The sequence below is a fragment of the Papaver somniferum genome, unplaced genomic scaffold, assembly GCF_003573695.1.
Source record: "Papaver somniferum cultivar HN1 unplaced genomic scaffold, ASM357369v1 unplaced-scaffold_19, whole genome shotgun sequence".
In the NCBI taxonomy this organism is placed as follows: domain Eukaryota; kingdom Viridiplantae; phylum Streptophyta; class Magnoliopsida; order Ranunculales; family Papaveraceae; genus Papaver; species Papaver somniferum.
The window spans coordinates 15,876,019-15,948,107 of NW_020628818.1; the positions used below are offsets into that span (position 1 = coordinate 15,876,019).

Sequence of the window (72,089 nt, forward strand, 5' to 3'; positions counted from 1 at the left end):
GTATTCCAGGTACGCGACCAGCCGTCCGGACCTAACTTAAGTAGAACCGTCTGCATATTAGGTATGCAAACAAGTTTCCCGGACCTTATCAGTTAAAACCATTCACATACTAGGTACACAAGCAAGTGTTCCGGACCCGAATCATTACAAAACAGTTAGTATACTAGGTATGCATACCGTGTTGTATCCAGACATGGTTAATTGATCTAAACTCCCATTTCAATCATTGAAACATCCTTAGAAGACGACAATAACTATCTCACACAAACTATTAGCTTCAAGTAATTTTCAGGTGATTGAATGATCAATACAAAACTTTCCAAGTCGACATCAAATGATTGTCTCACACAAATCATGTAAGATATTTGAAGGAAATTTTCACATGATCATCTTTTGACTTAATATTTAGTTTCCAACAAATAAAATTTTTCCAACTAAACTCGTCAAGAATAATGATGAACATAGTTAAAGCAAAAATCTTCCAACACATATTTTGAGAAATAGATAAGCGAGATAAACTCAGCTCGAAATATCAAATATGTATAATGTAAAAATCTATATAGTTATCTGACTTAGTCTCATGAGGATATATAATAGAATAGACTTCTGAGTGATAGATAAGTTTTAGTCTCCACATACCTTTTGTTGATGAAGTTCCACCAAGCTTCCCTAAGTAGATCTTTGTCTTCAGTCGATGAAATCCGTGAAATCTAAAGCTCAGCTACACATTTTATCCGAGACATAACTACAAGTAGATTAGAAATCAAGACTATAGTTTTGATCAACTAAACTTGACAAACAAGCTTGAGATAACAACGCATGCAAGTTCGACGGAGCAATGATCTAACAACAAAGAAACTAGTTATTGATGATCTCACCAAGAAGGCAAAGAGACAAGGAAAAAAAGACCGAGTTTGACTCTATTTCACCGATTATCCGTCCGCTTATTCCTCTTTTCGACGAAAGTATTATAAACCAAACAGAAAACAAAAAAGTTTAACTAATCGTAAAGTTTTCAAGTTAGTTTTTCCGGCTCACCTAAATCGCATATGATCGAACCCGACTTGGACAGTTGCCACATTCGTCTCGTTGCATTAGACCATTAGTGAAACCTTAAAATGAATCAGCACAATGCACACATCAATGTGTACTTGACTAGTCAAAAGTCAACATAATTTGACAAAAAATTATGGAAAGTTCCTTATTATTCTATCTGACTAATCTCATCATCTATAAGAAACATCGAGTCAGCAAAAGATTCATATTCTTACATCTCAGGAAAGTCCAACGGATATTAACCATTTATTCTCACTCATTGGGATTATTGAAACCAGGTCCAGTTATTTTTTGTCTTGATAACTCAAGTATCCTGATCTTGATCGATTGTTGAGATGCTCACTTGATCAAGATAGATAGAAATTATCAAAGTTCTTTTCATCTCAGACTTTGTTGATCCCACAAGTTTTATACTTGTGAGGTGAGTAATAATCCAGGCTTCATTTCGGGTTGCATAAGTCAAGATTTTGATGTTAGCTAGAATTTGTCTATTGCTATCGATTTTCATCACCTTGATCTAACTTTTGATAGCAAAGGAAATCAAATATAGGCTCAATTTGTGAGAGGCAAATTGGTTTAAAGTCTTCAATTGAGTTGAAGCAACTCTTAGTTAGTGTGACTTCAACTAATTAAGGGAATCGATTGCGTGGAGTCTTGCTTGGATTCAAGAGGCGTAAGGAACGCGAATGTAACTGAATTGCTGGGAGGGTTTAATTCGGTATCAACTACATTTCAGTACGAAACTAATTGGTAGTAGGCTAGTGTCTGTAGCGGCTTAAAACATTTTAGTGTTCAAGCTGGACTAGGTCCCAGGGTTTTTCTGCCTTCGCGGTTTCCTCGTTAACAAAACTTCTGGTGTCTGTGTTATTTATTTGTCCGCATTATATTGTTTATCTTTATAATTGAATATCGCAGGTTGTGCGTTAATCAATCATAGTAGGTACATCCGACCTTGTTTGTTGGATACAACTTGATTGATTCTTGGACATTGGTGTTTGGTACCGTTCAAGTAATCTCGTTGTAATTAGGTTCACGGACTTGGTTCTGTAAACGTTCTAATTGCAAGAGTTAAAGAGATATATGCCCGCTATATAATTCCTTGATTGAGTTTAATTAAGTTGAACTCTCAGAATTGTATTGAGTTTGTCCATACATATTTCCTAAGAAAAAGTTGGTGGTGTATTTTGGTACCTTCCACGTTTTCAAAACATATTTCCTCACCTTGATCTTTGATCTAAACGAAAATCAAATAGGCTTATCTGTTAGAGGCAGATTGGTATCAAAAGTTTTCACTTCGGCTGAAGCAACTCTTAGGTTGTAAAGGACGTCAGCTAAGGGAATCAATTGTGTAGAGCTTTGCGAGGTTCAAGAGATGTAGGGAACGCGATTGTAACTTAATTGCTTGAAGGGTGGATTCGGTCTCAAGTACATTCTAGTTCGAAGTCTGATGGTAGGCTAGTGTCTGTAGCAACTTAATACAAATTGGTGTTCAAATCTGGACGCGTGGTTTTCCAGCAATTGCGGTTTCCTCGTTAACAGAACTTCTGGTGTCTTGTGTTTTTTCCCTTTCCGCATTATATTGTTTATATTTATAATTGGATTTACGCAAGTTGTACGTAGTCAATTAGTAGGTACATCCATCTAATTGTGATCGATTACGAGACTCGTTTCTTATAGCATTTGTATCTTGAAAGATAGATAACAAGTTTAATTACTTGGCAAATTCCGATTAGATTATTTGGATAAGACTAGATTGATCTTGGATATTGATTTTTGAGATCGTCCAAGTACTCTTCTTAACAATCAGGTCTACGAGCTCTTGTCTATATAGATACAGATTAAGAAGAGGTTAGATATATAAACTCCATATACATATCGCCAAGGATCATTCAGTTGGTTGTCGAATGAAAAAGTAGGTGGTATACTCTAAATACTTGCAATTGTATTAGGTTTTGTCCATATAGGTTGCCGAACGAAAAACTTGGTGGTGTACTTGTTCTCCATGCGTTTTCAAAAGTAAGTCCACAAAACTCTTGATAAGTTTCTCAGCAAATTTTAGGAGAGAGGTGTCGACTCCATATGAAGGATTGCTGAAAAAGTGATTCTCATATAAAAAATGATTCAACAAAACGTAACAAAGGAAACATAATTCAATAAGATCCCTTAAACCATCATATGGTACCCAATGTAGTCAATATCGGCCGTATCGGCCGATATATCGGGGATATTTCGGATATCGGCCCAGAACGATATGATAAGAAGGATATCGGGGATACGATATTCGCCCGATAATATCGGCCGTATCGGTCGAATATCGGCCGTTTCGGTCAAATATCGGCCGTATCGGTCGATACGAAATTTTCCTACATTTCCTGATATGAGACGGTATTGGTCGTTTTCTATAAAGTTTAAGGGTAATTTTGGCGAAGAAAGTCTTCCAGGTGGTAGTAGAGGTGCATGTAGCTCTCGAAGCAAGTCTACTAAAGTTACTCTTTTGTTTTTTTGATAAAATTGATGTTATCTATTATATCTTATCCGAAAATGTGTGGAGAAATGTTTAATATAAAATTATAGTCTCTAAATCTAGAACCGATATTTCAACGATAATATCCCCGATATAAAATCGTACCAGTGTATCGGTCCCGGCCGAGATGAACCGATATCCGATATTAACTACATTGATGGTACCTTAAAATTCTGGATACAAACCCACCATAAATGTTTTTTAAATCATTTTTTTCGGGTTCACCTAAACCGCATAAGACCGAACCCAACCAATCAACACGCATCAATGTGTACTTGAGTAGTCAAATGTCAACCTATAATTTTCAATTTATTTGACTAACGATTATGGAAGGTTCCTTCCGATTATTCTATCTGACTAATCTCATATCTTTAAGAAACTCCGAGTCACCAAAAGATTCCCATTTACATCTCAGGACAATCCAACGGATATTAACCATCTATTCCTTATCTTCACTTTCCGCTTTATTCTCCTGAATTTCCGTAACGTAATTTCACTGTGCCCCAAAGTATAACCATCTTGATACTCAAGAATCACTAACCGTACAATTCGACCCCCTGCATCAAATCATCCGAATCTTGGTGGTGATCCCACCAGATAACACGGACCCATCAAAAAAATCTGATGTTACACACTTGATATTGGTAAAGGGTAGTTAAGACATTTCGACCAATATGCTATCTATTCCTTTTTTTTTCCCTTTGGTATTAACAAACAAATGGAGTATAAAATTCTCTGCTCTCTACTCATATTCTTGGAAGCTCTCTTTCTCTTACATTTTCATTTCTATATATTCTGGGGTAAGAAATTTCCAAGAAATTGTGATTTTTTTATTTGAATTTTCTTCTGTTCCCTGATCGTTTTTATTTGGTTCAGATTTTGATTTTGATTTTTTAACATTTTTTTTTCATGATTCAATTTGGAGTAGAAATGGAGATCGATAGAGCAATCAAAGGAAGTGAAGATACGAGATTGAAAACTAAGTATGATAACGCAATCTATGTTATCCAAAGAGCTCTTGCTTTGTACAAGTAAGTTAATCTGATTCGTTATATTCATGAAATTTTGTGATTCATCTTTAAATTCTTAATGTTTGATTAGTTTGATAACGAGTTTGAGTGTTTTTTTAGGGTTTCTATTAAGATTTTACACTAGTGTGTGTGCTTCTGGTTTTTAAGTACAGCTAAATTTGTAGTTTGTTTGAGATTATGAGTGTACTGGACCAGATGTATGGATTTGGATGTTTATTGTTGAAATTTAGTTGACTGAGAAATTGCATGGATGTGCATGTTTTTAGTTTGGGAAATATTAGTAATCTGCTAGTGTTGATGTTTGAAAGCATTTGATTTCTTGAATATATTCTTTCTTGTTGGGTTATGGATTTTATGATTTGTTTCCAAAAACTTGGGAATTGAGATGTGAGTAATTTGGTGGAAAGAATGTCAATTGCTTAAAAGAGAACTGTCGTGAAAGAAGTTTGAGTGTGATGTGATGTTGTTTTGCTTATTGACTTAAATGCATTTAAGAGAATATGCCCAACACCAACCGTTAGGAACAGTTCTTTTCACAGGTGTAGATGTTATGCTTTTTGGTTTTAGGATTGGATATTTATATGTTCCAAATGAAGAATGATGGATCCACTTTATTGGTAACTCCGTTCACCTAGTTTTTTAGAAATGATTCTTATGGCTTTGGTTGGTAGATATTGGCACTAACTGTCGGAGGCATTGACAACTGTTCACTTGATTTTTAGGGCCTTAGGGACATGTTATTATATTGTCTGAGATAAGGAAATGATTTGCTCTAGTAGCCTTTATTAGGATGGTAAAGTTACAGGGGGTTAGTCAATCGAGATTTGTGGAGATTTCGAAAGAATTTTAGAGACTTCTAAAATCTCCTGTTAGGCGATCGAGAGTTCTTCAAAATCTCAAACAATCTCTGTTATTGGATTGTGACTCTCTAAAAGTCTTCAGAACTCTCTGTTATTGGATTTGGAATTTGAAATCAATGACTTATAGTTTTGAGAGACTTGTAGAGACTTTTATTATAAAACATACCATAAATGGCTAAAAAGAAGTCTCTCCTAAGTAAGTGATATTTTGAGAGATTTTGTTCTTTTTCCTTTCTTTAAGGATTAAAATATCAAAATATTGAAAACAATAACCAAATAAGCTACAATTAAATTCCAGAACCTAATAAGTTTCCAAGAGATTCAAATCCCTCATGTTCGTCTCGTTTCGATTTTATTGGCAAAATGGTTACAATTTATGTTAGCCATGCATGGAATAATACATTTTCATTGAAATATTCATATATTCATTTTGTAAAATAAATAAATATATTTTTTGTCTCCTGTGTGTAAGCTGAAATTCGTATATGTTTTATTGTCTAAATGAATCATCATAATTCCCTGAAAATCATTCAGAGAGTCTCTCAAAATCTCTAAACTCACGGAGAGTCACCCAAAATCTCTTGCATAAAAAGTATATGAATGTCTCTACTAATCCCAATTGACTAATCCCCTGTTAGTTTTTTAGTTTAGGTATATATGGCGTCTTTGTTGCATACAGTTCACTTGAATTATGAATCTGAGTCATTAATGACTTGAGAACAAGGTCATAATTGCAGTCACTGGTTTCTATCTCGACAGGTTTGAAGAGGTCGCCTTCAGCTTTAACGGAGGAAAAGATTCAACGGTAGTTTATCCTAAAGTTAAAAATTTATAATTAATTACATCAAATACCTGGACTTGGATTTGAAATGAATATGTGTTTGCAGGTTTTACTGCATCTTCTAAGGGCCGGTTATTATCTGCATAAAAAGAAACCTGATAGTTCTACTGGGACTCCAAAAAACTGTGATGAAAAATTTCCGTTAAGAACTATCTACTTTGAGAGCCCTTCTGCTTTTCCTGAGATCAACTCTTTCACTTATGAAGCAGCCGAAACGTAAGATATTTCTCATTGGTATTTTTTTTCAGAAAAATGTATTATCCTTTAGGCATGGTGTGTTTACTTTCTCCCTGTTTTCTTTTCTTTGCGCAGTTATGGCTTGCAAATCGAAGTTATTCGGCTAGATTTCAAGTCTGGCTTGGAGTCTTTAATAAAGGAAAAACCAACTGCAGCTATATTTCTTGGTACCCGAATTGGTGACCCAAATGCGGTATGTATTGGGTACACTGTGATGCTGTGACACATAGTATTACTCCAGCCTATACGATGTCTGCTATAATTCTTCGAGCATTATCATAAAGACTGGCTCTGATTGTGTGCAGGTTGGCCAAGAACAGTTTTCCCCTAGTTCTCCTGGATGGCCACCCTTCATGAGAGTGAATCCCATCCTGGATTGGTCTTATAGGTTCCTTCTTGACCAAACTTGTTCAGGATTCCACTTAGGATTAATCCACATTCTTTATATGTTAGTTGTTGGTTATTTCGAGTTGGTTTATATGTTGCGGAGATGGTGATGCTTATAACTTGATTTGTCTTTGATACAGGGATGTTTGGGCTTTTCTCTTAACTTGTCAAGTGCCATACTGCAGTCTTTATGACCAGGGGTAATATTTATGTTAACAAATTTTAATTTCATGTGATCCCTACATACAGAGCATGTTTGGAGTTTCTCACTAGATTCAATCTTAGAATCTTAATTTTTATATCAAATGTTTCTCCTTTAAATACTGTATCTGATCCCTATGTGTATATACAAAGGAAGGGTTTGTCTTTTCTTCTGCTTGGAGTTTCAAATTAGATTCAATATTAGATACTCTAGATTTTGACGTTAGTAGTTTCTCTTTTTACAGTTATACTTCAATAGGGAGCATATATGATACAGTTCCAAATGCATTATTGTGCATTGATGATTCCTCCTCCAGTAAAGAGAATTTCAAACCCGCGTACAAGCTTATAGATGGAAGGCTAGAAAGAGCTGGTAGAGCTAAAAAATGTTATCCATCGGCTTCTGGGGATGGTCCAGTCATTAGCAATGGTCTGACTGGTGTGGATTCTCATCAGGCGGGTACTCTGACAGCCTCAATCATCTCTGTTGGTGATGAGATTCTGTAAGTCCTTGGTTTCTGTACATCTAGTATTAGTTTATTGTGATTGCTCTCCTTACCGTTCTTTTGTTTTCTATTTTTTGTGCTATGCTGAAATATTCATCTTTCAATTAAGGAGTTTAACTCAATCATCTCGAAACCTAGCATACCTCCAGCTATAAACAATGACTTTGGTCTTATTAATGTAGTTCTTTGGAATATAGGCTAGTTCACGTTAGTAATATGGATTTCCTATTGATGGCCTGAAGTGTTTCTGATGTATTCTTTTCCTCCACTTCCATAGCTCAGGTTCGGCACTGTTGAGGACCAAGTGGGACCATCGTTATGCAAAAAGTTACATTCTATAGGCTGGGCTGTATCGCGTACTGCCGTGGTTCGCAATGATGTAAGATGCTTATAACATGGATGGCTGTTGGTGAAATTGTTGGTGTAGGAAAACTGTTCACACTTCAACACTTTGATCACTTGCTTACTGTTTTTTTCGCGCATATCCAGGAGCTGGATAAGTCAACCATTATTTTGCACGACTAGGAGATTAAGAGTTGACCCGATTGAATTTGACTACTTATCAAAATATTAAGCCAGAAAATTTAATGTGAACCATTTGATCTGTCACATTCCTCCATAGATACGTATAACTTTTTTACTTCTGTAAAATGTATTAGACTTGTGATTTGATCACTGATTCGCTATATAGGTTGAAGAGGAATCCCTTGAATCTGAATTAACGTTGCTAAGTCGGTCCTTAAAATAGTAGTTGGCAGAAATCATCTCCCGTGCCTTTGCATAAAGCTTCAAAGCTTCCAGAGTATTTATTATTATAGGATTAACTTTCACATCTGTTTTTGATAAAAGGGACCATCTGCAATTATCAATATGTTGTTTGTTTGATTCTGATAAGCTTCAGAGACCAGTTCTCCTCATGTACAATTACTAGATAATGACCAATAGAGTTGTTAATCTTGAAGCACCCTTTATTTATTTCTTCTTATTGTCTTCTTAACCTTTCACATAGCATCTTGTAGCGTGTGCATTTATCCCAATTCAATGCCAATGGCCAAGTGTGCGACATTGCTCTGTTTGAACTAGAGGCCTAACTGGTGGTTTTGTTGATATACTTTAAATTGCAGATAGATTCTGTAGCTGAAGAAGTTGAACGTCAGAAGTCTTCTGCTGATATGGTAGACTTTGCAAATTGCTGGATGATTTTTATTTATTTTTTTAAAATTTATTTGCTTCAAGATTTCTTTACATAGTACTTCGGCATTGAAGAATAAACCTAAACCTTGCCCATGATCAAATTTGAAATGATTCTTGCAGGTGTTTCTATTTGGAGGTGTGGGCTCTTTGCATTCAGATGTCTCTATGGCAGGCATTGCAAAAGCCTTTGGAGTTCGTACGGTAAGCCACATTGCTGCAGTGGATTCATCTATTGTCAGAGCCCTCTCTTATAATTGCTATAAGCATGGGAAAGTTTTGGTTTGACTGTGATACTTACCTGTTGTATTTGTGTTTATTATCTATTTAAACCTTCATGATTATATAGTGGTAACTGCAACGTTTGAAAGGGATACCATACCACTATACATATATCTGCACTAATAGCGCAAGATTCTGAAGACCCTGTATTTTTGTTGTTTACTACGCATCTCGCAGGTTAGAAAAATAAAAATTTAACAACAATAGTGACATATAAACTCGCATAAGCATGAAGCTTTACATTCACTTCCTTTTTTTCTTTTCTTTTTTCTTACCCTTTTTTTTTGCTGTAAGTATGAAATTTAAAAATAAATAAAATACAAACACAGTGACTTCATAGGTGAAACTCCAATGGGTATGCCAATAAAACCAAACCAGACATTTTACAGTATACTTGATAGGAATTGCATATAGGTGTGGCTTGATTATCCATTCAGCCTTAATAAGTTTGATATTCTTGGCTAGATGGGAGAGGGAAAGTTTCTTAGCAAACTGGTCCATATCTTTCTACAGTATCATCCTTGATTCTTGATACTTCAAGTCATCTTGTACTAAATGGTGCTTGTACGATAGTGTTGGATGTTAGAAGTATTCATTATTTTTGCTTTGATTATAGGCTCCTGATGAAGAATTTGAAGAGTATCTCAGGCATCTTACTGGGGACCAGTGTACTGGTGATCGTAATGAGGTAATGTGATTTTCAAAATAATTACATAGTTTATTCTGTAGTTTCATTAGCTCCAAAGGATGTTTCTCCATTAGCTTATCTTTAACTTTAGCTGCATTGGTTGCCTTAACATGCAACAACATATTCAGATTCTCCGTCTTTTGATGATAGAGTCAGTAATCATAAGATACTGTAATTTTTGTGACATTTCGATTCCGTACAATTAACATCAATAGGAAGGCTGGGTATTCATGGCTTTTCATTTCTTCGCGCGTTCATGTTCAAATTACTATATGGAGCGACTTCCAAGTTCTGGAAAGGTGCTTTTGATGCTAAAATTGGTTTTGATCTGTGTTGCTTTGTTTTCAGATGGCTCAGTTGCCTGAAGGCATCACTGAATTGTTGCACCATGAAATGCTACCGGTCCCTTTGGTATGTGTCCGCTGGTCATACATATTTGTATTTTGTGTTATTACTTACATTTCTACAGCTGTTAACTTGATTTATCTCCGATGTTCTGTGCCAAAGAAATGGATGCTGAGCTGTAAACTGTTAAAGAATATGATTGATTTCCATGTTCTAGGTTTTGATTATCTTCATTTGGCGCAGTATTATAACTTCTAAGTAAGTTATTTATGTTTACTGCAGATTAAATGCCAAAATGTGATCATTCTTTCTGCTACAAATGTTGATGAGCTGGACAAGCAATGGGACTGTCTGATTGGATCAGAAAGCTCTAGCAGCCAGCTAAAGTTAATGCCCCCTTTTTTGTCAAAGCATCTTAGCACTGCTCTTGCTGATGTATGTGGTAACATTGGTATATTGTGTTTTCACATATCTGTCATCTATGAAACATGTGCCATCTGTATTCTTTTTGCACGCTACATTGATATATCGCATTGACGTGTGCACTTCCCAAACTGCATAACAAGCACTCACCATTTTCTGTTAAAATACCTAGCTCATGATCCCTTCAACTCATCTTACTTTGTTGTCACGAGCAGTGAGGAAGTTTAACTGCATTTGATGTATGCTGACATCCACTATTGTTTTATGTTACGCAGGTAAAAATTGCTCAATTTGTTTCACAATTATGTCTTGAATTCCCGGATATTCGCATCGGTAAGACTAAGTGACCTGTCTATCCACTCTAATAAGGATGCTTATCATGAAAATGTGGAAGCTTGCTGATTTCTTAAACTTTTACTGTGCTTCACTGCAAAAATGCAGGATGTTACCGCAAATCCAGAATGGGACCCCAAATTGTCAGCTTCGTAGGGAAGGTATGTGGAACACAATTTAGCTAAGCACTCTCAATTTTTATTCCTATTTTTCCTCTTTTGCATCTTAAGTTTACCATCTTTAGTTGTAAAGCCATATTCTTATGTGCAACAGGACCATGCGAGAATGGAACTAGCTGTAAAAGCATTGCGCCAGAAATTTCATCCGGAAGCTTTCTCTGACATCAGCTGTGGGTGACTCTGCTCATATCCACTGCACTGACAGCAACTCTGGAGTATGGAAGGAGCAAAAGTCTGCTTGTTCTCTGAAGTTCCAGTATTCTTGAACTGAAAGGATTTTCGCTCCTTAGTCCAGATTCGAATGATGAATAGTAAAGAGTCTCCTTCAGCGCCTGAAGTGGAATATGAAGGAAGCAAAGGAGAGGAGGAACACAATTGGTCGACAACCTTATTGATAGAAGTAACAGAATTGTAAAATAATTCAAATATGTTCATGACCAATGATTCCACTTGACAAGCTCAGTTAAATTTTTTACACAGTTTTTCTAATCTGCTCTTATCTCCCTGAATCCCAACGAAACCGAATCCGACCTGGAGAAACCTTGCAGAATGTTGCTTTCAGCTAAGTTGTCTGTCACGGGTAAGAAACCCAGTGTTCTTCAAGTATTTGAGTTACTAAGTAAGGTACTACTACTGATAAGGTCATGAATTTGAGATCGAGGGACAGGAATGGTACCATTTTCGACAAAAAAAAGAAAAGAAAAGGATCATCATACCATTATATAATAATAATCAAATAATTAAGATAATCATGAAGTTTATCATAGATTGTTTTTTTATTACTAGTTTTCGTGGACTCTTTATCACTAACATCTTAGTATCACTTTATTCATAAGATAACAAATAAATAAAAAATAGCGTGAAATCCTGAACTATATAAATCACACTCCAGTACACCCACATGTTTCAGAGTATAAAATGAAGCTTCGTTACCCTTTTATCATGTCCCATGTACATAATCACATCCGACAAACTCTGCCAAATAGGCCAGGCCACTTCTAAGGTTCAGTCACTCACTCATCATCAATCAGCAGCAGTCCCCATTGATGTCTTGTGTACCGCAATCTCATACCCATCTTCACCTTCATCTCCATCAAGATCTTGTTCTTGCTCTTGTCCTTTCTCTGGTGTTTGTTGTTGTGGTTCAGATGACGAGTTATTATGCAGAATAACCCTTCTGTTGTTTTTCTGTTTATAAAGTTCTTCAAGTTGATCAAAATACGGGCATGTCTTTGAATCTTCCGGTCTTTTCTTGTTACTCTCTTTCACCTTCTTGTAGTATTTGTTAATGTTCTCCCATTTCTCTTTACATCTCTTGGCATTTCTATTATATCCTAGTTTTTTCATCCCAGTTGAAACCTCCTCCCATAACGGTCCTTTAGGACCATTATCTTGATACTTTGCTTCAAGGTCCGTTCTCATTTTAATCAGAGCTTCAATCTCCACCTTTGGCCATCTCGAAGAACTAATTCTCGGAGGAAAACTATTCTCATCCTTATTCCCATTATTGTTATTATCTGATGATGGCCTTATTATTGGTGGCGGGTTGTCATCAATTTTCTCCTGCTCCTGTAAATTAGGCACTGGAATTATCTGATTATTATTACTACTAGGTGTAGGCTGTTGAGATGTTGACGACGATGACATTTTCTGCAAGAATGCAATGACAGCCGCATCTTTGGCTGCAGCAATAGATCTTTCTTGGATTAAAATCTCGTGTTCTCGATTAATTCTCGCTAATTCTTGCATCTTCCATTGCTCTTCCTTCACCATACGTTGATGTTCATATTTCTCTATAGCTTCCAAGAATTCCTTTTGCAACGTTTCCTGCTTTTGTATAACTCCGTTCATTAGATTCTCAAAGAAAATCGTCAATTTCCTTTTCTTATTTTGCGTTGGAGTACCTTCCGAGTCTTCACCGCCCAACGAGAACATAGAAGAGGAGGTTGACGGTGAAGTCGTCATAAATTCAGTAGTCGTACTAATATTTGGTAGCTTAGATGGAATTGGAATAGCGGTAGTAATAGTGGTGGGTTGGGATGAATTAGTAATAGTAATTGGATCCGTGGGTGCCATCAATGTTGCAGCAGGAGGTAAAGATGAAGCTTGCTTTATATCCGCCGGGAGTGATGATGATGATGATGAGGGGAATTGATTCTCTAAAGCTTCTAATTGATCAAAGAATCTATAGGTTTTGCCATCTTGTTTTGTAGATCTTCCATCTTTAGTTCTTTTATGATATTTGTAGACATTCTCAAACTTCTCTTTGCATTTCTTTGCATTTCTATGGTAGCCAAGATCTGCCAATTTTCTAAAAATTTGGAAGAACTAGAAAAAATCAGTTCTTTCTCACAGTAGCATAATGGAGAGCTTAAATAGTTTAAAGGTTGACAAAAACAAATAAATAAAAATCAAGAAAAGATTCAAAAGGAAAAAGACAACAGAAGAGAGAATAATCAGACAGCTTTAATGGGACTACTTGTTCTCTCTTTCAAGTTACCATGAAAGAAAACAAAGAAAAGAGTACTGGTGCTGATTGAGAAGATGATAAAAATCATAACTTCACAGATCCCAAAGTTCATGATAAGACTATGATTATTGTCTATGTTGTTAACACCAATGCAACTGAATAACATAATAAAAATGGAACAAATGAAACATAGTATATAGATAGATAGATCCAGGATTAATTCAAGAATTCAAAGAATTATTACCTGGAAACTTCTTCCCAGAGTGGGCCTTTAAGAGTTGAATCTCTGAAGATAACATCCATATCAGACCTTATCTTTAACAAAGCCATAGTTTCTTGCCGAGGCCACCGACTTCCACCGCTTGAATTCCGGTCACCTTCTTCACTTAAACCACCTGCAGTGATTCTTAATCTCTCATTTTCTGGGAAATCAACATTCATCGAACCACTTTCATTGTTGACACTACTAGTTGCAGCAGCAGCACCGCCGGAATTGCCAATCAAACTAGACATCTCGTGAAGAGAAATTATTATAATTTACAGCTACAAAAATAAATATCTTCTTGTAAGTGAATTTGTACTACTACTAACTCGATCTCTCAAAACTTTTTTATTTTGTTTTGTTTGTTGCTTCAGTTATATGGAATCTGTAACAATTTATCTTGTTGGTTACTCATCTTTTTCTACTTGTGGTTTGTTTCTCTCTCTTGCTGTAATAAGAAAAAGAAGAACGTGGGTTGAGATGCTCTCATGGTATTCATAAAAATGGCAGGAGAAGAAGATTAGAAGGAAGTAAAAAAAAAAAAAAGTTAAAAGAATTTCGTCATCAGCAGTAACAGCTGCAGATAGCGACGATGGTGATAACAAGTTGGTTTTGTCTGTCCAGCTAAATATAGTTAAAAGCCGACTCATGTAGGTCATCCCTTGCTTTTTGTGCCCTTTCGGTTTTTAGGGTCAGTTTTCATTTTATTACCCCTAACGCTCCTAGTAGCCTAGTTGGCCATGGGGTTGATTTTTTGTTTTTTCACACCTTGTAAATCATGATCCGGATATCCCTTCTGGTTAAATTAATTACTTTACTGGTCTTCTTGTTTGGAGAAGGCGAGTTTTGAACTTAGGTCATCACTGGTATCATCGTCCAGTAACACCGGTTATTGTTAAGAAATTGCAATTTGACAAGAGCAATGATATGTGAAGAAGATTAAAAATCATGTGATATTATGGTACTATTGACAAGACAAATCAAAATATCCTTGAGGCGAGTAAATCTAGATGGCCCAAAGTTTTTATTCTTTTCTTTATGAACCTTTTCTGTTTTCAGCATCTTGCGGAACCTACACCGAAAATTTTACATACTACTAGTAGTTTTACTGCAAGCTCATCATCATACTCACAAGCACGGGCAAATTTTTAAATGCTTCTTTCCGACTTCCCTTATTAAAAATCGGCCAAGTACAAGTTGTGCTTTACATCTTGGTTAGTCTAATCGAGCGCAGCCTTGAACGGCGCCAGATATCCTAATGGCCGAGTAGCACGACTTGTTTAAATCTTGATACACTTGTTTATGGTGTCTTCACACTCTACCCACTGAAAATTAACTAGTGGATAACCCAAGACATGATGGCACCGCATTGTTGAGGTGGTGGCGGAGGTGCTGCTGGTGAAGAGATTCTGACCACCTTGTATCTCTCTTTTGCTACCTTCCATCCTGAAACAACCAAAACTTTACTGGTAACAGATTATGTATGTCTATGATAATAGAGATGAGGAAACAGATTCCGTGTGTTGCTTGCGACTTGTGAGAGCAAGATAATCAGACTTTCGTAGAGATATATATAGATAGGTACTACACATTGAACTACAATACTACTCCAATACGCAACAAAGTAGAAGCACCCACAAAGAAATTAGCAATGCTTATGCTAAGCAGACTTTTCTGTTAATTAATAAACCATCTATCTAATCATGTCTAAATCATTGACTTAACAAATTTGTTTTCGGACCATGGCAAATTGGTGAATTATATAGGAAAGACGGTGCAGCTAGGTGAAGCATGAAAAGTGTACCGATATCAGGAGAGCATTTCAAAGAAAAGTTCGCCGTAGTATTGTTGCCCTAGCCTAGGCCCCTAGGTTGTAATAGTGAACTGCCACAATTTAAATTTTTCCAGAAATTTAAAAAACATCTGAAGTTTATTTTTTCTCGAGGTAATGAAATTTCTGCTTGGCATTTTCACAAACAGTTAAAGTGTGTTACTGAGAGATTTTGTAATGAAGAGAACTGTACCTGATTAAGGTGGTGGTGAGAGCAGCACAATTAGTGAATGGTGGTGATGGTGTTGCTGGTTATTACGGTGGTGGTGGTGAAGGTTTGGAGGAGGAAATAGCACCGCCATGAGGAAACGAGTCTCAGTTAAAAAAACAAAATAGTTATTACAAATTTATTTCGGTTATTAGGTAGGCCAGTGAATAACACAAACACGGAGGTGCATTCACTTATTTGGCTTCCTACAAGTCTAAATTACCCTTGCTTGTTATATTTAACTACCCCTAGAGTAAGCTTTTTTAAAGAGAAGGGGTACACTAGTCTTTTAAGGTGCACAAACACGTACCAAAGATGATTAACTTCAAAATGGCAATCCTTTCATAGGCCCGCATGTCATAAATTAACATCTGTTTTTTTTTTGTGAACTAAAATTCGCCATTTACAATTTTATCCACAAATACTCTGAATTATAACGTGTTTAGATATCAGAAGTTGTTTTTTTTGACTTCCAGGAATCCAATTCTACCACATAATTTTAAATGATTTCTAAAAATAAAAAAAGTTAACTTTTTCCAAATCAATACTTCTGCAAGAATAAAAACATTTTTGCTTCAAGTATCCACGCATATTTTTAGAGATGAAAAACTCTTATAAATTCCAACGTAACTTCCGGTGAATGGTCAATTTTTATCCGGATACATTTAGGTACGATAACATCACAAAATTATTAATCCCATGTTACATAGGTTTAACTTTGAACGAACCATGTGCTTCTTATACCGAACGCGAATTGTATCCGCTGATTAGAAGCAATCCAGAGCGTCTAGCGAGATGGAAGGTGGAGCTAAGCTTCATCTCTAACTCACTTGGACAGCAATGTTGATTTGTCGGTTCCTAGAATTGAACACTTTGATTGCAATGTTGATGTGTAAATCTTATTATCAAAACATATAACAGTAAAGTGACTAACAGGGTTGAGGGGGCCATGTGGACGAATAATGTTCATCAATGTAGTCAAGCTAGTGGGACCCGTTGTGGTTATTTCATGAACTTCACACATTAAATTTTAGTATTTATATGCAAGAATGTCAAAACGAATAATGTACTACTGTATTTCAAGATGGAGGATTTGATCTACCTTTTTTTATTGTTTTCTTTGCATGTGAAGTGGTTTGCTTCTTTGCCACATCCTAGGCGGGTATAGTAGATGATGCCATTAAAAATTCACCGAAAAACAAGAATCAAGATATAGAAACTCCTCCCAACGAAGAAGAGCACCCAACATTTGCTATATGTTAGTATACTTAACAGGCTTAAGTTAATTGGGATCAGCAGAGATATTAGGAGATTCTTTATGTAAAAGATTTTGGATGACTTTCCGTGTGTGTAGAGATTTTGGGAGACTCTCTGAATGATTTTTTAGGAATCATGGTGATTTACAGAGACAACAAAACATATCGAATTTCACCTTATACACATAAAACAAGTAGGACATTTATTTTTACACAATGAAAAAGAAAGAAAAAAGTCTCCCAAAATATAACTATTTTAAGGGAACGCGCAATTGAGGAATATTATAAATCCGTGGGAGATATGGATCACTACTCCCATCCTACTTCATCTGCTAAGGAGTGATTTTCTGGTGCAACAATACCAAAATACCCATTCACTTAATAAAATTACAATTATGCCATTACATCAAAATAAAAACTTAAATCCTAAAATTCTATATCCCCATTCTCATTCTCTTCAGGCATTAGTCTTTTAGGAGATAAAAAAAATTCAACGATTCCGCGACGATTCAAAAATTTCTTCGTCGATTAATCAAATCTATAAACATGCCTCCCCGAAAGAAGAAACCCAATCCCCAACCCCGAATCGAATGCGAATAAACTTCAAGAACAATGATTGAAACAGATTGCTTACGAAGAAGACGACAATTCCGACGATCAACCGCTGAATCAAATGGCTTCCGTGAGAAGGTATGTGTTACTTAGTCGTTTATAACTGTTTTCATTGATTTAAAAAACGGGTTTCGGTTAGAATTGCAAATCCTAACTTCAAATTTTCAGTTACAGTGAGAATGCCGACATTGAGTATTCGTTGAATGCAATGCAAGAATAGATTTACGGTGCTGGTTATTATATGAATATTGTGCCGGTTTGGTTTTGAAAAATCCCCAGAATCTGCATGTTCAAAAACGGCATAGAGTTTAGGTTGAATAAAATGGCGGTTTTATTTACCAGGTCGTTAGATCCTATGCCGGCATTAGCCATTTTGTGTTTAGAAACCATGTTGAAAATACATCTTCTCCGTCATAGATGTGTTTTCATTTTGAATGCCGGCATATTTATCAGGTCGTTATGTAGCTGTTCAATGCCGGCTTCACTTTTTCAATGCCGGTACTTAAGTTATCTGTGCTATATAGGTTATATCTTTTGTTATAATCTTACATAATGCTACATGAATGTTATTGTTGAAACTCTTTTGGAATGTTGTTTTGATCATATAATCTTGTTTTTCCTGGATTCTATTAAGACATACGCGTAAACTATTTAGAAATGTAAGACATATTCATAAATTGTTTAGAAATGTAACCACTATCGCGGGTATCACAGATGCACTTAACACTTGCATCAAGCCTTTGAACTCCTAGGCGACCCTATTAGACGAGTTATAGTCTCGTGAGGTTTACATAGAGATCTACCCACAAAACCCGCATAAAAACTTCTAAAACCACCAATCTTCCTCCGAGGAATCCGAGTCCGATACACCCACCATGAAGTCAGGGGCATACTCCGTAATTTTGGATAACATGAAGTGATAGCTTGCATCAAATGCGAATGCTCCCCCCTTTTTATCCAAGTAACGCGCTTTCACGGCTTCATGCTACAAAAACACAAACACAATCACAATCTTACTTTGTTACTGGTGTTTATTTGGAAGATCAAACAACATGGATTACGTAAACTAAACTACAAAAAATACTTACAAATTGTTCAATGGACAAGCTAACGTGGCTAGCATTCAAAATCCGTGTTAGTGGAATATTAAATTTCGGCTTTCTAGGTGAATGCAAAACTATGTCGGTTTTTTACTTTACAATTTATACTCATATTTTAACGTATAAAGTTGTTCCGGCATAATAATATAAAAACAAAGCAATGCCGGAACAGTGGTGCCATTCTCGATATCTACACAACAATGCCGGATTATCGTCTACAAAGTTATCATTCTCTATGATTGTTCAACGTATATCAATATTGTTAGAAAAATTGAAATCCATGCCGGTAGAATATTTTTTGGAATATTCCGTGGTTGGTGAAAAGTATATTTGCTTCCCCGGCATAATAATATATAAAAAAAAAAGCAATGCCGGAACAGTGGTGCCGGTATGCTCGATATCTACACAACAATGCCGGATTTGCGTCTGCAAAGTTATCATTCTTTGTGGTTGTTTCAGCGTATATCGGCATTGTTAGAAAAATTGATATCCATGCCGGCAGAATATTTTTTGGAATATTCCGTGGTTGGTGAAAAGTATATTTGCTTCCGGCATTGATTTTTATAATTAAAAAATGCCGTAACTAATTTCAAAATGGGGGATATAATTTTTTGGCATGGTTGTACCATGAATACCATGTCGCTAAAGACAATTTCGGCATTGTAATCATACTAATTCCATGCCAGAAGTGAGTTTTTTTCAAATGCGGAAATGGCGTATTCGAAGAAAAAATATCAAATTTCTATATATTAGTAAGTATACCTAAGTATCTGGAGTACTCTGTACTGTTCTTAGTACGATTGAGGGTGAATTCAATGGAAAGGAAATGGAAATCGACGGAGATTGAACGGATAATGGTAACTTCTGCCGCAATAGCCTACAATTTCATTAATTCATACTTGCCCTAAAACAGGGTTTCATTACATCTTAAATACTCAAAAGATTGGAAGATAAAACTCTAATAACAACTAATCTAAACCTAACGCGTGTTTCAATCTCAACAGGAAACAAATGCCAAATGATCAGCCGACACGTCACGATTAATAAGGCAATTGATAAGGGCAGACGAACGTTTATTCGGGGCAGCTAAGAGTAAACTAGAGAAATAGAAGGTATATGACAACTCCCTCCCCATCAGCAGATCCCTGTCCTCAAGGATGGAATTTAGTGAAATGGTGAGCTATGTGTTTTGCATCCTCCCATGTAGCATTTGCGGATGAAGAGTTGGTCCACTGAATAAGTAGTTGAGGCACAAATACTCCATGACGCGGGATAGTTCTTGAGGCCTGGGCAGCTGCAGGAATGACAAGAAATTGTCCATCTGTATCTAAAACAGGTAGTGCAAGAGAAGGGATGTGAGTTGTACCAATGTGTTGCTTCAGCTGGGATACATGGAAGACATGGTGAATCCTTGATTTTGCTGGCAAGTGTAGCTTGTAAGCAGGTAGACCAATTTTTTGTACTATCTCAAATTGCCCATAGTATTTGGAAGCAAGTTTCAAGTTTCTTTTGAGAGCCACAGATGCTTGCCTATATGGTTGCAGTTTCAAGTAAACCTTGTCCCCTACAGAGAAAACTCTGTCAGTTCTCTTCTGGTCACCAAAAAAATTCATTCTCTCTTGATATTTGTGTAGAGAATCTTTGAGTAAGGCAAGCACATCATCCCTTTTCTTTAAAAAAGATTCAACTTCAGTAACATAGGCGGTGGCAGTGGATGAAAAAGCTAAGTGTGGTGGGAGATAGCCATACAAGGCTTGAAATGGGCACATCTTCAAGCTGGTGTGATAATTGGTGTTATACCACCATTCTTCAAGTGGAAGCCATAAATGCCATTTCTTGGTCTGGTGACCACACACACATCTCAAGTAACTTTCAAGGCAAGAGTTTACTCTCTCAGTTTGACCATCAGTTTGTAGATGGTAAGCTGTACTGAGGTGCAGCTGAGTGACAAGAGCTTTAAAAAGGTCTTGCCAAAAGTTGCTGGTGAAGATCTTTTCTCTGTCAGAAACAATAGAAGATGACAGACCATGAAGCTTGAAAACCTGTGAGATGAATTCCCTAGAAACAGAAGAAGCAGTGTATGGATGGTTTAGACCAATGAAGTGGTTGTACATTGTAAATCTGTCAACTACCACCAGAATAACTGATATTCTCTCACTCATTGGTAATCCCTCAATTAAATCCATTGAGATGTGCTGTCAGGCATGATCTGGAATGGGCAGTTGCTGCAGTAATCCAGTTGGAAATGTGTGTTCCCATGTATTCCTTTGACACACATCACAAGTGGAAACATATAACAGGATATCCTTCTTCATGGCAGGCCAAAAAAATAGGATTTAGCTCTAATGTAAGTAGCCTGCATACCAGAAGGGCCCCTGACAGTTGAACATTGTAGAGAGTTAAGAATTTTAGATTTTGTTTTGCAAGAGATGCCAACATAAAGCCTGTTTTTGTATACCTCAAGACTCCATTAATGTAAGAATAGTGAGGAGCTGTATGAGGAATAATAGTGAGCTGAGCAATTAGATGTTGTGCCTTAGGATCGTCAGCATAGCTAGCAATTATTTCTTGTGCCTAAGCAGGTTGAGATAGAGAAATGGAATTGAAGGAAGTAGGAAAATGAGCTCTTCTAGAGAGAGTATCAACTACTTTTTTCTCTGAACCCTTTTTGTACTTGAATTCATAATCAAAACCCAAAAGTTTCATAAGCCATTTCTGCTGCAAAGTTGTAGAAATCCTTTGCTCCAGGAAGTAATTTATGCTTTAATGATCAGTGTTTATGCTGACCTTGTAAGTAATGTTTTCATTTAGTGACTGCTTGAACAATTTCCAAAAGCTCCTTCTCATAAGTGGATAAGGCAGCAACTCTGGGTCCAAGGGGCTTGCTGTAAAAGGCTATAACTCTGGCTTCTTGCATAAGGACAGCTCCAATGCCTAAGTCACAAGCATCAGTTTCAAGGATGAACTGCTTGCTAAAATCAGGCAGAGCTAAAACAGGAGTAGTTGTCATTGCTTTCTGAAGCTGAAGGAAAGTTGTTGTTGCTGTAGGGGACCAACTGAAAGCATCCTTATTCAAAAGTTCATTAAGTGGTCTGCTAATTATGCCATAATTCTGTACAAATTTCCTATAATACCCTGTAAGTCCTAAGAATCCTCTCAAGGATTTTAGGTTGGTAGGAGTGGTCCAATATACCATTGCAGATATCTTCTCATGATCAGCCATAACTCCATTGCATGTAATGATATGTCCTAAATACTCAATCTTAGACAGGCCAAAGGAGCATTTGGAAAAAAATTTTGTCAGCTGATGTAGTATGAGGAGCTTCAATGTTGTTTGTAAGTGTAATAAGTGATCTTCTAAAGTAGGACTATAAACCAGAATGTCATCAAAGAAGACAAGAATGAACTTCCTAAGATGTTCTTGAAAAATGTTATTCATTAGAGCTTGAAAAGTAGCTAGCGCATTAGTGAGACCAAATGGCATTACCTTGAAATCAAAATTCCCATGATGAGTTCTGAATGTTGTTTTGTGGATGTCAGAAGGAGAGACTCTGATTTGGTGGTAACCAGACTTCAAGTCAATCTTGGTAAAAAACTTAAAGCCATGCAATTCATCCAACAACTCATCAATATAACTGATGTAGATGGGGAAAAACGATTTGCTGGTTTTTACGGAATTGAGGAAACGACCATGCGGAGGAGACTCCTTAAAACGAGAAAAATGTTTAACCTCGCACAGATGCACTGCAAGAAGGGAGTGCTTTAAGTTCGAGAGATCACTCTGTAGGACTCCGGCCTAAACCAAGACAATGGTCGTTCCAGAGTCAATTCTGTCACAAGGGAGGATGGGTCGATCTGTAGGAGGGAATCTGAGAAATGTGTGAGATCAATGGTGATCAAGGATTGTTGGTGTGTTGTGTATTTTGCGTGAAAATAGTTTCTGAATGATTGAGTTTACTCAGTTGAGAGTAATTGCTAAGACGATGAGTTAGTGTAGACGAAAGACTGTCTATCGAGAATTGTCTGTTGTTTCAATCATGATTCAGGGAGTTATTTATAGTGCTAGAATTGTAAACACCTTGATCCTATGAAGTGTGACAGTTGCTGGAGTCAAAGAGTGGGGAAGTGGAAATCGTGTTTAAACCAGTTGCTCATCGTGCTGATACTTAGTTGTTTTTCTACCCACTACTTTGCTAACTCCTTGAACTGATTGCATGACTTGATCATATTCTCATCGTGGGTGAACACACGTGTCGTAGGTCGCCAGACCAAAACCCTAGTTAATATCCCCCCATGTGACACGATTGATGTCTCGTGATTGTGGAGTATGCAAGGCAGACGTGTACTTAGTTAGTCAGTTGTTGACTTCATGGGACGATGAGTCCTTGTATTGCTAAGTCGAAAGTGTTTTGAAAATGTTCTGAGACTCATGAGTTGAACGTGTCTGTTGAGATAGAGGTATAATTCTCGAGTAAATGTTGATAGTTAAGGTGAGAAAATATTGCTCATTCGATGGACTGTTGAATATTGATAGTTGAACCAATATTCCTTAGTCTGAGCAAATGTTGCTCGTTTGATGAATTATTGGTAGCAGGACCAAATAAAATATTAATTTAAAATACTGGCAATTGAACCGAGTATAATAGTTAAGATTTTGATCATGGGATCAACATAAAATTATTAGCGTTTGAATCTGGATTCATGAACCTTGGATTCGAACCCCTAATTTCGATCAATTGTTGATCAATTGATGATTCATTGAAAATCAACCACGAAGTGAAGGAGGGACCGGCTACATGGGATGATGAATTGACCATGTAACACACATATGCTCAAGTGATAAAAATACCAAAGTATCTTGAAGTCCAGTTGGTGAAAAAATGATTAAATGTTGGTTTAATCATTTATTCAAATAATGTTCGTCTGAACCTTAGGTGATAAAACCTAATAAATTATGAAGAGATGAAGGACCGACCAAGGGGTCATGAAACTGTCCCTGGTTGGTCATGGGATTGATTGGCGATCATTTGATCAAATTCCAAGTTGTTTGGAAGAGTTCTGGACCTAATACGTGCAATTGCGCAAATTAGGTCAAATTGTGAAAATGCGTGGGACCGGTTCCTTGCAAGACAAAGAGCCAACCTTGGTCGGTCAAGGTAACATGCTCACGTCGCCAAAGTGTCAGTGTCTCAGTCCTGAGAATTTTGATATTTTCTGATGTGCGTTTGAGCAACATTTTGAGAAAATATGAAGAAATCAAGGATTTTGCTGAAACTGAGGAAACTTCATAAGATGAAGGAAATAATAATAATAAAATGAAGGAATCATGAAGTGTGGGACCGGCTATGGCCAAGGCATGTCCGTCCGGCCAATGAGCACGGTCCCATGGCACTTTTCCTAATTTATTATTATTTCATGATTTTAGGGAAATATGATGAAATCAAGGAGTTTGAAGAAATCAATGAGTTTCCTTGAAGTGAAGGAGTTTCCATGAGATGAGGGAAACAAATAATTTTAATAATAATAAAATAAGGGCGTATGGGACCGGCTAGGGCCCGGTCTCGCGAGTTTTCCCTAATTTTATGTCTTTTCCTTGATGTGAAGGAAATATCATGAAATCAAGGAATTTCATGAGATTAAGGAATTTCCATGAGATGATGGAAATAATTAATAAAATAAGGAATTACAAGGTGTGGGACCGGTCACGACTAAGGCATGGTCGGCCGGCTATTGACCACGGTCCCGTGATACCTTTCCTAATTTTATGTAATTTTTGTACAATTTACTTGATGTGAAGGAAATACCATGAATTGAAGGGATTTTCTCAAACGAAAGGATTTTCATGGGATCAAGGAAAATAATAAAAATATGATAAAATAAAGGAAGGGGCGTGGGACCGGCTGGCCAGTGAGGTTGGTCCCCTTAGACCCCTCCTTAAATATTTTATTATTATTATTTTCTCCATGGTTTCATCATTCCTTCGTGTTTTGGAATGCTCGTCCGTGCATTCAGGTGCTCGTTAGTGCATTTATTGCTGAATACACTTGCACCATTTTCTCGGGGCTTACTCGATGGTGGCTCAGATGCCCGTACGTTGAATATTTATTACTAACCCATGGAATTATGCTGGGAAGAGCCATGAATTGAAGTAATGAAATATTATGAAAAACGTAGAATATTTTCTAGAGATTCAGTTAATGAATCTAATGACTAGAAATAATTAATTGATGGCTATATACTAGCACGTCTTCTAGAAGATATTCGAGAATTGAGCGAGATGAGCTAGTTGAAGCATCATATTTATTATGTATAGTCAGGAAAAACGTTGTTGCATGCTGAAGACGTTATCGCTCTATACTAGCAGGCAAGCTGTCTAGGAGCTGTCCAATCATTAAGATTATATACACATGTCTTTTATATAGTCAGGGAAAACATTATTACATCCTGAAGACGTTATCGCTTTATACTAGCAGACAAGCTGTCTAGGATCCGTCCAATCGTTCGATTCTATATAAAAGTGATTATTGAAATTGCTCAGTATTCATGAAATATGTCGTTGCCTCAGTTGAGAGACTACATATTCATGTATGATCTGAGAGAAGTATACTCAGTTAGAGACTCTTGTGGCATGAGCTTTCATGCTTCGATAAGAGACATGAGCCTCAATACTCATCTGTTTGTTGGATCAGGAATATGTAAGATTATGGTTTTACGATTTTAGCCTTTGTCGAAAATCCACCATCTACATTAAGTCCCCTGCTTAGTGAGGGACAATCATGTTCCTTAGTCAGCACTGGATGGTGATTTTCTAGTTACGGACGAAATAAGTAATTGAACTTAGTCGTAAGATAGAATGTTACCGGATTTTCGATTGCACGAACGAACCATGGCTTGAACGTAGATCCCAGTAGCATGATAGAGCATCGAGCGCAAATTGGTGTAGCACTGCTGATTTGGTGACCGAACTTTGGTTGATTTAGGATTCATGGGTCCGGGTTCAAGAAAAGAAATCCTTGTTTTAGGAACAGACGCTCGTTCGTTTGTTAGTTTAAGGAACAAAAAAAAATAGACCTCAGTCTGATGATATAAAGTTTTGTCTATGAGCTTTCACAAAAACCAATTTTTTTTTTTAAATATATGAGATTTCACAAAGTGGAATAAACTCTCGTTTCAAAGGTGGATGCTCGTACGAGAGAAAAGTTTTTTTTTTTAATAGACGTGTGCCTGTTAGTAATAAAATTTTGTTTATGAGATTTCATGAAATTTTTTTATCTTCGATCTTTTAGAAATCATTGAAAATATACTCTCGCTTCAAAGACAGATGCTCGTGCGAGGGAGCAAAAATATATAGATATATTTTTCAAATTTACGTGAGTTTCACGTTAAATATTTATATATTTTGTAAAATCATGTTTTGATTTTGAACAACTATTGAAAGTAGACCATTATACATGGTGAAATAATGTCTGTACGTGAGTTTTAACAATTGTAGAATGAACGTCTGTCTAGTTTTTGAAAAATCAGTGGATGTTAAAATTCACGTGGGTTGTTCACGGTTTTATGAAAATCAAGTCATGATTTTGAATAATGAATTTCGCTCGTCTTTGCAGGTTTGAGGGAACGAGCAAGTTTTCGAAATTCTGACGTTATAATCACTACAGCTAGTGAAATTGTAAATAGGTAAGAGTTGGATTGTTACCATTTTTGTTACCCGTTTGTTATTGGTATATCCATGACTCCATGTCTTTCGCCTCAGATAGGGGTGGCTTCTGGTTACAACCACTCTTCTGGTTCTTCTGGGGAATGATCCAACAATATCAAGTCAAAGATGAAGACTTCTGCAGATGCTCATGCCGAGGTGAATCAACCACTCAGAGATGTTGGAAAACTGATGCATGGTATGTCTCTTGATCGTCTGAGAGTAATTCGTGTTAAGATATATGCTCATATCTCAGCAGCAGCAGAAGCACCGCCGACTTCAGCAAGTGAGACTAACGGCTGAAGATGAAGTTCGGCCTTGCGTTGATGGTGCAAATCCTGATTCAGATGTGGATGAATGAAGAATTTCGTCATCAGAAAATTCAGAAATTAGGTCTTCATTGAAAATGCTGTAAAATATTTATTCGATGTCCGTTTTTGATGATCTACCGATGTTTCTTCATCCTTAAAAAATTTCCAAGGTTTATCAAAGAAGATTTTTGGCTTTTGAGCATGTTTAAGCCCCGAAATTGACGAAACAATAAACTTCCAGGAAGTTTTCAGGAAATCTTCACGCTGTCATGTAGTCCAATGGTTCAGCCACATCTCTTTGCTCGTTTATCGAATTGTTGTAAAATTTGGATATGTTGTAGAGGACATCCATACGAAGAGAATGGTATATGACTCATCCCTAGAATCTTCACCAGTTTCTCCCAGTTCGCTGCTTTGTGCGGGACAGTGTAAAATCATCTCAGACGAGCTTGTTGTAAAACACTCTTGTTGTGTCTTTAGATCATTCGCTTATGTCTTGAACGGTTGGTGAAGGATTTTAATGACATTTATGCATTTGACATCAGGACCCGTGATTGATACATGAGCATGGTTCTTGCAGTGCCATCTTGTTTCTGTCAGTCGTAGAAACATCACATCTGAAACCTTGGTCACGGGACCTTAACTGAGGTTGCTCTTAAGAGGGGATGATGTAATGACCATGGTTGTATGTCTTGGTTGTAACATTCGTTTCATGATGATGTTTAGCATAGGTGAACTTGGTGCTATTCACGAGTCTTGGACTATGAACTGATCGTCATGATCAGCGGACCGTCAGTCCTCAGTATTTTGTTAAATCTCTCCCTTTATTTTTCTCTTCTTCTGGCAAGACCTAGATAGAGGACCCAGGTACAAAAACCTTTATGTAAACTCCTAGGTGTTGGAAGTAGGAGGTACTTTGATGAAGTACTTAACGAAAATACCTGGTGGACATCGATCGACTGTAGAGGTTATGAATCCCGTCCACGAATTTATGCTTGCATGTTGTATGCTCTGGGGGCTGTAGGAACCTCATACGTCGTCGAAATTCGGTGCTTGAGCCCAAATTTTGAAGGTAAGATACCGAGTTATCATAAAGAATCACCCAATTTGGAGTTGTATAGGTCAGCAAACGAAGCATGCACATTTGTAACTTGTAATCCCGTGCAAGTTTTCAGATTCCATGAACTTGAGTGTGGAGGCCATATCTTTTAGCTCGTATGTCCGGTTGATGCGCCCTTTTGGTATATTATAGAAGAGACATAGACGAGCATCTTTAGTTGAGGAAGTATTGTCCCATTCCTCACCCATTGGTACGTTTTTGTAAACCCATGGGCTGAAGTATGTTGTATCTCATTTATAAAGGTGATGAGAACATCTTGTAGAAGACTTGGGATTGTGCCCGCCTGTTGTGCAAGCTTCGGAAAGACTTTCATGTGAACATATTTCATGTCTACACACCTTTATATGAATCATTAGTGCTTGGAGAAGTCTGATCCATCGAGTAACACTTCAGAGAACGTATAGTTGATGAAGCTGGTCATGAGGATGTTTCCCCTGAGACCGTCGTTGATGCTGGATCACGATAGAATTTTCTCCAGAAATGCTTGTTGATGCTGATAATATGGTTGGAGTTCCTCCAGAGATCGAAAAGGCTAGATCCATGATTATCGACATAGTCTTTACTCCTTCATCTAGTGAGCCTTTATATTCACGAACTAATTGTTGAGTTGAGCGTCCCTAAGATGAGGGTGCAGGGTTTAACCCAAATTCTCCCGAACCTTTACTTTGAAGTACCTTGTTAGGGAATCGATGTTGTTGCGGCAGATAGCAGCAACAGTCTTCATTCTTTCCAATAGGATCAAGTCCCCAGTGTATGTTGAAGGAGTTTGTACCATCCATGGATGAATGATGTTGCATCTGCTTCAGAAGTCTTATCATGGGATAACGAAGACTTAACGATTGTAGTTCAGTTACACTTTGATCGTGCTAGTGTTGAATCAATATGTCATCGTCGAGATATTTGTGAAGCCAGATGCGCTATTATCGAAGATGTACTCTTTGATTGTGAGTACAATTTGAAGGCTTCTTATATGCTTGAGCGTTGAAGCGTACATTCCTTAAACATCGAATGTCTTAGGGGTTTGATCATCTCGGACCTGGAGTATTTTCTATTGATTCAGCATCCCTTTCATTACGATAGTGGGATTCAACACTTGTGCAGACATCAGAGCTTTATGATTTTGTGGAACATATGGACTTGCAGGAGAAACACCCAAAGTGTTCTTTGCCATGTTTGGAAATCATCTCAGTAATGAATGTTTCAGTGCTTGATTCGGAGAAACGTCAGATTCAACCACTTGGTAAAATACTAATGCGGTGAAGCTACCATTCATAACGTCTTGCAGAGTTGCTAGCAGAATTGAGTCCCCATGCTAGGATAGCATGTGAGGAAATAAATGACATAGACATGGAATGAGACTTTCCTGAGTGCAGAACTTCTTGATGAATGTCTATGCATCTTTTGCAGGTTCCTGCTTCAACCTCGTCAAAGTTTGAAATTCCTCCAAGTACTCTAATGATGGAATGTCCGTCAAATCTTCTGGATCAGAACTTTCTTCGTTGGAGAGATGTGCAACCAAAGGCGCTTTGTCAGTAGCTATCTTATCATCATGGATGCACGCTCGTCTGAAGAACATGTCATATCCTGGATCTTCCTGATTATGTGAAACTTGGTTTCTGTCCAGGTTAAACTTATGTCCACTTTGAGAGTGATGTAGCCATAAGTATTTCCGAGCGTTCCCTCAAGGTATCTGATTGAGATGGGTATTACGAGTAGATTCTTGAGGGTTTTAAGTAGAACGATGTTGATGGCGGTGTCAGCATCGATCAAAATTCTTCCAAAATATTTTCCTCTGAGATGGATTGTGGTAAGAAGTCCCCAATCGTGCATCTCCTTGTATGTGGATGAGGAGTATTTCCGGGATGGGTAGACGTCTGACACAATGTAATTCGGTGCTCTGAACATGTCTTTCCTTTGTGCCAATTCCACAGATATGCTCGATCAACAATTGAACTGCTTCTTTAACTGGTTGTTCAGAGAGTATAAAGGTTTTGATTGGGAGAGGATTTGTGTGTACTCCTTCAGTCCCAGTTGAAGCTATTATGGATCAACCTTCTCTTTGAAGATGTGCTTCAAAATATTGCAATTAGTTGTTGGATGATTGATGAATCTATGAAGATGACAGTCCCTGGGATTCTCCATTTTTTGTTCAGTTGAGTCTCTCTGATGAACAGTAGATTGCATCATCTTGAACCCAGAATTCCAGTAACTCGATCACTTCTTCAGTAGGATGATGGAAGTTTGAGTCCCTGTTTGATCATTTTCCCATTCGTTGATGCCGGGTCGAGGATTGTGCAAGATTGGTTATCCTTTATTTGCACTTTCGGAGGAGCTTGGGATGTTGGAGAAGCGTTAGTATGTGGTGCACTTCGGATTTTCTCTTGCTCCCTTCAGCAACATTCATGGAAGGTTGGAGATTGTACTGCTTGTTTACTGGGCATCGTCTTCTTCGAGGTTCCTCGACCTTGCATACTTTGCTCTTTCCAGTTAAAGCAGGTGCAGTAGTCGCTGATCGTCTGGATGCTTCATGAAGCTCCGAGAAAGTCTATAACCAAAGATTTTCTAGCAAGTCTCTGTAGACCGGGATCATTCTTTTGATGTACAAGTCCACCAGTCGTTGTTCAATGACATTCGGGTCATGAAAATCCAAATCTTGGATTTTGAATCTCTTCACATAATCGTTCGGATATTCATTGGTCTTCTGAGATATTTTCTATCCAAATCAGAGAGCATAATCTTCTTTAAGAAGAAGAAGTATTTCCGGTAGCAAGCATGAACCATTTCCTCCAGCCAGTGATGCTCCTAGGTGCAATGTTGTTGTACCACGTGTATGCTCGGCCTGTCAGGGATTTCGAGAATTCCTTCAGACGGACGACATGGCTGTGTTCATGTTCGCCTAATGCTTCTAGAAATCGAGATACATGTTCTAGGGCGTTCCCCGTTCCATCGTACAATGTGAATGTTGGAGAGGTGTAACCCTTTGGGAGAGGAATTCTTTGCGTAGCAGCAAGATATGGAGGTTGAAGACAATAGACATATGATGTCTTGTCTTTTCCTTGATCGTCTAAAGGACGCTCCAAGTCTTCTCGAGTGATGAAACTTGCAGGTTCCTTTGCTGGTGCATCGTTTACATCTTTGCAGACTTCTTCATCATAGCATTGACATGAGTGATCACTGGATCACCAGCAATCGGAGGAGTAGTAGTAACATGTGGCATGACATTTCTGGCCGTAGGAGTGGTATTAGAAGTACCACTAGAGCCTGCAACGTTGAGAGGAGTAATACTTGCGGTGGCCGTACTACTAGAACTTGCGATGTTAGAGTCGGGTGTTGAACCTAGATTGGTAATTGAATCAGACCTAAGACTGACCATCTTTGTGAGAATTGAGATTCCAACCGAGAGATTAATCTCCCACTGTGGTCTCCATTCTGTAGATGGGTAAAAACGATTTGCTGGATTTTACGGAATTAAGGAAACGACCATGCGGAGGAGACTCCTTGAACCGAGCAAAATGTATAACCTCACACAGATGCACTGCAAAAAGGGAGTGCTTTAAGTTCGAGAGATCAATCTGTAGGACTCCGGCCTAAACCAAGACAATGGCCGTTCCAGAGTCAATTCGGTCACAAGAGAGGATGGGTCGATCTGTAGGAGGGAAGCTGAGAAATAAAGGAAACGAAAGGATTTTCATGGGATCAATGAAAATGATAAAAATAATATAAAATAAAGGAAGGGGCGTGGGACCGGCTACGGCGGCATGACCGGCCGGCCGGTGGGCTTGGTCCCCTTAGACTCCTTAAATATTTTATTATTATTATTTTCTCCATGGTTTCATCGTTCCTTCGTGTTTTGGAATGCTCGTTCGTGCATTCAGGTGCTCGTTAGTGCATTTATTTCTGAATACACTTGCACCATTTTTTCGGGGCTTACTCGATGGTGGCTCAGATGCCCGTACGTTAAATATTTATTACTAACCCATGGAATTCTGCTGGGAAGAGCCATGAATTGAAGTAATGAAATATTATGAAAAACGTAGAATATTTTCTGGAGATTCGGTTAATGAATCTAATGACTAGAAATAATTAATTGATGGATCTATACTAGCACGTCGTCTAGGAGAATTAATTATTTGAGATTGAGCGATATGATCTAGTTGAAGCATCATATTTATTACGTATAGTCAGCGAAAACGTTATTGCATCATGAAGACGTTATCGATCTATACTAGCAGGCAAGCTGTCTAGGAGACATCCAATCATTAAGATTTTATACACATGTCTTTTATATAGTCAGGGAAAACATTGTTACATCCTGAAGACGTTATCGCTCTATACTAGCAGACAAGCTGTTTAGGAGCCGTCCAATCGTTCAATTCTATATAAAAGTTATTACTGAAATTGCTCAGTATTCATGAAATATGTCGTTGCCTCAGTTGAGAGACTGCATATTCATGTATTCTCTGAGAGAAGTATACTCAGTCAGAGACTCTTGTGCCATGAGCTTTCATGCTTCGATAAGAGACATGAACCTCAATACTCATCTGATTGCTGGATCAGGAATATGTAAGATTTTGGTTTTACGATTTTAGCCTTTGTCGAAAATCCACCATCTACATCTGGTATTGGAAATTTATCCTTAATAGTGATGCTATTCAACTTCCAGTAATCCACACAAAATCTCCAAGAGTTGTTCTTTTTCTTGACAAGTAAAATGGGAGAAGCAAATGGACTGTGACTTGGTTGTATGATGCCAGAATGGCGCATTTCTTTGACTATATTATCAACAATGGATTTTTGAATATAAGGAAATCTATAAGGTCTGAGATTCACTGGTTCAGAATTAGGTTTGAGAGGTATTTGGTGATCCAAATGATAGACGCATTTATGTGTCTAATATAGCCCAATTGTATATATTGTTAGTACCCATTTTTGTACTTATTATGGTATTTTATTTATTTGTAGGTGTTTTTAGAAGAATAAGGTTTTGCGGCGAAATTGGCTGAAAATGCGGCGTTTGGACCTCCGTTGATAGAGTACCGGAAGCACCTCAGAAATACCTCGGAGGAACCCCGAAAAAGTGCGGAAAATGTCCCAGAAAACTCACTATACGGACCCTCAATTTTGGATAAGGGGTAACCTAATTACTAAGGGGTGACCCATTTCCGGGCAGCTGCTAAAGGGACACTGGAGATGGATAGGGGGCATCTCTTCTTCACATTTCAAATGAAGTTTTGGCGGGAAAGTGAGTTTGTTAACTGGCAGTTTTTGATCGGAATTTTTGAAGGAGCTATAGTGCGATTAAAGGGATGGAAATGTTTGGGCTTACTCTATGGACTTATAGGAAGCTAACAGGGGTGATTTTAAGGGCCAGAAGTGGCTGGAATGACCGGGAGAAGAAATCAAAGTCCAAACAGGACACGTATGTTGCTGTTCACGTTCAAATATTTTGTGAGAAATTTTTGGGAGACTTTCACGCAGGATATACATGTATTTGGTCCTGTTCAAGTCCTAAGAATAGTTTGGTTTCTATTTCATAGCTAACAGCACGCGTAGAGAGTCACAGGAGAGATTTTCTCTCAACTGCATGCGGAGAAGAATAAAAAGAATGGTCGTTGTTAGTAGAGATTTTTGGGGGATTTGAGGGATATATAAGAGTGGGTTTACGTCATAGAAAGGGGATGAAGAGTTTGGGGTCGAGCCAGAGCCAGGAGGAGCGAAGAAGAAGGAAAAACAACAATGTTCACCTGCTGCTGCTGCTGCCATTAAAAAGCTTCAAGAACACGAAGAACAGACTCTCCAGGACAGTCTTATTTTCAGCAGCTCCAGATCAGTCTTATTTTCAGTAGCTCAACAGCAGAAGAGAGGTTTCGCAGTTCGCTGCAGTTTTCTGTTGTCGTTCTTTTCTGGACGTGTTTTGTGAGTCTCAGAACTACTATTTTATAACTTTTGACTCTTTTAATCACACTTTGAGCTTTGAATTAATATGTTGAGTGTGTGATTGATATGAATAGATAAACCCCAATACTGGGATGATGGAGGAAACCATTCTTTATGCATGAATAATTTTTATTTAATTCTTTTATGACTATTTACATTATTATGAATTGAATTATGATTTTTCTTAATTATTTGTGATTTCATTTGATGGTTTATGCTTGGTACTAATCCTTTTGATAGGCCATGCTTAAGATTTACACTTAATATTTTTAAAATCTATTTTGGCAAACAAAGAGTCGATGTTTAGAAGCTATAACTGTTTAGAATAAATACATGAATCACATGAGTATAAGAATTGGTGAAATCCAGAGTCCTAGTATCTCTTGATCCTGTGACAATTTTGTATATATTTTTGTTTTTAAATCTATTCAAGTCCGAGCAACGAATCCGTATTTACCGCAATCTTAATATTACATCACCAAACTTCTCTTAGGTGGAAAGGTGGTATGCTCAGTGAAAACATCAGAGAATTCAATGAGTAAGTTGGAAACTGGTGGTGGGGTAGGTAGTTGTACATGGGAGCTAGTAATGGAGAATAATTGGCCAACAATGCCATGAGTATGTTTCTGAAAAAAATTCTTGACTATAGAGCCACTCATCATGCTTAGTGAAGACTTCTGCTGAACACCAGTTAATGTGATTTTCTTACCCTTGTGTTTGAAAGTAATGCAGAATTTTGATAATTTGAATAGAACATCACCCAAGTTCTTTAACCAATCTGCTCCCAAAACTATATCACACCCTCCTAGAGGAAGTAGTCTCAAATAACCACAAAACTTGTAACCTTGCATAGTCCATTCCAACTGAGAACAAACACCAGAACTCACTGTTTTATCCCCATTTGCTATTGTGACCAATAAATTACCAGTTTGAGCAATGGAACAATGTACACTGGCAGCCAAAGCAGAATCTATAAAATTGTATGTGCTACCAGTATCAATTAAAATGGAGATAACTTTTTTATTTACAAAACCAGGAATTCTTATGATGTCCCCTGAGATATTTTCAGTCAAGGCATGTAAGGAGATTTCCATATCACTATCATGTGGAGGATCTTAGTTTCATGTTCAGGCTCTCCTCCAGGATCATAAATTTCTTCAGCTTCTTCTCCTATAAGCACCCAAAAATACTGTTTTTTACAAATATGTCCCCTCTTGTAAGCTTCATCACAGTTGAAGTATAACCCTTGTGCTTTCCTAGCTTGTACCTGTTTTGGAGTAAGTCTCTTGAGTGGTAAAGTTTGGCTAGTTTTAGGTACATGGTTTGTAGTGGATGAAGTTGATCGAACAAAAGTAGATTTCTGTGAAGTAGTGGTAGGAGGGTATGATTTTGTGGTGGAAAAAGAAGGAGAGAAAAATTTGGGTGCAGGTTTGTTTGTTTTCTGTTGGAGGACAAGAGTTTTTCTTGCATCCTTGCAAGTGAAAAAGCATGGAGTAGTGTTTTAGGATCAAACATTAGGACTGAGCCTCTGAGATCCTCCTTTAAGCCACCAATAAAGCTAGCAATGAAGTAAGATTCAGGAAAATCTTGGTGAACACTCAGTAACAATGCCTTGTAATACTCAAATTCTTCAAAATAAGCATCAACAGTGGTTAGTTGGGCCAATTTATTGAACAAGCCAACTATGTTATCCTGAGAAGGGTTTTCAAATCTTGCACACACATTATCACAGAAATATGGCCAAGGAATATCAGTTTGATTAAGACAAAAGTTATCATACCACTTATTGGCTTTACCGTCTAGATGTATGGCTGCCATCATTGTCTTGTGTATCTCTTGTATATTGTGCATCGGAAAGTAGTATTCACATTTCCAGATCCATTTTTTGGGTTGTCGCCGTCAAATCTAGGAAAGTCGAGCTTAGGCATTCGATTAAATTGATTAGAATCTCGTCCACCAGAATGAAAATTAGAATGAAATCTAGGAAAGTCGAGCTTAGGCATTCGATGAAATTGATTATAATCTCGTCCACCAGAGTGAAAATTAGAATGAAATCCCCCAGTATTTGAACCTGAAGCTTCATGTTTATTTTTATTAGAAAAAAAAATTCCAACTGAGATTGAAAACTCTTTTCAATATCAGCCCTGAGTGTTTGCATATTAGTACTCATCTCTATCTTCAGCGACTGTAGATCATCTTTGGTAGACATAGTACTGAGTTGCAGAGCTAGATTGTTTACCTTCGAATGTAAAGTATCGATATCATTTTGTTGTCTGTTGTTGGTTTCTTGTAGCTCCTTGCAATTCTGAGCTACCATGATGCTAGGACGGAACGACTCTGATACCAGTTGTACTATTCTTAGTACGATTGAGGGCGAATTCAACGGAAAGGAAATCGAAATAGACGGAGATTGAACGGATAATGGTAACTTCTGCTGCAACAACCTACAATTTCATTAGTTCATACTTTCCCTAAAACAGGGTTTCATTACATCTTAAATAGTCAAATGATTGGAAGATACAACCCTAATAACAACTAATCTAAACCTAACGCGTGTTTCAATCTCAACAGGCAATTGATAAGGGAATTCGAACATTTATTCAGGGCAGCTAAGAGTAAACTAGAGAAATAAAAGGTATATGACATACTCTCACTAGTACAAACAGACCCTTTTGCCACGCCAAATTGGCGTGTCCATAGGGGTTTTGACACGCCACTTTGGTTTAGACTTAGCGTGGCTTCTGCTTGCGTGGTTTTAGATGAAATGACGTGGTTTTAGGTAGCTTATAGCCACGCCTGCCATGCGTGTCTATTTCTGCATGAAATAGACATGTCAGAGCCATATAGGCATTGCTATTTAGTGTCCCAAAAACTTAAGTATTGGTATTCTATAGACACACGATTTATTGTTTTGGCGTGGCTATTTGGTTAACTACAGAGACATAAATTTCTTTTGGCGCGGCTATTTGATTCACTATGGACAAGAAAATTGCTTTTTGGCGTGGCCATTTGGTTCACTTTAGACATGCAAATTGCTTTTTGGCGTAGCTATCGGTTATCCGATAGACACGCCATATAGGTTTAACGTGGTTATATGTTATGTTTTAGCCACGCCAATTTCACTTACCTTCATCCACGTGGCTGTATTAGGAACCGTTGAATACCATCCACATGTAACGTTGTGAGCCGTTCATTGGATATCATATAGACACGCCCCATAGAACGTGGCTATATGTGATATTTAGCCACGCCAACTTCCAATTACCTTGATCCAGTGGCCGTAATAGGAATCGTTGGATCTCATTTAAGATGACGCAATATTGACCGTTAAATTAAATCCATCCTTCACCGTCCACATGTAATGTTGTGAGCCGTTCATTGGATATCCTATAGACACGCCCCATATAGCGCGGGTATATGTGATATTTAGCCACGCCAATTTACAATTACCTTGATTCGCGTGTCCGTATTAGGAATCGTTGGATCTCATTTAAGATGATGCAATATTAACCGTTTAATTATATGCATCCTTCACCATCCACAAGTAACGTTGTGAGCCGTTCATTGGATATCCTATAGACACGCCCCAAGAGCGTGGCTATATGTGATATTTAGCCACACCAATTTACAATTACTTTGATCCACGTGGTCGTATTAGGAATCATTGGATCTCATTTTAGATGATGCAATATTGACCGCTAAATTATATGCATCCTACACCGTTGTTGATGGTGGTTTTTAGCTTAGGGTTAAAATCGTAAAACAGTAAAAATGACATGACGTCATTATGACCATTAGCACATTTATTGAATCGATCAGCACGCCTACGTAAGAATTACCAGGCTACCTTTTTTTTATGTGTCATGTTCCACGGCAGAACCCTTAACATTGACCGACATCATCTATGCCAAACCCTAATTCTCATGCTAACACGCCAAGGCATGCCAACCATGCCAGCTGCACCACTGTGCCAATGGCAAACCATGCCATCCAAATCTCCGCGCCAAGGCATTCCAACCATGCCAGCCGCACCACTATGCCAATGGCAAACCATGCCAGCCACATCTCCGCACCAAGGCATGCCAGCCGCACCACTGTGCCAATGGAAAACCATGCCAGCCACATCTCCACGCCAAGGCATTCCAAGGATTCCAACCGCACCACTGTGCCAATGGCAAACCATGCCAGCTACATCTCCACGCCAAGGCATGCCAACCATGCCAACCGCACCACTGTGCCATTGACAACCCATGCCAGCCACATCTCCGCGCCAAGGCATGCCAACCATGCTATCCGCACCATGTGCCAATGGCATGCCAAACCCTTGGCCCCACCATGCCAAGCCAACTACACCTTTCCTTGGCCCCAAACATGCTAGTCGCACCATGCGCCAATGGAATGCCAAACCCTTGGCCCCACCATGCCAAGCCAACCATGCCTTTCCTTGTCCCCAACCATGCTAGCCGCACCATGCGCCAATGGCATGCCAAACCCTTGGCCCCGCCATTCCAAGCCAACCGTACCTTTCCTTGGCCCCACCATGCCAAGCCATCCGTACCAAACCCTTGGCCCCACTATGCCAAGCCATCCGCGCCATTGGCCTTGGCCACACCATGCCGGCCTTCCCCATGCGGATACCAAAACGAAGGGGTGCGACGATCAACAGCCACCCTTCCATCCTGGATGCAAATCCTAGCCGTCCAAGGTCGCCAAACAACGCATGGTAACCTTTGGCCCAAAACCCTAGTTTTGGCCACGCCAAACCTCGCCAAGGCATGCCATGCCACATGTGCCAATGTCATGCCAACCACCTTTCCGCACCATACCATGCCGGCCTTCCCTATGCGGCTACCAAAACAAAGGCGTGCGACGATCAACAACCACCCTTCCATCCTGGATGAAAATCCTAGCCGTCCAAGGTCGCCAAACAACGCATGGTAAACTTTGGCCTAAAACCTAGTTTTGGCCGCGCCAAGGCATGCCATGCCACATGTGCCAATGGCATGCCAACCACCTTGCCGCACCATACCATGCCGGCCTTCTCCATGCTACCAAAACGAAGGCGTGCGACGATCAACGACCACCCTTCCATCCTAGATGCAAATCTTAGACGTCCAAGCTCACCAAACAAGACCAAAACCCTAGTTTTGACCACGCCAAACCGCGCCAAGGCATGCCATGCCACATGTGCCAATGGCATGCCAATCACCTTGTCACGCTGTACCATGCCGGCCTTCCCTATGCGACTACGAAAACGAAGGCCTGCAATAATCAACGACCACTTTTTCATCTAAGATGCAGATCTTAGCCGTCCAAGGTTACCAGCTAACGCATGGCAACCTTTGGCCCTAGTTTGGTCGCGCCTAAACAAAGCCAAAACCCTAACTTTTGGGCGCGTCTAAACTGGGCCATATTAAAGCCATGCTGATCATACTTTCATGCCACTGGCTTCCAAACGAAAGTTTGCAATAATCAACGGATACCTTCCTCTTAAGATGCAAAATCTCGACCGTTGAAGGTCACCACCGAACCGGCAATTCTCCCAAGCTCAACTTGCCAGACAACAACAACATGCTACATGTTTTCCACGAAAACACTCGAGACATAAACACATGTCACAAACTGGGGGATGCTCATTGGGTATTGGTTTCGCGGTTTACAGCGTGCGGCATACACTACGCTCGTTATAAGAAAGTGTCATAAGGATGAGGCGGTTAATAAATACAGGGAGTAATGGTGAAACGCTTTCTTTTATGGAACATCAATTCTAAGCGTTACCGGTTACCACCTCCTCCCATTTACTCACCCATTTTCCATTTCTTAATGAGACCAGAGTATGTTTCACTTCGACTTGTATAAATAGGCATTACCTATTTCCACCAAACAACAAGTTCTGGTCAGGAGCATACAACACTCAGAAAACGTTTGCTAGCTTTCCCATCTGTTAGCTTCCCACTTTCTGATACAAGTCACAAAACAACTACTCTTCCAGAATCAACTATTCTGGTCTCAACACTCTCTTCGCTTCCCTCCCCAAAACTAACCCTTCTCCTCCTCTTTGTGACCGGAGCAAGTCTGGAACGGTCATTTCTTGGTTTAGGCCGTATTTGTACAGATTGATCTCTCGAATCTAAAGTACTCCCTTGCAGTATATTGTTTAGGGTTTAGACTCGTTTCTCACCCACACGCCCGAAATTACCGAAATCAGCAGAAACCGTTTTCACCCTCAAACAACCGTCCACATGTAACGTTGTGAGCCGTTAAATCATTGCAAAAGATCTTTGCTATTTCTTACTACCCCTCATAAACAGAAAATCATTGAAAAATATTGATTCCAATAAAAACAAGTACAAACTTTACTCAAACATCCTTGAAATAAACAACAACCAATTCATAAAAGCTACATTAAGAGTTTCCAAGTTTCGGTTCAGCATTACATCCATATTTCATCAGTTAATTCTCAAACGACCACAGTCTCAAAATACCAAAATATCAAACCAGAAGCTGAATTCCACTTTACTTGTTCCCAAATTCTAGCAACTATTGAACATTGTAACATACCTGAAAAAACCATAACCACTTCAAACCTTACATCTTTAAAACAAAAAAGTTCCCTGCATAACTCAATCTTTTCAATTCAGCACCACCAAAAAAGGAAGAAAGCCGACCGAATTGACAACCAAAAACAGAAGAAGAAGCTTCACACCATCTACACCAACATCAAAAAAGGAAGGAAGGAAAAAAATTACCAGAAAAACTGTTTTGTTAAAAACTTGTTGATTGTTTTCAAGCTTTTTTCAAAGCCTGAAAAACTAGCTTTTCCTGGTAATTCTGAAGAGATTTCCACCAATCATCTTCGTCAGTATCCCATCCTTCATCTTTATAACGTTCACCATCATCAATGTCAGATGAAGCAGGTGATGTTCCACTGGATGACGATACTTCATCACTGTCCTCATCTTCTCCATCCTCGTCAATCTCAGTTTCCTCATCATCTACCATGGCAATTCGTCTGCTTACCCTTACCTTGCTTGGCTCACCTTCACTCATGGTGCGTGCAAAGATTTTGGGATTGGCAATTCATACTCGAATCGGCTCTTCAATCAACCATCATGATAAGCATCCATCTTGCGTTTATCCTCTGCAGCATCAAATTCAAGGTCACTGGTGTTCACACTAGTGGAATATAGATTTTTAACCGCTTTATGGGATTCATGAAAACCACTGTTATTAGACAGATGTAACTATAGGTGCTGTGAGCCACCGTTGTTTTATTAAAACTTGTCTCACAAACAGTAGTTTCCTTAGAGGGTATTTTTGTAAAAATATATAGCTCCCTAATAGCTTTTATTGGATTTGAAAAACGTCCGTGAGAGAAAGCAACTTCTATAATCCTCTCTCTTCTCTTATCTTATCTGTATCTGCAGTACTCCTTCGGAAACCTTCCGTTTCTTCTCTCTCACAACTTAATCGCTCTCTATGTTTCAGTCGATTTTTTTCCTCAATCATAACAATAAGTCAATTGTGAATCAGTATATGGTTTTTCTTCCTCTTATTCTTCAAATAGGTCTATTAAATTCTTACACCTATAGTTTTGAGATTCCTTAAACCGAATCAGTATGAAGAAATCTAAGATTCTGGAGAGATTTCTCTATTTCACGAGGTTACTAGACTATGGGTTTTATTTAATTTCTGTTTTCAATTCTTAGATTTGGGTTTTAGGGTTTCTGATGATTATACGTTGGTGTTTTTTCAGGTTGGTTTGTATTGAAAAGGGTTTTGAATGAACGTCTTCAACAACTTCTAAGGTATAAAAACATTGTTACTTCTTATGATTTCAATTTCTCAAATTAGGGCTTATTTAATTTTGACATTACTTTTTTCTTATTTGGAATTCAGATACGTAGATTTGGGTGTTATTTGTTTGGTTTTAATTGAATTTTCAATATGGTTTTTCAGTTTTCCTCCTTTTAAGTTGTGGGTTTTCTTGAATGGAATAAAGTTGTGCATGATTAATTGGGGTTTTCCTGCCATTTTATTTCTATGTTGTTGTTCCTGTGGTGGTGCTTCTTGTTAGGTTGGTTGTGGGTGTATGATTATGGCTACCGGTGGTAAATGTTTTGTGGTCTGTGGTCTGTTTGATAATTACTCTGTCTTTTGCTCAAGTTAGTTCTGTTTTTCTGAAAATATTTCTTACTACATTAGTTTGTGTTGCCGGGCTCTGATTTCCTGCTGACTTATTGGATCACTCTTCTATTCAGCGAGAACCACCTGTGAGTGACGATTCTGTTGCTTGCATCAGTGGATGTAAGGTCTGGCCCTTCTTTTTTGTTTTGCGTTTGGTTTGGTGCTTGCGAGGTATCCCCTAACATGAATCTGTTTTGGATGTTTCAGCATATGTCAGAGGTAGTGAATTGAGATCTTGGACTAAGTTCAGAGCTGAAGGCTAGAACATAAGGATTTGTGGATATAGACCAAGAAGGAAGCACAAGAGGAGGGAATTACTTGCACCTGGTTAATCTAGTTCCGTGGAAAGTATTTTGGAATACCCCATTATGACATTTAATGTTGTTGACTTTGGAATTTGGGAAGGTTCAATAATAGTCGTGGCCGACGAAGCTGGTGATTTGCCATACTTGGGAAGATTTTCTCATAGTCATATCTTCTTTTTAGATTATCGTTGTGCGTAACTACTTGATATAAATTTCAAAAAATATTTTCATGTCTTTTCTTGTCAAATTCTTGATACAGGGGTTGATCAATGTTCCCTATGTGTTAATAGAGAAAGTTTTGCTTTAATCTCTAATAGCCCAACCTAGAAAATCTGGAACAACTTTGAGTTTTGATTTTGATATCATCAGTCTAACAGTCTTGGTCAGATTTATGTTTAGAAACTGTAGAATATTACAGGACTGTTGTTATGGATTCCTTCTATATAGGTTTCAATTAATGATGACAAACATTGTAGCTAAGAAGTGGCATCCGTTAAATTTGGTGTATACATATTTTCATCCATCAATTCCTAGTCCAGTCACCTGTAAATAGTAGATTTTTACTGAAATCCGTTAGAGAAATATTAACACTTCTCAGCTTTGCCCGTTACTGTGCCAATAACTTGCTAATGGAACTGTATCATGCAGTTCAGATTACGAAGTTTTCAAATTTTTTGGGTCTGATGTGCTAGAGCATTGTAATAAGAGAAAACTGACTGTATATCTTTGAGGAAGTGTACTGCAGATAGTGCAATTAGGTTCTAACTTCTAAGGTCAGGTGGTCTCAACCACTGTTTCTAGGGCATCAGAGCGGAATAAGATAACTATCATAGTATTATCGGAAACTGTTTTGATATTAGTCTTGGTCAAAACTTAAGTTTACAACTATCGGAAATTTACTGACACACTGATATTGATTACTATAATGTAGTTCTCAAGGTTGTTAGCGTTGACAACAAGTAATGATGATGCATACTCTAATCCTCATCTATGTTATGACGTGGGCTTGAAAATGTTGGATCGATAACCTAAATTGTGATTAACTTATGGATTTACGAGGCAGTGTCAGGGGAGGACAATGGCCCCTGCATTGTAGTGCAGTTCAATTTTAAACTCAATTCATAGAATGAAATTGTGAGATGAATTAGCTTGTTGTAGCTCTGGGATCAGGTTATGAAATGAAAAAATCATGTCACTGTTGGGGGGAATTTCCCTTGGGGTTGTAGTTTAGTTTTTAGCCTACTTTCTAGCATCAACTGTGAAATGTTGACGGTCAATTATTCTACTTTTGGATTTAGCCGCTCACGTCTGAATTTGTGAACAACCATGCCCTTTTCTAGCGAAGACGCAGTATTGTATCATGTTTTCCTCAAGTTGTTTATTACTTAACTTGATTTCTTTTTTCTTTCTGTCAATTGTCTCAATTCCATGTATTGAACTGATGCGCTACTTAATGTTACCTTCTTAAGAGATCTTTTAAATGCTCTATTGTGTTTGTAGGGGAAGATGTTTCTCCTGGATTAAGAAAAGGTATGTCCTAAACATACTGTCATTTTTCATTATTTATTCGTGTGTGCAGAAAAATTATGTCTTTTATTCATTTGTGATCTCCTAAGATTACAAATCATATATTTCATTTTTGATATCCTGTTGTTTCATGCTAAGCCTGTATGCATTTCGTTTTAAGTTTGCAGCTCACCTATGAGTGACTTCATTACCACTATGATTTTTATGTGAGAAAATATATATAGCAATCATCAGATTCTGACCGGAAGATCTTTTTTTTATGTGATCTTCATTACCTCGATGTTGCAGATCTATTTTGTTAGGTGAATTCACCGTGTCCCCTTTTTTGAAAACCACATTTGGATGCATAAAAGAGCTTAAATATAGTATTTTACACAATCTAGCTTAATGGTTTTGCTTTTCTCGTAACTGTAATGCGACTGGAAGAGTTTTTTATGAACCAAAATGATAGTTGAATCAAGTGGGGCCTTGGCACCTAGCAACGTGCTCAGCTAGATCTCCTAACCTGAATGATATATTAGGGTGAGATGATGGTGAACACATTCGGAAATTGATATATTAGGTCAAAAAAGTTGGTGGTTTTGTAATACCACAGAAAATGTTTAAGCTAATACAATTGCCGACCTTTTAGGACATTCTTAATATGAAACCATTTTACTGACTTTACAAAAGTTCACATTACAAGTTTTACTTGACACAAGACCGTTCTATAACACTTACTGCCTAGAGAAATCTAGACTACTATAGTCTTTGTGAGTTACTTCTTTTGTTAGCATCAAATGTTAGTATTTTGGGATTTTTTTTCTTCACGGAATCATGTGGTTATTGATCTTGCCATTGAAGTGGCATTTTTATCTTTATTTTTGTTTTTGTAATGCGATTTACTTAGCTACTTATCACGACTATGCAAATTCACTGCAATGATTCATTTTCTTCTTTAATTTTTAACATTCAATGTATTTTCCCTTAAAATTGAACAGGAAGAGAACATATTTTGTCAATTTTTCGACAAGTCCTCACATTTTCTTCACAGGTTGAATTGTTTATGTACAAGTATTATGTTGTTATTGTTTTGAATTCATTTTGTGTGGATTTTTTGCAGGTGGAATTAAACTTTGATCATGTAAATGGTAATGGATGCAGCTATGAACCTCTCTACGTGTGTCAATTGGCAAGTTTGATGGATAATTAGGATCTCAATTGGTGAAGTTAGTGGATTTTCTCCTATGACTTTTATCAATTCACTGTGTATGTTTTGGGTTAGGATGCAAAATAGTTGCAGTTCATATGTTTTCTTTAATTTATGAGTGGATATACAGTTGTACGTGTAGTTGTAGGTGCTGCTGGTATCGAGTAGATTTATTTCTCTTTTCCTCTTTTTTTACTGTTGTTAATTGTTGTAGTCTTGGTTTTTCTTTTTTGCAGCTTAGGGATGGAGTAATGGACCTGATTAGAGCTAGTTTTCCAGAAGGATGAAGACATGGATGGTGAAGTCTCGCCTTCATGTTTTGAAGACACGATGGTGAAGTCTTACCTTCATGTTTTGAAACTTTAGGATTGTAAAGCCTGTAGTAGGAACATGGGTTAAGGTTTTCCAACTTAGTGTTAGATATTTTTTTTCAGACTTGGAACTCGCAGTATTTACGTAGTTGAAATTGTAAACTGAATTCACTTTCAATACCAGAGTTTTAAAGTCCTATCAATTTAATTTTGTGAAAGTCGGTTTTGAAGTCATTATTAATTGTGATTCAGCTTTTAGTTTTTGATTCAGTTGTATCAGCTTTGGGTTCAGCTGAATCAATTATTTTTTTTTTTTATGAAATATCATCAATAATAAAAATATATAAACTATTTAACTCTTATTATACAAAGCTTTTGGTTGGTAACTTAGCAACAATAAAAACTATTGTGTCTGTCAATATGTTTATAGTAACTGTGGAAAACATTGATTTTTCTAAAGAAATCAACCTTTGTCAGAAACAGTCGTTTTGGAAAAAACCAGATTCCAACTGATGGACACAGTCGTTTTTAATGATATTACTTCTTGTCCTGACAGTGATTTTAATTCCATTTTTCACTAGTGTCACTTCCTCCGCAACATATTCAAATCCATCAGAAGCCTCGGAATCACTCTCTGTCACACTTTTATATCTTGAGGATTTGGCATGCCTCTCTGCCTTTTCCTCAGCTTTTCTACTTTGCCATTCTAAGAATTTGGGTAGCCATGCAGTGTAGAGAGCCTTGATTCTTCGCTCTTTTCGGATACGAGCAACTTCTTCTTCTTCTCTTTGACGCAATTGCTCTTGAACACGACGATCAATTTCTGATTGTGCTTCATTTCTCAATTTCTGCAACTCAATCACACTCAAAGAAGGGAGAAGTGATTTGTCTTGGGAATATTCAGGCGTTTCTGGTGGAACAACAGGATGATTATCATCGGAGTTTGATGGATTTTGGCCAGGAAAATTTGCCATTCTCTCAAACGAATTTGCTAAACCTAAACTTTTCCTCTTCTGTAGAGAATTACCTTGAAAATATTAACCCCTCTGCTAATTACCCCCTTAATTAAATACCCATTTGAGTCTATTCAATTCCGTTTATGGCGCTTAGTTAACCGTCATGTCTCTTTGTTTACCACGTCCATTCAAAGCCATGCCCCTTCACCCTAATGAACATCATTACCCTGTCAAGACCTATTTTCGACACCTAATCCTCATCATTGCCTTTACTTCCCTTAGAATTTCTATTAAGGGACGTGTTGGTAGGTCACCAAACTTTGAGATTGCTATTTGGGGTCTAATTGACATTTTTTTGTTTTATGCAGACTAAAGATGGGCAGCTTGGTGATTGATACGTTACCTAACTCTTTCGAGGTTATGCGTTCGAATATGGGCAAAAGCTTTTTATTAATATTTTCAAAAAGAACTTTTTAGCCACGCTATAAAACCGACGTGTCTATAGAACACACACTATGGACACACATATAATAGCGTGTCCAAAAAAGTAACTTTTTGGCCACATTTTGAATTTGGCGTGTTTATTAAAATGTTGAGTAGTTGAACCAGTTTAGTTTTTTCAAAACACTAATTATAAACATCTTTAAAGATGGGCAGCTTGGTGGATTGATATGTTACCTAACTCCTTCGAGGTCATGCGTTCGAATATGGGCAAAAGCTTTTTATTAATTTAAACCGGCGTGTCTATAGAACACACACTATGAACACACATATAATAGCGTGTCCAAAAAAAGGAACTTTTTGGCCACACTTTGAATTTGGCGTGTTTATTAAAATGTTGAGTAGTCGAACCAGTTTAGTTTTTTCAAAACACTACTTTTAAACATCTAAAGATGAGCAGCTTGGTGGATTGATATGTTACCTAACTCCTTCGAGGTCATGCGTTCGAATATGGGCAAAAGCTTTTTATTTATTTTTTCAAAACGAACTTTTTAGCCACGCTATAAAACCGGCGTGTCTGTAGAACGCACACTATGGACACACATATACTAGCGTGTCCAAAGAAGAACTTTTTGGCCACACTTTGAATCTGGCGCGCCTATAAATCGTACATTATGGACACGCATATACTGGCATGTCTATAAATCGTACACTATGGACACGCATATACTGGCGTGTCAATCAATCGTACACTATGGACACGCATATACTGGCGTGTATAATGAACCAACTTTAAAACCACACCTTAAATGGCGTGACTAACCTTTTGGACACGCCACAACTACCTAATGTGGCCATAGACTGGTCTATAAACACGCCCAATCAAACATTTAAAGTTAACGTGACTAAACGGTTGATATTTTGACACGCTATTAGCCCTGGCGTGGCTGAAAGCACTTATATTAACACGCCCATTGAAGATGGCGTGTTTATAGGGTAGAAGTATAGCCTATAGACACGCCAAAACCAAAAAGGCGTGACAGGGAAATTTATATTTGGCGTGGCTAAAGGCCATTTCTGTACTAGTGTCTTATGCTGAGCGTGCTTGCTTTCCTGGGTTGGTTCTTCTTGAAAATCTTCATTCTCATAAAAATCATTATTCAAGGGTATTTCATCCTCAAGAATTTGTAATTGTGAATGGTTATCATTAGCTGGAGATTTAAGATAGACCCCTTGTTGTAGTTGAGCTAAAGATTCAGCAGCATTTTTTTATTCATTATCATCACCCATTTTCACCCAAAACCACTCTAACTCTCCTTCTACTCTACTCTCACTCAAATTATTATTTTAATAAATCAAAAGCAAACCAATTAATTTACTAACCTAGTCAAAATTAACTAACCTAATCATGATTAGTGAGGGGTAGATTAAGAATTATTTAAATACCTAGATAATGGGTGACACTGATTTATTATTTGTATCCCCATTTTGTCATTTTCCTAAATCCCCATGGATTTATAGTATCCTCCAATTGCACGTTCTTTTGGAGAGATTTTGTTTTGGCCTTTTATGGTATATTTTGTAATCTCAATGGTCTCTCGTTTCGAAATCTCTACCGGGATCGTGTTCCTCTAATGGATTTTCTATAAAGGTTATGGAAAATTCTTCTGGAATTATTAATAGTCGAAGGAAGGTAAAAAATACTAGGTTCAAACTCTCAGATGGTATTCACAACTCATCTCTCAATAATCATGGTGGGATTACATATCACTTTGCTGCCTATCTCTAGGTAATCTCATCCTTGTATCTAAATTGATAGTTGCAAGGATGACATTTGCGAGATGCTCAAGTCTACTGTTGATTACCATTTTTCTTGTGTTTGATTTTACTGTTTTCCTGTTATGTGAAGGTTGATTCATTTCTTGACTTCTTGTAACTAGTATATCTCTTTCTTATGCTCTGACTAAATATTTTATTGGGCCATGATGGTGAGAGATATTCGAAAACAGAGAATATTTTCCTCTTCTTCTTGGATCTTATTTGATCCACTTACCTTTCTCATCCACTCCACGAACGTCCGTGTCCTTCTTGAGAGTTTTTAGGGTTTCCACAAAAAGAGTGTCCCTCTCTTGTTTATAAAAATATTTATATCGTGTTTTGCCTTCCCTAATAATAATAATAAAAAAAAGGAATGGAGAACTCCTCAAGACCTCAAGAAGTGGTGAATCTTGAGATGGAAGAAGACATTAAAGGATGTGATTCTGTTCAAGAACTTGTCGTGAAAAAGGTGATTGAAAGTAAAGACTATAACTCCTGGATTGGAGAATCTGTCAAGGATTTAATTCTTTTTCAGAATGACTCGAGGGTCGAATTTGCAAATATTCAAATGCAAATAAATCAGCTTATTGATTGACATACCAAAATCTTTAATAATCAAAAGATCTTGATCTGGAATCAAAATAAACTTATCATGGACTGTGTCAAACCTAGGAATCTTTCTCGCATTGTTGATCGGAAAGTTAATGTTGATCGCAAAGAATCAACGATATCAGTGATACCTTTTATGATGGACCCTTTCAGAGGTATGGTGTTATCAAGGAAACTTGATTCTATTTTTGTCTAGGAAACTTCTTATGAGAATTTATTCTTGTGTTTTAAGAAGGATAACTAGGGTTTGGAATAGCAATTATTGTGAGTACACATAGATATTTCCAACGTTTTTCATCTTGCAATATTTTTAGATTTATTTATTTAAATTCTAAAGTTTATTTGGAAGATGATTTTGTTGTATTAATCTTTATGGTTTTATATATTGAAACTTTTTATGGGATATGTGTGTTTGCATCCGCGAACTATGATTGTCCCATATTCTCAAAAGTTAAGTCTATCATATGTGACAATAAAAGTTAAGCCTATTATGTCATTATGAAAATATTGATGGAAGATAGAATGACCTTTTGTCTACAAAGATTAAGTCAATTACTTCTCTATGCAGATATTGATGAAAAATAAAATGAATCTTTGTATATTCCGTAATATTGGTCTTTCCCTGATCTACATCTTTGTGTAATACTTTGCGGCTCCATAAGTTCTCTTATGTTGAGCATTTCCGATTAAATTAATCATGGGTTCTCTTGTGGTTAATTTAATTGAGTATTTTGGATACAAATTCATGTTTCATGTGATTTGTTAATGTCCAAAGAAATCCTTCTTTTAATGTGAAAGTAAGGTCGCTCTTGTTGTTCTTTCGGGAATGATATTTTATGGAGGAGAGTTCCTATTTGAACTTGTGCTTAATGTGGGAGAGTTCCTATTTGTGGGGAGTGCGGCTGTGAAATACTGTAGGAGTTTTCTTGTATCTTTATAAACTTCTTGATGAATACACTAGTTTCGGCTATGTGAAATCGTCGAAACAAAGTTGATATGTTCTCTTTTGGTCATGAAGTATCTCTATGGAAATTTCATTAGGATCCCACTAGTTTTCGTACCTTTGCCAATTTATATTGACAAAAAGGGGGAGAATTAATGTGTAGTTCACACTATAAATATATATGGTTTACAGATCATTATGTAAGGGGGAGTGGTTTTCATGTGAGATGAAGTATTGACTAAGAGGGAGTGATACATATCACCATAGTATTGTTGTCAAAGTTGTGATACAATTGGACTTTGATGTTGTGTAATAATACTATGACACTGTATAACAATGATTGAGAGCAACTGTTTTCTCATTGTTATAGCTACGGATCTTCAACAAAGATAATGATGAGTTGAACACGTTCATAATCACTGGAGTACTTGGAAGTGACGAATATTTCGAGTAATGTTGAAGAACCAAGGAAATCAAACACTTGGATTGAGAGTTACAAAGTTTATTTATTTTGTAATCCATATGTATTGATAGTTTTGTAACAAAAATTGAAAAAGGGGGAGATTGTTAGAGAACTGCTCGGTCGAACTCGCAAGTGTTTCTATCTCAAGCTTGTTTGTCAAGTTTAGTTGCCAAAAATATAAGTCTTGATATCTAGTCTACTTATAGCTAAGTCTCGGATTAGGATAGAATGTGTAGTTGAACATTAGAATTCACAACATTCATCGATTGAAGACGAAGAACTACTAAGGGGATCTTGTCGAACTTCACCAACAAAAGGTATATGAAGACTTAAACTCATCTATCACTGAAAAGTATATCTACTCTATCTCTTATTTGAGATGAAATTCGTATAGATATATAAACTTCAATTATGCACTTTTGATATTTCGAGCTGAGCTTAACTGGCTTTCATATTTCTCGAAATATGTGTTGGTAAGCTTTCGCTTTAACCAAGTTCATCTTATATTCTTGAAAAAAGTCAAAAGATGATCATGTGAAAATCGCCTTGTAACATCTTACATGATTTGTGTGAAACAGTCATTTGATGTAGACTCGGAATGTTTCTTATTGATCATTCGATCACTTGAAATTGCTTTGAAGCTCATAGTTTATGTGAGACAGCTATTGTCAATCTTCCGACAATGTTTCAATGATTGAAATGTAGTTTAAAACAATTAGATATAAGCATAGTATGCGTAATTTCATATATGTAATCCAAGTCCGAGAACCATAGTATGCATACCCGTATGTGTACTGGTTGGTTTAGTGAAAGTCTGGGAACCTTGTACGCATACCGGTATGTGTACTGGCGTGAGGTTCAGGTCCGGGAATTTCTGCTGAGTTTGGAAGGTATGAGTACCCGTTCGCATACTGGCGAGCCCAAATTTAGTCCGGGTACTTAGGTATGCGTACCCGTATGCATACCTGAGTAAGTTAAGTTCTAAAATCTATTTTTTCATGAAATAATACATTTATATAATAAGGAATGCAATCTTTTACAAACCGTGGCTATAATGTTCATGACTTGATTCGAGTGAATCAAAATCGATTTTGCTTCAATTGTGTCTTGTGTACTTCTACGAGAATATAAACAGTTAAACAACTCTAGAACTAGTTTCATTTGAGTCATTTGAACTAGTTATGGTTAAGATGAACGAGGTTGATATGAAAATATTCATATGGATAACTTCGGTTAACTATTGTTGAGCCAACAAGGTGTACACATTTAGGTATGGTTACTCATATCTAAATGAAGTCACTTTTCATTTGTGTATAACAAGATAAGTTCGATTTAACGGTTGAAGATATTAGCTTGAGTCTAATCGGGTTTTCATCTAATGGTGAATATTGAATGTTTTGTTACCAAGGTAGCATTGATGGAAAACCATGATTTGAAGACTATATAAAGGAGAACTCTAGCAAATGGGAAACCTAATCCCCACATATCATGTGTGATACTAGTTGCAACTAGAGTCGATTCTCCTTTAACCTTAGGTTTTTCAAGAAACCTTCTAGGTTAACGACTTGAAGACTTCATTGGGATTGTGAATCCAAACCCAACTATTTTCTCTGTAGTTACGTAATCTGAGCTTGCTGTTTTCTATCGTGATTGAGTACTATCTTCTTTAAAATTTGCTCGATATTTAATCTTTGATAGACAAGATAAAAAATAGTCACAAACATCTTCCTCTCATCGTTTGTGATTCCACAATATCTTGTTTCGCTACTATACGATTAATATTATTGTGAGGTGATTGATATTTCTAGGCTGTTTTTCGGGAATATAAGCCCGGTATATCAATTGGTTCCTGTTCACCTTGATTTATCAAAAGACGGAATAAAAATCACATGTTTATCTGTGGGAGACAAATTTATCTATTCAGTAGACTTTGTTGTGTGAGACAGATTGGTTTATCAAGTCTTCGACTTTGGTCATAGCAACTCTTAGTTGTGGGTGAAATCAGCTAAGGGAATCAAGTGTGTAAAATACGGCGTGGTTCTAGAGGCATAAGGAACGCGACTATACCTTGATCAGTGTGAGATTGGTTAGGGATAAACTACATTCCATTCTGAATTTAACTTGGAGTAGGCTAGTGTCTGTAGCGGCTTAATACAATGTGGTGTTCAAATCTGGACTACGTCCCGAGGTTTTTCTACATTTGCGGTTTTCTCGTTAACAAAACTTCTGGTGTCTGTGTTATTTCTTTTCCGCAGTATATATGTTTATATAATTGAAATATCACAGGTTGTGCGTAAGTTCAATCAATTGTGAATCCAGCCTTTGGTTTTTGATTAAATTGATTGACACTTGGATATTGGTTTTTGACCTTCCAAGTTATTTCTTATATTCATTCGGGCTCGCAAATTCCTATTTGTTTGATTGCGGATTGAATTGAGAAATAGAGATATAATTCTTTGATATACATTTCTTAAGATTGAGTTTGAATGTCTAGTGGACTCTCTTGAAAGTATGTTGGAGTTAGTCCATACAGATTGGTAAGCGAAATATTGGGTGTGGTTGTTAGACCCCCTCTTTTTCAATACTGACATCAACTATGGAGAATCAAAGGAGTAAAAGTCTGCCTTAATTTTCCTATGAAGTTCCAATATTCTTGAACTGAAAGGATTTTACTCTTTAGTCCAAAACCGAATGATGAAGAATAAAGAGTCTCTTTCAACGCCTAAAGAATAATATGAACAAGCAAAGTAGAGAATGAATAAGGATAACAAAATCAACAACTAGACAAAAGGTTATTACTAGAACAACCATATTGATGGAAATAAAATAATTCAAATATTTTCACGTACTAATGATTCCACTTGAAATCTCAATTTAATTTTTACAAAGTTTTTTATAATTTGCTATATCTCACTGAACTAGACCTGGAAAAACTTGCAATGTTGCTTTCTGCAAGACCCCTTTGCTGAAACCAAGACAAATATGAAACACAACCTTTTCCTATAAAAAATATAATTAAGATGCCTAGATATAAACAAAAAATTATTTTTATTTTCATCATACAAGATCAAGTCCAATGGGACACATCTAATTTGAGTGTTTGGAAGGCCAGGTGGATGGTCAAAGTTAACTTTGGGCAGTAGACAAGGGGTTTACCGAGAAAAAGAAATTTGATTATTGCACTTTGAAAAGATCGGATCCAACTGAACCAATACTCGACGTATTCCAACTGCGACGAGCCTCGGTTCCAGTTGATACGATCCTCGACTCAATGTGGCTCAACAATGGTAAATGTTCAACTGCAAAAAAACGGACACATTTCCAACTCCCTGTAAATTCAACTCAACTTCAATCTTCTCTACTCACAACAACTTCTTTTCTTCTCTACATAATATCAACTCAAATCAATCTTCTTTACATATTTTCAACAAAAATCCAATCTTCTCTACATCTTTTCAAAAAAAATTCAATCTTCTATACAATTTTCCAAATAAAAATTTAACACCCATTTAATTACCATGGCTCCTCGATCTCAAGATTTTATTCGACAAAGAAATAAATAACTACCTAAAAATAAACACAATGAAGTTTTATCGGGGAGATGACAAGATCCGGAGGAACATAACAATACACGGTTGCTCTCGTGTCCAGAATTAGCAATTAGTGAAGGTCATCTGCCGACAAAGCTTGAGCGGGATAGTTCTCTATAGAAAACAAGAGGTGGTTGGTACAAAGTTCATAAAGTTTATGACCAACTTCCTCGTGGTGTTAAACTTATTGTCGATCGATTTCCTTGGTTTACTTTGTACCATATCAAAGCACATAAAAATTCTCCCGAACTAGTGGGTATATTGATGGAGCGTTGGTGGTATACTACACACGTTTCATTTTCATGACTTCGAAATAGGTATCTTTTATCCTTTGATTTATTTTTATGCAAACAATACGAGTATTACAAATGAAATAAATAAATTGTTTTTTATTTTTAGGCATAACACCATTAGATTTGTATTTCCTACTTGGGATACCTTCTGGAGCGGGAGATGATCCTCTATTTGACCAAGATAGTTGGTTTGCCGACCAACGATACAAAGATGTGCTTCCATTGTGCTTCCAAGTAACAACACAACGAAATCATTTAGTTTTGAGAGGTAGCGAAATTGCTAATTCCGGTTTAAAGGCATTTATAATCGACGAATTGCATGGTGGTAATGATCCTGGTATGAAAGGGTATGACCCTGCTAAAGATACAAAAATTGCTAATATATTTATTTTATGGATACTCGGTTCATGTTTTTTCCCAAACTCAAACTCAAACTCAAGTACTCAAGTGGGGTGGCTAGAGGCGTTGCAAGATATGGAAAATGCTACCACTTATGATTTGGGGTCCACTATATTATCTGAATTATACATTTGTCTCGATCTTGCATGCTGTGGGGGGTCATACATTGAAGGTTGTTGGGGGCATACTTGAGGTAAATATGCCAATCTATTTCTTTAGCTTTATATCAGTGTACAAATATTTATCAACTACAATATGCTAATAAGTTCCTTAGACTAAATATAGTTTACTTTCCTTTATATGTATTTTAATCCAGCTCTGGTGGTATGCATGTTTCAACATTGGTGTACCAACACTTTTCGGCTACACGACGAAATTTTGGCCAACGATAGTAAGGTATGATGGTGATAATTGGCAGCAAAGACAACAAACGAATGAGTGGGATGACATTCATTTGTGGAAGTACCAAATTTCGATTAGGAACAAATATAATTTTATTTGTAGGCGTATGAGGATTTTGAAGAATACAACACTGAGACGTCAGAAGGATAGAAAAATTTTCACTGCAGCGCATGGTGTTATATAGTCCTGTCAGTACCATTAGTGTTATTTTTTTGGGGAGAGATGTGCTAGACAGTTAGTTGGTCGAGTGGGAATGCCACTCAATCCTCCAAGAATAGCTACCGTTTACTGGTCGAAATTCTTAGAGATAAAGGAAAGAGGCTGGAAAAGGTATGAGACTAAATTCACCCCTTGTGATGAAGATCAGTATGACCTATGGTACAAGAGTGTTACAGAGCCGATAATTATTAGCGAAGTTTTACACATCTATGGTCTGGATTTTGTCGCAATAGGAAAAGCATTACCGAAATTGGATGCTCCAACACATGCACCACCAGTGATTCCAACTTTCACCAGTTATCCTACAGCGGGATCTTCATCTTCTTCGACTCGACGACAAACGAAATCTTCTTCCTCATCGGATGGATCTGATTTGCCAGCTTTGAGTTGGCAACTTCAGACTTTTAATCTTTTCGGATAGCATCAAATTATTCTGATTGTGTCGCAAGGTCTCGAGCATCCTAATTCTCGTACAAGAACTTCAGAAATTCAAGAACAATTGATCGAACAATTGAATCAAATGGAGTTAAGATATATTGAAACTAGACGTATTAGGGGATACCTTGGACTTCAATTCTATTTTTTCTCAGCGTACAATAACTTCATCTCCCACGATGTAGCGCGAAAAACAAAAGTACCTGATGTACCACGATCTCCATATCATCCAGTGCAAGGTTCTCCAGTACGTCAAGTTCAACAATATCCATATCTCCGGGAAAGTGAAGAAGGTCCCAATGGTTATCAAGATTATAGGAGATCATTAAACTTTGATGGGTCTCCTGTTGATACTTCATGTCCATGGTTAGGAAACCAAAGTGGGGGAGGAGATAATGCTCAAGGGTCTCAATATGCGGGAACTTATGGTGGATTTGGAAGTTTGATGCAAGGGGGGACATATTACAAGAACTGCAGTGGAGCCGAATAACTAAAATTATCCTTAATTTTGAATATTTGTAAGATAAAATTATATTATTTAATGTAACTGTTACATGTAATCAGTACTAATTTATCTAGAAATAAAATTATAACTTTCTCTCGATCAGTATTTGTACTTATCAATGCCCAAAAAGAGATATCAAAAATCCTTTAAGATTGTGTAATGAGATTCAAAAGTAAAAATTCTTTTTTCCATCTTCGCCATTCTTTTAGATCTTGAAATACAACATCATCATTTGTCTCACCCCTCAGTCTATAATGATCAACTATGCGAACCAAAGCGATGAATTCTCCAACTTCATCTTTTATATCTCCAATTCGGCAAAACAACCTAGCCGCATTGCGATTGTTTTGGTTGCTGGTATCATTGCAGAATTTATCAAAGATTCTATGGATATAACTCATACTCATTACCCCATTTTTACGTCGTTCTTCACTACGATACGGATATAGAGTGACGTAGTTTCTACAAAGCGACAAATCTTCATCCATCATAAATTCAGCTGGATTAATATATGGTTGAGCCATTGATCATAATTTTTTTCGGGGTACAGAGAAGGTGTGATTTTAGTGTTGAAATCAACTCAATTTGTAAGGGGAGGATTCATATCCGTTGGATGTTACTAGCCGTTGTCGGTTCAGTATGAACCAACCGGCTCAAGGTGGAACAACAGTCGGCTCTGCCTGAAACGATTTTAGGCTCACTAAGAACCGATCGTCTCCAGCGAAAACGGTCATCTCAGTTAGAGCCGATCGACTCTGTATGAGACGCGATGTGCAAAAATTATTATTTGAGGGTTTGCTCATCCATTTTAATGGTTTTCCAGTCCCACTGTAGGGGCATAATCACCAAACCAAGCTGTTTTGTCACATTGGATCTTCTCTAACTTATATAACTTTTAGTGGAACAAGTTCAAATTACATATTATAATGTGTGTATATTCCCAGGATATTCTGCTCCCGCTGACTTCAATCCTTGAGCTTCCAAGTCATCCTCAACACCGTTATCTTTAACCAATTCATAATAGTAGGGAGATGGTCATAAATTTTTATCAGTGACTTGGTTGTGACGACTTTTACAACCATAATAGAACGCATTCTGAACAAATGACGCAATGAAATTCCCAGACGTCAAACTGATTAAACCAACCATTATCAGCAAAATACGAATCATGAAATACGTAACATAATTCATAAAGTAAACATCAAATATAATTATTGAAACACAAGCGAAGTAGCAGAATACAATAACAAGTGTGGTACAAATATTCTATCTCAGCCATTCTTTGCTCTTCTTCAAGGATGATATACCATAAAAATTCGGATCGGTAACCGAGATTACGCTGGATAAATGCCATAATTTTGTTTAATACCCATTGACAGAAAAGTAGAAGAAACAAAAGATGATAAATACAAGCTACCACAGTACATCCTTAGATTCGTTTAGATCAAATATCATAAGAAGAACTTCCTTAATTGTGACTGTGGGTGTAGTACGATATGTGAAAAAGCAGGGGTCTAGCAACCACACCCAATATTTCGTTTAGAAATTTGTATGGAAAAACTCCAATACACTTTCAAGAGAATCAACTAGACAGTCATATTCAATCTTAAGAAAAGTACATCCAAGAGTTATATCTCTATTTCTCAATTCAATCCGCAATCAAAAAAATAGCAATTTGCGAGCCCGATTGAATATAAGAAATAACTTGGACGGTATCAAAAACCAATATCCAAGTGTCAATCAATTTAATCAACAATCAAAGGTCGGACCCACAATTGATTGAACTTATGCACATCCTATGATATTTCAATTATATAAACAAATATAATGCGGAAAAGAAATAACACAGACACCAGAAATTTTGTTAACGAGGAAAACGCAAATGCAGAAAAACCTCGGGACCTAGTCCAGATTTGAACACCACACTGTATTAAGACGCTACAGGTACTATCCTACTCCAAGTTAACTTCAGAATGGAATGTAGTTGAGACCTAACCAATCTCACACTGATCAAGGTACAGTCAAATTCCTTATGCCTCTAGAACCACGCCGGATCCTTCGTACTTGATTCCCCTAGCTGATCTCACCCACAACTAAGAGCTGCTACGACCCAAAGTAGAAGATTTGATAATCTGTCTCACACAAAAAAGTCTATTGAATTGATAAATCTCTCTCCCACAGATACACCTATGATTTTTGTTCACTTCTTTTGATAAATCAAGGTGAACATGAACCAATTGATACACCAGACTTATATTCTCAAATAGCCTAGTAATATCAATCACCTCATAATAATCTTAATCGTATGGTAGAGAAACAAGATATTGTGGAATCACAAACGATGAGACGAAGATGTTTGTGACTACTTTTTATCTTGCCTGTCGGAGATTAAATCTCGAGAAAATCTTAGAGAAGATAGTACTCAATCACGATAGAAAACAGCAAGACCAGAACGTGCAACTACATATAAAATAGTTGGGTCTGGATTCACAATCCCAATAAAGTCTTCAAGTCGTTAACCTAGAGGATTTCTTGAAAAACCTAAGGTTAAAGGAGAATCGACTCTAGTCGCAACTAGTATCACACATGAGATGTGGGGATTAGGTTTCCCATTTGCTAAAGTTCTCCTTTATAGTCTTCAAACCAGGGTTTGCAATCAATGCTACCTTGGTAGTAAAACATTCAATATTCACCATTAGATGAAAACCTGATTAGACTCATGCTAATATCTTCAACTGTTAAATCGAACTTAGCTTGTTATACACAAATGAAAAGTGACTTCATTTAGATATGAGTAAACATACCTAAACGTGTACACCTTGTTGGCTCAACAATAGTTAACCGAAGTTATCCATATGAATACTTTCATATCAACCTCGTTCATCTTAACCATAACTAGTTTAAATGACTCAAATGAAACTAGTTCTAGAGTTGTTTAATTTTTTATATTCTCATAGAAGTATACAATACACAATTGAAGCAAAATCGATTTTGATTCACTCGAATCAATTCATGAACATTATAGCCACGGTTTTTAAAAGATTGCATTCCTTATTATGTAAATGTATTAGTTCATGAACAAACAAATTTTGGAACATAACCTACTCAAGTATGCAAACGGGTACGCATACCTAAGTGGCTGGACTAAGTTTGGGTTCGCCAGTATGCGAACCGGTACGCATGCCTTCCAAACTCAGTTGAATTTACGGAACTTGAAACTCACGCCAGTACGTATAACGGTATGCATATTAAGTTCCCATACTTTCATTAACCAACCAATATGCATACTATGGTTCCCGAACTTGGAATAACTTGCAACATTTAGCATACAAGTACGCATACTGTGTTATATCCAATCATGGTTAATTGTTCTAAACTCCCATTTCAATCATTGAAACATTCTTAGAAAACGATAGTAGCTGTCTCACACAAACTATTAGCTTCAAAGCAATTTTCAAGTGATCGAATGATCAATACGAAACATTCCGAGTCTACATCAAATGACTGTCTCACACAAATCATGTAAGATGTTACAAAGCAATTTTCACATGATCATCTTTTGACTTTCGTCAAGAATATAACATGAACTTGGTTAAACCGAAAGATTATCAACACATATTTCGAGAAATATATAAGCGAGTTAAACTCAGCTCGAAATATCAAATGTGTATAATGTAAGTCTATATATGTATACGACTTTTGTATCAAATATGAGATAGAGTAGATAGACTTTTGAGTGATAGATGAGTTCAAGTCTCCACATACCTTTTGCTGATGAAGTTCCATAAGATCCCCTTAGTAGTTATTCTTCTTCAATCAATGAACGCCGTGAAGTCTAATGCTCAACTACAGTTACTATCCTAATCCGAGACTTATATATAAGTAGACTAGAAATCGAGACTTATAGTTTTGACTACTAAACTTGACAAACAAGCTTTAGATAGCAACGCTTGAGAGTTCGAATGAGCAGTGCTCTAACAATCTCCCCTTGTCAATTTTAGTGACAAAACTATCAATACGTATGGATTAAAAAATAAATAAACTTTGTAGCTTCTCATCCAAATGCTTGATTTCCTTGGTACTTCAACTTTACTCGAAATCGTTGACACTTCCAACTCAGCATCATATTTGTTGAAGATCCGTAGATATAACAATATATAAAAATAAGATGTTTTCGTATTGTTATACAATGTCATAGTTGTTAGAGCACTGCTTGGTCGAACTCGCAGGTGTTTCTATCTCAAGCTTATTTGTCAATGTTAGTGACCAAAACTATAAGTCTTGATTTCTAGTCTACTTATAGATGTGTCGGACTATGATAAATTGTGTAGTTGACCATTAGACTTCACGGCGTTCATCAATTGAAGACGAAGAACTACTAAGACGAGCTTGTGGAACTTCATCAACAAAAGGTTTGTTGAGACTGAAACTCATCTATCACTTGGAAAGTCTATTTCTACTCTATGTCCTATAATGAGACATAAGTCGTTTTACGATATAGTTTTCTATTATACACATTTGAGATTTCGAGTTGAGTTTAACTCACTTACATATTTTTCGGAATATGTGTTGGTAAGCTTTCGCTTCAATCAAGTTCAACTTGATCATGTGAAAATCACCGAGTAACATTTACATGGTTTGTGTGATACAATCATTTGGTGTAGACATGGAATGTTTCGTTATGATTATTTCAATAACTTGAAAATTGCTTTTATGCTAATAGTGTGTGAAAAAGGCTATTGTCATCCTCTAAGAAAGTTTCAATGATTCAAATAAGAGTTTAGAATACTTAACCATCATTGGATTATAAACATATTGTGCATTCTTGCACGTATGTGATCCATGACCGAAATTAAAGTACGCATACCCGTATGCATACTTGAAGTTGTGAAATTCCGTATACCAAGTACACATACCGTTACGCATACTTGCGGAAGGTATAGACCTGGGATTTGGAAGTGTACTAAGTATGCGTACCCGTTTGCATACTGGCAAACCCAAACTCAGACTGGCTACTTAAGTATGCGTACCCGTTTGCATACTTGAGTGGTTAAAGTTCTAAAATCGGTTGGCTCATGAACTAATACATTTATATATTAAGGAATGCATTCTTTGTAAACCGTGCGTATAATGTTCATGAATTGATTCGAGTGAATCAAACATATTTTGCTTCAATTGTGTTCTTGTATACTTCTATGAGAATATAGCAATTGAACAACTATTTAACTAGTTTCATTTGAGTCATTTGAACTAGTTACAGTTAAGATGAATAAGGTTGATATGACAGTGTTCATATAGCTAAACTCGGTTAACTACGGTTGAGCCAACATGGTGTACACGTTTAGGTACGGTTACGTACGTAAACCTAAATGAGGGTACATTTCATCTGTGTATAACAAGCTAAGTTCGATCTAACATTTGAAAGATATTAGCTTGAATCTAATCAGGTTTTCATCTAACGGTGAATATTGAATGCTTTGTTACCAAGGTAACATTGGTTGCAAATCCTGATTTGAAAACTATATAAAGGAGAACTCTAGCAACTGGGACACCTAATCCCTACACCTCCTGTATCATACTAGTTGCATAAGCTAGAGTCGATTCTCCTTTAACCTTATGTTTTTCACAAACCCCTGTAGGTTAAATACTTGAAGACTTCATTGGGATTGTTAAGCCATACCCAACTATTTTCTATATAGTTGCGTGATCTGATCATGCTGTTTCTATCGTGTTTGAGTACTATCTTATTTAAGATTGGCTCGAGATTTAATGTCCGACATGCAAGATAAAAAGTAATCACAAACATCTTCGTCTCACCGTTTGTGATTCCACAATATATTGTTTCTCTACCATACGAGTAAGATTATTGTAAGGTGATTGATATTTCTAAGGATGTTCTTCGGCAATATAAGTCCGGTATATCAATTGGTTCCTGTTCACCTTGATTTATCAAAAGACGGAACAAAACTCGTAGGTATTTATGTGGGAGACAAATTTATCTATTCCTATAGACTTTTCTATGTGAGACAGATTTGTTTATCAGGTCTTCGACTTTGGGTTGTTGCAACTCTTGGTTGTGGGTGAGATCATCTAAGGGAATCAAGTGCATAGTATCCTGCTGGGATCAGATTCGTAAGGAGCGCAACTGTACCTTGAATCAGTGTGAGATTGATTAGGGTTCAACTACAATCTAGTCCGAAGTTCATTGGTAGTAGGCTAGTGTCTGTAGCAGCTTAATACAGTGTGGTGTTCAAATCTGGACTAGGTCCCGGGGTTTTTCTGCATTTGCGGTTTTCCTCGTTAACAAAATTCTGCTATCTGTGGCATTTCTTTTTCGCATTATATATTGTTATATAATTGAAATATCACAGGTTGTGCGTTGAATCGATCAATTGGTAAATCCAACCTTTGGTTGTTGATTGAAATTGATTGATCCTTGAACATTGGTTTTTGGTACCGTTCAAGTTATTTCTCTTATATTCAATCGGGCTCGCAAATTCCTATTTGCTGATTGCAGATTGAATTGATAGATAGAGATATAAAACTCTTTGATATACTTTCTCTAGATTGAGTCTAACTGTCTAGTTGATTCTCTTGAAAGTATATTGAAGTTTGTTTATTCAGTCTGCCAAATGGAATATTGGGTGCGGTTGTTAGACTCCAGCTTTTTCAATAGTATTATTACACAACATCAAAGTCTAATTGTATCACAACTTTAACAACAATACTATGGTGGTATGTATCACCCCCCCTCCCCCCTTAGTCAATACTTCATCTCACATGAAAACCACTTCCCCTTACATAATGATCCGTAAAACATATGTATTTGTAGTGTGAACTACACATTAATTCTCCCCCTTTTTGTCAGTATAAATTGGCAAAGCTACGAAAACTAGTGGGATCCTAATGAAATTTCCATAGAGATATTTCATGACCAAAATAGAACATATCAACTTTGTTTCGATGCAATCATATAGTCGAAACTAAATGCATTCATCAAGGATTCAATAGAGATATAAGAAAACTCCTACAATATTCCACAACCGCACTCTACACAAAGATTTGGCAATTAAGCACAAGTTCAATTAATAACCCTCCCCCATAAAATGTCATTCCCGAAAGAACAACAAGGGCGACCTTACTTTTACAAGAAAAGAAGGATTTCTTTGGACATTAACAAATTACATGAAACATGAATTTGTATTCAGAAAACTCAATTAAATTAACCACAAGAGAACCCATGATTAATTTGATCGGAAATTTTCAACATAAGAGAACTTACAAAGCCGCACATTACTTTCACATAGAAGTGGATCAGGGAAAGATCAATACTGCGAAATATTCAAAGATTCATTTTATTTTTCATAGATATTTGCATAAAGATATATAATAGACTTAATCTTTGTAATCAACAGCTCATCCTATCTTCCATCAATATTTTCATAATGACATAATAGGCTTAACTTTTGACGTATATGGGACAATCATAGTTCACGGATGTAAACACACATATCCCATAACAATTTTTGCAATATATAAAACCAATAAAGATTAATATTGCAAAATCATTTTCCAAATAAACTTTAGAATTTAAATAAATAAATCTAAAAACATTGCAAGATGAAAAACGTTGGCAATAGCTATGTGTACTCACAACAATTGTTATTCCAAACCTCAGTTACCCTTCTTAAAACACAAGAATAAATTCTCATAAGAAGTTTCCTAGACATTAAGACCTTTGAAAAATTCTTTATCGTCCCCGAACTCCTTTTAGTCAACAGCCATTGGAACATAAGGTTCATGAAGATAAGAGTCAATTCCAAAAAACCTTCTTGACTGATGCCGAACGAGGGCCTTCTGAATTTCAAGAGTCATAAAAACAATAGCCTTTATTTGCAGTATCTTCTTTCTTGTTTCCTTCAACTCTTCAAGAACACCAGAAAACTTCTGAAAATTTGAAGGAACAACCCTTGGTTTCCTCACATTCCACCTTTTTTCTTTCAAGGAAGAGGGTACCGGAGATATATCTTTTTCCTTTATGATTGATGGCTTAACAATCATATTAACCTCTTTTCCATCAGAATATATGATGCTTGGAGTCTCCAAACAAGTATGAGATTGTGAGAGAAATTCACAAATCAAGTTCAACAAGCACCCTTGTGATACAAAGAGTTTTTTAGAGAAGGAAAAAGGAATGTAGGGTTACAGAACCTTTATACATCTAAAAGGATTAACGTACACACAACTCACAACCTTAAAAAAGGCAAAATAGTCGATTTTAACCATCTTTTTAATAATCAAACAAGTAAACTCTTTTCAATATCAATTAGATATGAAAAGATGGAAAAATTCCAAACAGGCAAAAAGCGAAACCAAAAAGAAAAAATAAAACAAAACAAAAAATTATTTTCCTAAAGCCTGAAGTGTGCAATTTCTTGTCTCTTTTGAACCAGCCACTTGAGACAAGATACACCAACAACACAATTAAGCTATGATGGGGTGAACAATAATCTGTCCACCATAACCCCCTTGAACAGAATTTTAAAACCCTATTTAATAGACTGTTTAAACCGTATTCTTTTCTCTATAGGTCTACTCTTATCTTTAGAAAATAACTCCTTTGGAGAAGAGATAAGTTTACATGCCTCAGACGACTTCTGAACAAGTTTGATCTTGTTTGCTAATCGATTTGCTCTTTGTTGAAGTTTGTTGACATATTTTACTTTATGCTTGTACCTGAAACAACTAGAGAGTCCATGACCCTTCAGAGTACAATAAAAATATGTTAATATAGAGGATGGTTCAAACGCCATTGCTGTTAAAGCTGCTAGACAAACGGTAGAACCTGAAAAATTAGAAATAGAACTTCCAGTAGACAAAGAGAAATCCATTTTATCCCCCAAAGTGGTTGAAGTTTATCCAGGAAGAATATCGAGGTTGATGTACGTATTGCTACAATTATCAAAATCAATATTTTCACAAAGGAGTGCAGCACTTGATTTTTCGTCTTCATTAGAATCATAGTGATCAGATATTACATCAAGAGTTGCAGCAAGACCTTTGTTTCCAGTGTATTTTCTACGATTCAGACACTCATTTGCAAAATGGCCAAAACCTTTACACTTGAAGCACCGTGGCATATCCTCATCATATGTATCGTCAGTATCCCTGTTTTTAGGAGGAGCACGATTATGAGGTTTAACTGATGACTTAGGTTTATCTCTAGTGAACCGTTTACTTCTCTTCTAAAGAAGATCTCTTAACTGTCTTGTGATCAAAGAGACTGACTTGTCAAGATCTTCATCTGATGAATCAGTCTCAGAAGGATCATCTTTAGAGATGTCAACACTTTTACTTTTATCAAGTAATTCAGTGTTCTTTTGTGATTTGAAAGAAATATCCTTTCCATCTTTGGATACATTCTCATGATCAAAGATCTTTAACTTCCCAACAAGAGTATTTCTTGAAAGAGTTTCAAGGTTATTTCCTTCAACTATGGCATGTTTCTTAGAATCGTATTTAGATGGCAATGATCTGAGAATTTTCATCACAATGTCCTTTTCAGGAATAGTCTTACCCAACGCAAAAGATGCATTAACAATTTCAGACACTTTGTGATTAAACTCATCAAATTAATATTCATCTGCCATACGAAGGTTTTCCCAATCAGAGTTTAGGTTTTGAATCCTAGCTTCTTCTTCAAAGGTATTCCCTTCAAATACGGTTTCCAAAATATCCCACGCATCTTTAGACCGATTGCACATAGTCACATGGTGCAGAAGATCTGAGGTAATGGCATGGATGATTTCATTCAATCCGTCAGAATTTTGCTTTGCGGCAAGAATCTCGACAACATCATAATCAATGATATCCTTTGAAAAGGTTACATTTCCTTCTGTAACAACCAGAGGATTATATACATTAACAACATAAAACCATGATTGAAAATCACACGCTTGAATAAAGGCATGCATAGCAATTTTCCACCATAAGTAATTCGAGCCATCGAAGACTGGCGGTACGTTTATAGAGATATCACTTCTGTCCATAGAGTCAGATCGGTACAAACACATACTTATGAGGTCTTAAACGTGTTTGACTGCTCTGATACCAATTGAAAAAGAGGGGGTCTAACAACCATACCCAATATTTCGCTTAGCAATATGTATGGAAAAACTCCAATACACTTTCAAGAGAATCAAATAGAAAGTCAGACTCAATCTTAAGAAAAGTACATCCAAGAGTTATATCTCTATTTCTCAATTCAATCCGCAATCAAACAAATAGAAATTTGTGAGCCCAATTGAATATAAGAAATAACTTGGAATGTATCAAAAACCAATATCCAAGTGTCAATCAATTTAATCAACAATCAAAGGTTGGATGCAAAATTTATTGAACTTACGCACAACCTGTGATATTTCAATTATATAAACAAATATAATGCGGAAAAGAAATAACACAGACACCAGAAATTTTGTTAACGAGGAAACCGCAAATGCAGAAAAACCCCGAGACCTAGTCCAGATTTGAACTCCATACTGTATTAATCCGTTACAGACACTACCCTACTCCAAGTTAACTTCGGAATGGAATGTAGTTGAGCCCTAACCAATCTCACACTGATCAAGGTACAGTCGCGTTCCTTATGCCTCTAGAACCGCACCGGGTTTTGCGCACTTGATTCCCTTAGATGATCTCACCCACAATTAAGAGTTGCTACGACCCAAAGTCGAGGACTTGATAAACTAATCTGTCTCACATAGAAAAGTATATTGAATAGATAAATTTGTCTCCCACAGATATACCTATAAGTTTTGTTCCGTCTTTTGATAAACCAAGGTGAACATGAATCAATTGATACACCAGACTTATATTCCTGAAGAACAACCTAGTAATATCAATCACCTCACAATAATATTAATCGTTTGGTATCGAAACAAGATATTGTGGAATCATAAACGATGAGACGGAAATGTTTTGACTACTTTTTATCTTGCCTATCAGAGATTAAATCACGAGCAAACATTAGAGAAAATAGTGCTCAATCACGATAAAAAATAGCAAGATCAGAACACGCAACTACATAGAAAATAGTTGGATCTGGTTTCACAATCCCAATGAAGTCTTCAAGTCGTTAACCTACTGGGTTTTCGAAAAACCTAAGGTTAAAGGAAAATCGACTCTAGTCTCAACTAGTGGGGATCATGTTTCCCAGTTGCTAGAGTTCTCCCTTATATAGTCTTCAAATCAGGGTTCTCAATCAATGTTACCTTAGTAACGAAGTATTCAATATTCACAGGAACTTAAAACTCACGCCAGTACGCATACTGGTATGCATACCCGGACTTTCATTAACCAACCAGTACGTGTACGGGTATGCATACTATGGTTCCCGGACTTGGAATAACTTGCAACAGTTAGCATACAAGTATGCATATTATCCGATATCCAATCATGGTTAATTGTTCTAAACTCCCATTTCAATCATTGAAACATTCTTAAAAGACGATAATAGCTGTCTCATAGAAACTATTAGCTTCAAAGCAATTTTCAATTGACCGTATGATCAATACGAAACATTCCAAGTCTACATCAAATAACTGTCTCACACAAATCATGTAATATGCTACAAGGAGATTTTCACATGATCGTCTTTTGACTTTCGTCAAGAATATAAGATGAACTTGGTTAAAGAGAAAGATTAACGATACATATTTCGAGAATTATGTACGCGAGTTAAACTCATCTCAAAATATCAAATATGTATAATCGAAGTCTATATAGATATACGACTTTTGTCTCTAATCGGAGATAGAGTATATAGACTTTTGAGTGATAGATGAGTTCAAGTCTCCACATACCTTTTGTTGATGAAGTTCCACAAGATCCCCTAAGTAGTTCTTCGTCTTAAATCGATGAACGCCGTGAAGTATAATGCTCAACTCCATTTAATATCCTAATCTGAGAATTATAGTTTTGATAACTAAACTTGACAAACAAGCTTGAGATAGCAACGCTGGCGAGTTCGACCGAGCAGTGCTCTAACAATATGAATGAATGAAAAATAACGAATGAAACAACTGGCGGCATCGTTTGTATTTTTGAGAAATTTGGCGCAGAGGTAGGTGATGAAAACATGTATAATCACATGAGGGGTAGAGAAATGGTATAAAAAAAAGAAACGAGTTTCGATAGGTAAAGACAAGATTTGGTAAAGATGTTGGCGGAGGTAGAGAGGAGATCGAAAAGCAAAGGGGAAACCAGGGTAGATGAATCTTCGTGAGATATTTTGTGATTGATCATTAAAGAAATTCATCATATTATTAGTTTCATACAAAAAATGGAACAATGATCGGAGTATGAGGGGTCAAGTCTATGGAGAAAATAATTCTTCGAGATGAATTGGCTTTGAAACTCACTGATACAATTTTAAGTAGCTTCATATTTCTAATTCGCTTAATTTTGCAGTTTAATACTGATGAGAGAAATTGGAGAATCATATTTGTATGTAGCGGATTAGGATTGACAAATGGAAATTACATGGAAGTTTCTTAATTATTTTTTCAATAACTTAAGAAGAGGTGGATGGCCATATGATGCGAGGAACTAATTCATGCTTAGAATTGAACTAGAAGTGGCACTTATATCTAGTAACAGTAGATGGGCGGGATTTAAGTCTTTAATATATGCGGTTTGTAATTAGTGTTCTAACTAGTTATAATATTTTGGAGTTACTAAATAAGCTACCTTTGAGATAACCAACCCTTTAAGGTATTCAACTTTCATCTCTTACTCTTAGCCTTAGAGAAAAAGTATGTTGGACTGGGCTTGGTTTAGAATTTAATTTTCTAGTTTGGAATTGGAATGGGTGAAGATTTGAAGCTTTGCTGCCACTTCAAATTTATTTCCTTAGCGGTGGTGCCAATTGGAACTGGTGGGTATATCAAACTTTCTTTATAGAGAACTAATAGATGATTTGGGTATTTTTTTCCCGTTCTTTTTCTATAAAAATGAGAGGGGTTAAGGATACCACAACCCATGTGCAAGATTTCGCTATGGGAATGCAAAATATTGTAAGAGGGGAATTAAGTGTAAATGGGGTCTCCTTGGGATGCTCATTGGAGGAAAAAATAGCCGTGAAAAAATTAGTGAAATCTCCACGGGTTGGGAAACTCTTCAATCCAAATAGGCAAAGGGTCGTAGCTTGTGGCATAACATTCATAATGAGCTTGAAGACTTTAATAAACATGTAGCGTTAAAGATTGGTGGGGTAAGGGAAAACTAAATTTTGGAAAGACTTTTGGAATGATGATGGTGTGTTATGTAATAGTTTTTCATTATCCTACGAAGCTTCAAGAACCAAAGAGTGTATAGTGGCTCGGTTGTATGAAATCTCAAGCGACAGTTTCAAATGGAAGTTTATGTCTTGTGATAGATACTCTAAAGCTATACAAATTGAGGTTGGTTTCATAAATACGTCACCAGAATTGGTAAATATCTAATAATAAATTCTAGATTTTAGATCGTGGATGGTTGAGGATAATAATAAGTTGGAGGCACATTCAGTAAAGAATGGATTTACTTTTCTTAGTGGATTGGGTGTTGAAAATTTTCGAAGAGATATTATTTGGAGTCGTTTCTATTCTTATATAGTAGTTTCTTTTTACGGCTTCTTTCCCATGAAATGTTGATGACCACCAATGAACTTCTTAGAAGAGGTATGAAAGTAGCTAGGTTGTGTCTTCTTTGTAAAAAAGAAGATGAAGCAAGTTATCACTTGTTTTATAATCAGTGTTGGAGAACTAAAATAATTTGGATATATTTTGTTGAAGGGTGCAATTTTAGTTGAAGCTATAATTTACATATCGTCGCGACTATTCAAACTTGGCGCCATGATTGGGTGATAAGTGGATATGGAACAATCTTCCGGTTGCAATATGGTGGTGTGATTGGAATTTTTTTTTTCAAGGATCTTCGACAACAACAAGAAAAATCTAGCAACTATAATTAGAGATATCAAGATTCAAACTTTCTTTTGGGCGTATTCAAATACTAAAATGCTAGGTTTAAAGGCTAATATGGTAGAATGTCTATGGGATTCGTATTTCTATCGTCATCTTTGAGAAAGCATACATGTGCAGTCGTTTTGTTCTTTCTTGATATGTTGCTCTCGACTATCTTTTTCTTTTTTTATTTGGGTGACCAGTTTTTAATTGGAAAATTTCTTGTTTGGTCCTAAGCCCATTAGGTTAGGACCAAACATATCAAGAAAGAACAAAACATATTTATAGTAGGGTCCAACTGGATTTTACTCTTATCCTAAGGTCCAAAGTTATTTGAAAACATGGAAATGACTAATATACCCCATTTTTTAAGTACGTGTGAAATAACATACTTCTACCAAATCAGGATTTTATTTATCTGGAGGTCCAAATTTAATTAAAACATATAAAGGACCATAGATTTGAGTACATATCTGCTACACTGTTTACAAATTTGAGTACATATCTGCTACAATGTTTACAAATTTGAGTACTTCTACTATTTTATTTCTCAATAATCTTCTCTCTTGCTGCATCACAATCTTCTTAGCTTAAACCACAACTGCAACAGCTACATCAACACCATTGTCATTTCAATTCAGCTGCAACACAGACTTGTTCTTCTTCCCTGTTTACACAGCACTACCATCTTCATAAACCCATTGAGACGAACATCTCATCCACTGATTTTGTTCACAGTAATCACCACATACAATTCCTCCTCTATCTCATATGTATCTTCAGTTTACATCAGCAACCCAACCTTCTATGTTCCTCCAAATCCATTTTCAGCACACCTTCTTTCAAACACACATCACAACCAATTTGTAACTTTATCAAGACCACCACCAATTTCACAAGCTTGCAAATCTGAACCAATAGCAACTCTTGTTCCTATCATTCAAAATCTGTCATTTCTTGCAATAAGTTCTGAACTGCAGCTCCATATCATCTCCATATCCAATTCCAGTACTGAATCAAACGTAACAAAGATCATTTATTTCAGTATTTCATATACGTACTGAATCAAAGATAACAAATAGCACTTCCTATCAGTATGTGACATATGTACTGAAGATTCATGAAAACACAAAGAGAAAACACAAAGAAAATGGCGAGTACAAACCTGTGTATGAATCATTCGGAAAGTAGACATCAGTATACAATGAGCTGGTGCACTCTATGATCCATGTAGAAAGACATTTATGAAGGAACTGTCGGGACTATCAATTAATACCAGCATTACATAGCCTGGTTGCCAGAAGGAAGGCAAAATGATGATGCTTATAATAGATGTATGCATATGAGTAAGTATTTAGATTGGATCACTCAGCATCAGACATGTTTTGAACCTGTAAATGTGACAAAGATGTAACAGTATTAATACACAGTATTTCACATATATACTGATGGATCAATACTAAAACAAGTGAGAGATCTATGAAAAAAAACAGAATCTAGGAGCAGTTTCTATGAGTATGCCATATATGTACTGCAGATTCATGAACTACAAATCAAACTGCATGACAAGAATAATTAAGGATCTATCAGAAATAGCAGAA

The 72,089-nt window shown here is 36.9% G+C and overlaps 2 protein-coding genes and 2 long non-coding RNA genes across 7 annotated transcripts; 2 read left to right on the plus strand and 2 right to left on the minus strand.

Moving 5' to 3' along the window:
• Positions 1 to 4,292: 4,292 nt before the first annotated feature.
• LOC113339031 (FAD synthase-like) lies at positions 4,293 to 11,573 on the plus strand. Its single transcript, XM_026584433.1, has 17 exons — positions 4,293 to 4,380; positions 4,509 to 4,611; positions 6,231 to 6,276; positions 6,359 to 6,528; positions 6,625 to 6,742; positions 6,855 to 6,937; positions 7,077 to 7,136; positions 7,383 to 7,640; positions 7,926 to 8,022; positions 8,768 to 8,818; positions 8,958 to 9,038; positions 9,733 to 9,804; positions 10,153 to 10,215; positions 10,432 to 10,584; positions 10,848 to 10,905; positions 11,014 to 11,066; positions 11,179 to 11,573. The coding sequence occupies exons 1-17, from the start codon at positions 4,299 to 4,301 to the stop codon at positions 11,260 to 11,262; spliced, it is 1,632 nt and encodes a 543-aa protein (XP_026440218.1). The 5' UTR covers positions 4,293 to 4,298; the 3' UTR covers positions 11,263 to 11,573.
• Positions 11,574 to 11,780: 207 nt separating this feature from the next.
• On the minus strand, positions 11,781 to 14,348 carry LOC113339032 (trihelix transcription factor GT-2-like). Its single transcript, XM_026584434.1, has 2 exons — positions 13,799 to 14,348; positions 11,781 to 13,395 (listed from the first exon to the last, which is right to left on the minus strand). The coding sequence occupies exons 1-2, from the start codon at positions 14,065 to 14,067 to the stop codon at positions 12,108 to 12,110; spliced, it is 1,557 nt and encodes a 518-aa protein (XP_026440219.1). The 5' UTR covers positions 14,068 to 14,348; the 3' UTR covers positions 11,781 to 12,107.
• Positions 14,349 to 14,755: 407 nt separating this feature from the next.
• LOC113338386 lies at positions 14,756 to 16,048 on the minus strand. The gene is made up of 2 exons (XR_003354753.1): positions 15,841 to 16,048; positions 14,756 to 15,262 (listed from the first exon to the last, which is right to left on the minus strand). It is a non-coding gene; the product is annotated as an uncharacterized LOC113338386 (long non-coding RNA).
• Positions 16,049 to 41,274: 25,226 nt separating this feature from the next.
• Positions 41,275 to 45,640, plus strand: LOC113338724. Of its 4 annotated transcripts, none has more exons than XR_003354828.1 (6): positions 41,275 to 41,553; positions 41,647 to 41,698; positions 42,096 to 42,202; positions 42,285 to 43,912; positions 45,012 to 45,117; positions 45,335 to 45,640. It is a non-coding gene; the product is annotated as an uncharacterized LOC113338724 (long non-coding RNA). The 4 variants fall into 4 exon arrangements; XR_003354827.1 differs by having other exon boundaries at positions 42,096 to 42,197; XR_003354826.1 differs by having other exon boundaries at positions 42,152 to 42,202.
• Positions 45,641 to 72,089: the final 26,449 nt, after the last annotated feature.

Bases quoted from the DNA above. Each gene is read 5' to 3' on its own strand.
- LOC113339031 (XM_026584433.1), top strand. From the start codon at position 4,299: ATGGAGTATAAAATTCTCTGCTCTCTACTCATATTCTTGGAAGCTCTC. The intron at 6,938-7,076 runs GTTCCTTCTTGA...TCTTTGATACAG, and splicing joins ATCCTGGATTGGTCTTATAG to GGATGTTTGGGCTTTTCTCT. The intron at 9,039-9,732 runs GTAAGCCACATT...CTTTGATTATAG, and splicing joins AAGCCTTTGGAGTTCGTACG to GCTCCTGATGAAGAATTTGA.
- LOC113339032 (XM_026584434.1), bottom strand. From the start codon at position 14,067: ATGTCTAGTTTGATTGGCAATTCCGGCGGTGCTGCTGCTGCAACTAGT. The intron at 13,396-13,798 runs GTAATAATTCTT...CCAAATTTTTAG, and splicing joins CTCTGGGAAGAAGTTTCCAG to AAAATTGGCAGATCTTGGCT.